Source organism: Dendrobium catenatum, unplaced genomic scaffold (assembly GCF_001605985.2).
Source record: "Dendrobium catenatum unplaced genomic scaffold, ASM160598v2 fragScaff_scaffold_1021, whole genome shotgun sequence".
Classification (NCBI taxonomy): domain Eukaryota; kingdom Viridiplantae; phylum Streptophyta; class Magnoliopsida; order Asparagales; family Orchidaceae; genus Dendrobium; species Dendrobium catenatum.
In genome coordinates, this window is record NW_021319483.1 from 2,861,349 (window position 1) to 2,912,434 (window position 51,086).

At 34.6% G+C, this 51,086-nt stretch overlaps 1 protein-coding gene across 1 annotated transcript; it reads left to right on the forward strand.

Moving 5' to 3' along the window:
* The first annotated feature begins 2,231 nt into the window (after positions 1 to 2,231).
* Positions 2,232 to 48,451, forward strand: LOC110106279 (N-terminal acetyltransferase A complex auxiliary subunit NAA15). The gene is made up of 26 exons (XM_020836114.2): positions 2,232 to 2,559; positions 5,885 to 5,963; positions 8,409 to 8,491; positions 8,594 to 8,743; positions 18,973 to 19,088; positions 20,045 to 20,150; positions 21,916 to 21,987; positions 22,253 to 22,368; positions 28,854 to 28,986; positions 30,236 to 30,313; positions 30,500 to 30,553; positions 30,658 to 30,728; positions 30,936 to 30,990; positions 31,085 to 31,180; positions 31,326 to 31,454; positions 31,535 to 31,617; positions 31,696 to 31,926; positions 41,754 to 41,886; positions 41,961 to 42,071; positions 42,177 to 42,308; positions 42,784 to 42,840; positions 46,804 to 46,901; positions 46,983 to 47,041; positions 47,135 to 47,246; positions 47,338 to 47,438; positions 47,695 to 48,451. The coding sequence occupies exons 1-26, from the start codon at positions 2,509 to 2,511 to the stop codon at positions 47,883 to 47,885; spliced, it is 2,697 nt and encodes an 898-aa protein (XP_020691773.1). The 5' UTR covers positions 2,232 to 2,508; the 3' UTR covers positions 47,886 to 48,451.
* The last annotated feature ends 2,635 nt before the right edge of the window (positions 48,452 to 51,086 follow it).

Here is a 51,086-nt window from a genome sequence, read left to right on the forward strand (position 1 = left end):
CCGAAAAGACAAACGGGTCGAGTAAGAAGTCAAATGAATATCCTAACTTTTCACGTAAGCACGTCACGTGTAATGATTTTACTAGCATCTGAACACAGCTCTATAACCGGATTCCGCATATAATAATTTCTCATGAATAGCAGGATATGGATGCATTGGAAAGTGAGATATGCATATAATTTAATGAGAACTATCGATATTTATTACTTTATCTTACTTTAAATGTCCTTGTTGAATCTCTTTTGGCCTTCTTGTTTTTAATGGCGAGTGTGTTATTATTGTCTTATTGATGTTTTGTAGTAATTATTTTTTTCATGGAATTTAAATTATAATGTTGTTGGGATGTTTTCTTAAATTTACGTCGTAGATACGATTTCATTACAATTATCTTTTTAGATAGTCGATAGTATATACATACTTTTTATTTTAATTATTAAACATATTAATGTTAACTCGTTTTTATTTTTTATTTTTTAACTTGCCTCTCCTTGTCTTAGATATTATATGAAATATTAATATTCATCTAATTAAGAGATTCAGGTTTAATTGGGACAGTTTCTTTTTTTTTTGTTAAATAGTTTTTTAGTATAATTTTTTTTAAATTAAAAATTTTTATACTAAAAATTATTTTAAAAGACAATAAAATAGAAAATTTCAAAAAATTATTGCAATTTTATACATTAAACATTGACTGCCGTTGTTTCGTTGGTTCAATTCATTATGACAATAATTTAGGCGCTTTTTATTGCTTCTTAAATCAGTTTTTTAATACAAAAATTAATATTGTCAAAAAAATTTAAGCATTTTTTATTGCTTTTTAAAATAATTTTTTAGTACAAAAATTAATATTTTTGTATTAAAAAATGACTTTAAGAAGCAATAAAAAAGACATACCAAATGATGCCTTAATCTTGCAAATGCAAAGTGGGAAGAGACATGACAATTTATTAAAAACTAAGCATTGAAAATTGGACACCTACTTTGTATTTAATCATTTAATCATTTAAATTTTATTTTTCTACGGCTCTCTCATTATGATACAAACAGAGAAGATAAATAAAAATATGTAGAATTTTTTTAGAACGTTAAATGTTGATATATATAGTAGTCGCATATATTCTCACTTTTAATAGAGAACTAGTTGTTTAGGTTCACCTTCGTTTGAACATTGTAGGAATCATGTTCGCACGTTGACTTATTTGAATTGGATTCTAACATTACTCTGAATTGGCTTGCGCTAATTTATTATTTTTTAGATAATTTATTCTCATTCATTTATTTTTTTGTCTTTATTATAATTTTTTTTTTGCAAAGCCCTACATTTGGTATCTATACCCAATGGGTATCAAACCAGGACCTCATATAGGGCTTTGATTTTCATGCAATTGCCCATCCTAAAAATTTTGAAATATTATGATCTTTAAACTATTGCCCCCAATAAATAGTAAAATTTATCATTTTATTTATTAATTTTATTTTCAAAAATATCCTTACAATCAAAATTTGTTTCAGGGGCAAAACCCCGGAAACCCAAATATGACCCAACATGACACTTTTTGGACAGTCCGACCCGCTTACGATCCCGTATAGGATACTATGATCTTCGCATATTAATATTGCTTTAAAATAAACATAGTTATATACATCTATTCCTAAATACAATGGCCCAACATGATACTATTTGGACGGGCCAACCCGTTTACGATCCCATATGTTTAGGGGTGTCAATATTGGACCCGACCCGAAAACCCTACCCGAACCCGACCCGAAAATTTCGGATTTGGGTTGACCTGAACCCGAAACGGGTCGGCTTCGGGTTCAATAATTCGACCCGTTTCAAAAATCGGGTCGGGTTTGGGTTGACCTGTCAACCCGAACTTGACCCGTTTTTGACACGATAACCTGTTTTTGACTCGGAAACCTAAGATTGACCCGTTGTTGACCTGTTCTTGACCCGAAAAAAGGAGTTTGATCCTGTTTTTGGACCTGAAAACTAGCAGTTTTTTGTTCGAATCGGATCATTCGGGTCGGGTCGGGTTAACTCGGACCCGAAGCGGGACAAGTTCGGGTCCGAAAAACCGATCCGTTTCTAGATTCGGGTTGACCCGAATAGTACTGGATTAATTTTAAATTTGATCCGAACCCGACTCATGACCCGAATTTGACACCCCTACATATGTTATTACTTATTGACAAGTAGGCGAAGTTCAATTCTGTCAGAATATCAGTTCCCATCCGTAATTCTATGAAAAGATCGGGGCATTTTCCCAAGCGAGTGCTTCTGTTTTCTCTGTTGTTTCAAAGGGCGTAGGGTTCCAGGATCCCAAGCAGCGGAGTTAAATTAACAGAGAAGAGACCAAGGCGCAGACTTTCCTTTTTCTCCCCAGTCACAATCCCCGCATATTTTAGCCTTCTTTTGCCCCTCCGGTTGAAGCTACCTTCATCCTTTTATTTCCCGAATCCGTGTCGGTTTCTCTCCTAGGGTTTTCGTTTCTGTGCTCGCCGAGAATGGGGTCTTCTCTGCCTCCGAAGGAGGCCAACCTCTTTAAAGTCATTGTTGTAAGTTCCATAATTCATTTTTGCATCGGATGGTTATATTTCGAATTGAATCGGCATCTTTGCTTCTTCACTTACCTCTACTGCACATGTTTATGTTTGGTGTTGCTTCTGTGCGATGGCGCTGCTGTTTATTTGAACTTTCTTCGCTTGTGGTTTGTGCTAGGTGGAAAATCGTAACTTTGAATCGATTAAGCTTGGAAATTTCATGTGGTGTGGTCCGTGCTGGATTGTAAATATGTCAGCTTTGTGGGCAATGGGTAGTTGCTTTTATGCGTTTTTGTTTTACTCTGTCTTTTACTGTTGCTGTGGTCTATTTTGTGTTGGCTATAAATTTAAGTTGGATGGTATATTGGTGGTGGCTTGTTACTGATGTTGTTGTGGATTGGTATTGCTTGGTACTTATGAAGATGCTTTCTTTTTTGATGAAATATTAAAATACGATTCACTGGATATACTTAAAATCATTATGGGGAAATAAATACTGTAGTGATCAGTATTGCAATTTCAAATTTGAATTTTTAGTATGCATATGGCGCCTTAGAAAGATTTAGGAGCTGCTTGGATGCATGTGAGATTTAGTAAATCTTTATGGTGTAAATCTAGAAAATTATTTGGTTGTCTAATTCCTTCCAGCAGAGAATTGGGTGTTTGTTTGTGGATTGGAATATTTCAAGAGAGTTAAAAGACTTGGTGAATTAAAAACAAGTGAATTACTAATGTTAGTTTAACATTAGGCCCTATTAATTATGCTAATATGATTATCTATGATCAGTGAAATTAATCAATCCTTCAATTTGCATATCTCAATCCATGTTGAAGAACCTGCAAAAATACCCTTTAAAATTTCACTTTGTGTGATTCTCTTTCAACAACATAATTATTACTATAAACACTACAGTTATAATTATCACTATAAATTAAGTTTTATGAGAATCACTACATAATAATTGTGTATTACATAATAAGTAGTCCAGCAACATCAATACAACAATACCAGGAATAGTCAATCAACAACATTATAACCAATCACATTAAGACATGTGATATGTTCCTAATTTAATTGGCCATATCTGTTCTTGATCATGTTAATAAATGCATATAATTGCCATGAAAATACCACAACAATTAATTATTTTCACAAAATAAATTTAGAGACACATGCCAATTACATATATGGCCAAGCATCAATTATTTCTAAATATCTAAACGACATCAAAGCTCCCTAACCATTACTTTTACATAATGCATCCAAAACACAACTGAAACATGAATTACCATAAAACTCTTCATCATGCTAAATATGTAATAAAAAACATCCAAGCACTAGTTATGCCCTAGTTACTCGTTCATAAAACATAAACTAACCATCAATATGAAAACATCCCTTCCAAACACAAACATAAATGAACACTTGCTCATTACCGTCTGAATGAGTAGCCTAATTGGCTATGATGGATGTTTGGTGTGCATATTGCAAATGTTCTATCCTTAAAGACTAGACAATCTTATAGATATAGCCTTATTGTCAAGATTAGTGTTGGATGCATCTATATCAACCAACATACTCATATTTGTGAGATATGCTGTGTGTCTAGCTTTGATATTCAATCATAGATGGGCTATGACACTTGCTGATATGCTTCTCTCTCAGTTCGTTTTATGTCCTCATATGTTGCTTCTACCAGAATTTGCATGCCCTCCTTTTTAAACTTAACTCATTTGCATCATTAGATGGTTTCTTGGGTTTGTAGCTGTTTGAGCTAACCCCTCTAATTTAATCCCTTGGATGTGGTCATATGATGTTCATTAAAAAATTGGGGTTGTTTGACTCTATGGTTGTTAAATGACATTAGGTTGTGGAGAACATAATCTTGAATCTTCAGAATCGAGAGGCCAAAGAGTTCTATACTATTTATTGATCCAATGTGTGCCTTATGTTGGGTCAACATTAGCACATCTTTGCTTTTGATTCATTTGTGAAATAAATGGATGTTCTAATGGTGGAGTACGATTTAGACATTTATGTGCAAGATTGTCATTGTTATATACTCTCAAATACGTCATATGGTGGAATGTTTTTTTTTAATGATAATCTTTTACATGGTTAAATGTTAATTGTCAAGTTGAACATAAATGAGTTGAAAAATTATTTTTTATTATTAGGCTCAGTAATTCAAATGTGGTTCTAGTTGTTTTTCAAGTAAATGCTAAGTTGGATGGTCATGCAGCTTTAGTGTTGACAGGGAATTACTTGCCATAGTTGTTGGGTTTCCCTCACATTTTGACTCGTACTCTAGATAGGGGTGGAAACGAATCGAGTATTTTCCTAATAGAGTTGAGCTCGTTTAATTCTTACTGAGCTCATTTAATTCTTATTGAGCTCGAATTTGAGCTCAAGGTGAAACTCATCTCGTTAAAAAAATTTAGACTCGTGCTTGGCTCGTTTGGAAAGCTCGAGCTTGACTGGATTGTTGGGTTCGATTTCTTAGTTATAAATTAAAATTTTTAGTTTGTTTAAGAACTTTTACTTTTGACATATGCTCGAGAACTTTCTAAGATTTTGTGTTATTTGAATTTTCTATGGAATTTTTTTAGAAATGAAGTCAGTAATTATGGGAGATTGTGTTTAGGAGGGTGAGCACTTCTAATGTGTTCTGCCTAGTAGTATTGTTAATATATCTTATCCTTGCCTACTCACTGGCGTGACATTGTGGCATACTGTAAATGGTTAGTGGCAGTTAAAAGGTGGGGTGATTTTAAAATTTTTAAAATTTTGATTTGTGCTATTGCCCAATACTCTTAGCTAGCATTGTCCTGCTTTGGAATCTGCGTATAACGCAATGCAAACTGCATTTTAAATAAGCCAGCTTGTAACAGTGAAACGATGCTATGAAATTCTGTGATATATCGAACTATATCAGCCGTGTTAACGTTTTTTCCTTTGTGAGCAAATGCTCATGCAGAGTTGACCTTCTTCTGTTGGTGGTAGCATCACTTGATTATGAAAGCACTCACCTTCAAGCTACTCCATTTTTTATCTCACATAATTTTGTGGGTAATATTTGGACATTTGCAAGTTTGTTGTAGTGCATTACTACATTTTACTGATTGCATTTTCTATTTAGTTGTTGCCTCAAGTTATCTTTTTTTTTGCTCAGTAGAAGTGCTAGATTATTTGTTCTTATAGTTGTCCATTTTGTGAGGTGGTGGAATGAGTGCTATTCCTCAGAAGGAATGTACCATTATTATCTCTGTTTGTAGTATTAAATTAAGAAGCTTTTCGTTTATTAATAATTTATGTCTTACATTGTTCTTGTCATCACAGAAATCCTATGAAACCAAGCAATATAAAAAGGGTTTGAAGGCTGCAGATGCTATATTAAAGAAGTTTCCTGAGCATGGAGGTAAAAAATTTGATGTTTAATTGATAGTCTATTTTTGTGTTCTTTCTTAGGTTATATGTTTGATTTTTTTTTTTTAACTTTTATGTGATATTTTATTGCCTTAAGCTATACTATAGAAACCCTTTCATGTAAATATTGTTTACTTATTTGCATTGCATATATCCTTGATTACTTTCACATAAAAATCTTTTAAGCTTGAATTATCTCGTATGATTTGAGGTAAATTGTGTTAACTGTTGGATTTCTATATGCCCTCTTGGATCATCAAAAGATCAAAATAAATTATTGAATTAGTATTGGCTGGCCGACTTACTCTAATTTTGGAGTTGGGATTTCATTGTTGGTCCTTCAACTTGGGCTATGATATAGTCGTTGTGAAAATATTTGTTGGGACAAAGTAGATAGTGTTTTATTGACAAACCAAATGATACTAAGCTAGACCAATATAACGAAGGACAAGGACAATTTTAAATCCACTCGCCACTAAATAAACATAAAATCACATAAGCTATAAAAGTAAAGTTTCTGATGGCCACATTATACAAATTGTGACCTAATATTTAAACATCTTTGTTATGTAATAAAGTTTTAAATGGTAGATTAAAGTGACAAAGCACATACTTGTTAAGGTGAGCGCCACCTTACCCCTAAGGCACACAAAGTCACCCCATGCAAGTGGCAAGAAGCAATGTCATCACATTTTTTTGTGAGATTAAATTTGAAATGATATAATTTATGAAGTCTTTGTCATCATCATCAGTTTTATTCTAACTATTTACGGATGGCAGTATGAATTCTTAGTCTCTACAGCAACATCACTGCCAAATGCTAAATCTGTGGAAAAAATTATGGAGTAGCCTAGATTTGATAGTATATGTAACTTGCTTTCAGCCTTTCACGAAATAATAACTTCATATGAGTTGTAAATATTATGTTATTTTCTGTGTAAGAAAATCAATATATGAAAAGTCAAATATACTCGAGTACAAAATGGAAAAATAAAATGATGACTTCTAATATTCTGTGCCAAACTTATCCTGAGATAAGGTTAACGGACATGGAAGAATAAAAAAAAAGAAGTATCAAATAATGAAAAGGAATATATGAGTGAGTGAATTTCAGCTCTATTTTATAAAGAAAATAGCGGTAAAGGATGTGAAAGTTGGATCTAAAAGTGTTAAGTGGGGATAATAATAAAATGCTAGAAGAAGATGATGTGGAAGTGATTGATGTTTGCTCTATTAATAAGGAGGAAGCATCAATTTAACAATATGTTTAAAGTCATTTAGATTTGCATCCTTCAACATAGAATGCATTACATTGTTTAGCTCATAACTTGTAAGAAAATGAAAAATGAATTGATTTTAGCAAATGTCCCAAGCATAATAGCACTGAAGGTGCCTAATGGTTAAATAGATATGTTGTTAGGTGCTATTGCATCATTGATCTTTGTAAATATCTATCATCTAGCAAATTGCATGGTGAAAAGGTTGTGCTCTCCTCAAATGTAATTACCCAAGTGGTCTAATTGAAATCTTCATCGTTATTCATGTCGAAGGCTTTCCATCAAGCAATAATTTGTATTCAGTTCATTTGTTTTTTATTGGTTTATCTTATTATTTCTGTAGTTAGAACAAGCCTGTAATGATGATTCAGAATGTTGTATTTTATTTTCTACTTTTAGGTTAGTTCATATTGTTTGGCATAGTTTCAATTTAGATAATTCCAGTAATAAATTGGTGATACTGTGATAGTTAATGGTTATGTTGGCCTGTCTGTAAATGATCTGATTTTGGCTTGGGCGTTGAAGCTTGGAATTTAATCTAGTTTTGAATTTTGACTTAATTAATTTGGACAGTGGCTCTTTGTCTCTTATAGTTATTCTTAGGCTTGCCTTTGCGCATGGTTTTGATGTGGGCTTTTGTGGGCATTATGGGTAGTAGTTTCTCCAGCCCTTACCTCAATTTTTATGGTGGTTGTGAAGGACAATGTTATTTGTTATTTTGTGAGTGTTAATGCTTATGGAAATATTTCGAAGCTTTTCATTTCCTTTTTGTTTGGTTGGTGGCGCGTGGGTGCCAAGCTTATCCAAACTTGGCACCCAATTACACACAAAGGCCAAAGTGACCACTTTTCCATGACTGCTTTTGAGAAGTTTGAAGATTTAATATCTGCCTGTTAAATAACCACACCAATTGCAATAAGTTTTGTAATAATGTTAGTCATCAAAGTATTCCTCAGGCATGTAATTCTGAAGTTCTAATTGCAGAATTTACCTTTCTTTGCTGATAGCACCATGCACTTGGATATGGGAGTTCTTCAGTTGTCTGTTTTTCTTTTTTTTTATTGGTCTTTTCATACTTGCTTAATTGTTTGAGGATCTTGCTAATTTGTTCTAAATTTTTTGTTTTACTTTTTTTTTTTTCATTTTTCAACTTCTATCAGAAACCTTGTCCATGAAAGGATTAACACTGAACTGCTTGGATCGAAAATCTGAAGCTTATGAACTCGTTCGACGAGGTCTTAAGGTTAGTTGTTTCAAAGAGTACAGCTTGGTGAATCATTTTCCTCTTTTGTTTTTTGTCATTAATTTTACAGAAAATCTTTTCGTTTGTTGGTATTGTTTGCAGAATGATCTTAAAAGCCATGTTTGCTGGCATGTCTATGGATTATTATATCGGTCAGATAGGGAATACCGAGAGGCAATTAAATGCTACAGAAATGCTTTGAGGATAGACCCGGACAATATTGAAATTTTAAGGGATCTTTCCCTTTTACAGGTTGGGATTTTTCATGTCTGTATTGTTTTATTACTACTAGAATGGATTAGATTTTGCTGCAAAGTTCTTGATTTACTGGATGGTTCTTGTGCTTGTGCACTTACCCTGTAATTGTCACAAGTTTTAAGACTTTTTAAATATATTTACACTTTGCATTATGGCACTGCATCATGATCTTTTATAAGTACAAATATAAAGGTTTTTCCTTTTCTGGCATAGTACAAGCCCAATAATATATCTAATATACTACCAACTTTAAGTTGGTTGATGAAGTTAACTTTTGGGACTCATCATGATCATATTTGGATTGGCATATACAGTGATCAGTTTTTGGCAAATGTATTGCTTGCCTTCTATAGCAAAAATGGTTATGCTTAACAAAAATTCTACTTGCCTAGAAAGTAACTATGCACTTTCTAGCAGTTTCTATGAGACTTAGGCTTCATTTGGTATTGCTCCTCTTGACTAATTTTTTGAAAAGCAATTTTGATTTATTTGAGAAATATGCCCAAATGATCATCACGTGTACATTCTCCATGATTTCATCAACTGATCAGCATATGAATTGATTAATCAAGAAACTCATATTTCTATGTTATAGTATGATGATTTTAATTTTTACAGCACAACGCACATATCTATATCAAGTTTTGGGTATCACAATGATGGTTGTTTTATATATCAAATCTACTATAGTATTGGGTTAATGATTATTGAGAAGCTATGTATTATTTTTCCTGCAAAGTGAATATATATTGGACTTGGTCTTGTTGGTCATCTGTATACATTCACACTCAGCCTCCTCTATCTCTCCATTTTTTTTCTATACTAGATCAAAGAGACATAAATATTTTTCACTTATATATTTTTTATTATTCTAAGTTTCTATTTAATTTTGTAGGTGTCTCATAAATTGTAACAATGCCATTTGCTAACGTTATATACTAAGCCACCTTAATTTTGAATATATATTTTATAAGCATTTCTATACACAAAAATATGAATTCAATGTTGATCCTTCGTGCACCATTACTGTAATTGAAAATTCTTTTATCACTTCACAAGTACTTCTATCATAATTATCTTCACAAGTACTGGTTCTTCTTCTAGCTAGCTATTTTTAATTCACTTTGCTAGAGAAAATTAAGAAAGGCTAATAATGCATCTGAAGACAATTGTGGGGGGCATAATGCACCCCTTCTTGAGGATCAATCCAAGCCATAGACATGTCAAGACCCATGGAGGGTTGATTTGCCTAAAATTGATTGTGCATGAGAATATGAATTGAGTGACGTAGGAGAATTGAATTAAATGAAGTAGGATTTGATAAAGTAATATGATAGGAAATACTTGAGTTCGCAAGTAATCCTATTGGATCTACTTGAGTTCGCAAGCAAACTTAACCAAAATCAGTAAAATCAGCAATAAAAACGTAGAAATGTCGTAGAAGAGCAAGCACACGATAGCAACGTCTTTATAGAAAGCAAAATGAACAAACACAATGCAAGATACAAGAGATCCTCAATTCGAGAGGAGGATCGTTGATGTAGACAAAGGGGGGGTCAACACTAGTCCAAAATAAATCAAATTTTGGTTTCCCTTGAGTCTACTAGCTCAATCCATTTGAGCTGAAATTTTAGCTCATTTATGAGCTGGTCTTTAGTTTATTTATTGAACTAAGGGTTAGCTCATTATTAACTATGATTTTAGTTCATATTTATCTCATATTAAATGTACTTTTTATGCTTTTAATGTTTTTAATTATGTAGGTCTCTTGGAATTCCAAACCGGCTTTTGGAATTCCAAGATTTGCTTTTTCCATGGTGGCTCCTTGAATTCCACCATAGCTTTTTGTGCCTTGCCCCCTTGGATTCCGGCCGGCCGCTGGTTTCCCGTGCCTGGGCTCTTTCCCGAGGCCGTGGCCCCTTGGTTTCCGCTTGGCCTCCTTGGCTCCCATGGCTACCTCTTCGGTTCCATGGCTTGGGATGTTTTTTCGTGCAATGCATTAATAGGTTTAATGCTCGTGATGTTTAGGTTCTTGTGTTAATTAATGTTATGTGTCTTTTGGTCTTCCCCTTTCATACCTATATATATGGGGGGGTATTGTAATGTTTGAAATAGTTTAGTTAAGTTGAATATGATGTGATTTTTGGAAAAAAATCTGTTAACCTGCGGGTTGCTTGGAAATCCTGCGGGCTCTTTCCACTCTTCTTTCTCATCCCCTCCGGAAATCCTGCAGGCTCTTTCCACCCTTCTTATCGGGCTTCTAATCTCTTCGTCTCTCCGCAAGTGCCGCTCTATCTGTATCCTTCTTCTCCAAGTGCAGCAACTTTAGGGTGTCGTCATTTTGTTTGCAAGAGTCATTTGTAGTCTTTTAATTTCTTCTTTTTAGTTTTATTTGAATTGTAAGAGTTTGTTCTTTCCTCTTCTAGTCTTTGCTTTGTCGGTGTCGTTTAAGTTTATCTTTGTTAAGCAAAAAATATAGGGTCCCCTATATTTTTTGCTTACATCAATCGTCTCTCCCAAATCTCTAGACAAGAGAGTCTAGAGCCCAAACACCAAGAACCCTAATTTTTCAAGTAATCAAAACATAAACTCTTTCTAGTCCCCTCATGCACTTTAATACAAAAACTTTCCTAATTTGATTTCTCTCCCAAAGCTCTAGCCGCCCCCTCTATTTGATTTTGAAAACATAATGATCAGTGGGGCCCATCACTTTGGGAGGACAACAGGAGAGGAGGCGGACAAGCTTCGCCTCCTATAAACTTGAGCCGGCACTCAGCCTGTTCAATATGAACCGGTGTAACATAATATTGATCAAATGATCTCTCTTAGTTAGGAGTACTCAGTTCGACTGCTGTTTTGTTCAGTATGACAAAAAGATGACCTCCCATTGAGGTATAATAACAATATGGTTGGTTCGATGGTCCAAATAACCTCCCGCTCAACACAGTAGAAAGTCAAATTGACTCAAAAGAAGAATAAGAAATAGAGTGTTAAAAGCTAGACATTAAATAGTGAAGATCATGAAAAAAAAAAAAACTTTAAAGCACTTTTGAACCACTTCCAACATTTAAGTACGTGTCTCCTATGAATAAGGTAAGAACATCCTAGACTATGGCCTACAAGATCTTAAGATTGAACTATAGATTAACTGAGGCAACAACACTTGAAATTTAGAATAAGATGCCAAGTTGAAAAGAGGAATTACCTCCTTACTGCCATGACACGTGTAATAATAGATGCGAAAGGTTTTCAGATAACAACTTGAGAGGGAATACCTAAAGGCGACCAACTTAAGAAGTATTTTTAAAAATCATGAGCCATCACAAATAACTTATTTCTTCTTTGTCGGGAACTCGCGGAGAAAGATATTGCAAAAAAGTTATACTGCTTGAAACAAACATTTTTTACAGGAATTCTCTCTCCCCTCTCAAATAACCAAATTAATCCGTAATAGCAATCATGATAAATTTTAATTATATAATTATATAATTGTATTAGACTTTTTCTAACCATGTATACCTTCCATAAATTTTGTGAAGGTGATATTCTTTGCAGGATTGACTTGATAGTATCTATTCCATGCAATTGCAATGCAAACTTTATGCAATTTAAATCTTTCAACATCTTGGAATTGGACTATAGTAGCTTTTGGTGCTTTAACTAGAGTTTATGATGTCGAACAGAGAAGTGGGGTTTATTTAATTTCTGTTTTGAATTCGAATTTGGAGGGAAACCAATCCAGGAAAGAACAAAGAGGAAGGAGAGAGAGAGATGGGAGGAGGGGGCTGGCGGCTTGGTGAGGTGGCATAAGGTTAGGGGGGGGGGTGAGTTTCAAGCTTGTCTAATCAAGGACCTTTAATTGAGGAAAAAGATTTAAATAAAATTCAAATTGAAATTGATTTGGACTTGATTTAAGGACTTTTCTAAAATAGGTTGTCTAATTTAGGAAGTATTTCAAAATTCAAAATTGATTGAATGATTGAAATCAAAGCTTTCTAAAGGAGGTTGTGTAAAGAAAGGAAAGTAATGATGGGAGGTTTGAATTTTGTAGGTAAGGAGATTGGGATTGGGTGAGTTTCTAAAATAGGGTTGTTTTAATTTTGGAAAGTTTTTGAAATTCAAATTCAATGGAGGGAAGGATAAATAGGTGGTTAATTATTCCCCTAATTGAATTCCTTAACAAGGAAAGGAATAATTAAAATAGGGGAGAGAGAGGGGCCGACCTAATGAGGAGGGAAAAGAAAAGTTGTCCACGTACAATGTATGTGGACCCATGCATTAATGGGAGATTGGAGAGTTAAATCTGAAATAGTTTCAGATTTAATATGATTGAAAGATTTCCTAAAATAGATTTAGGTTATTTAGGAAATAATTTAAAATTCAAATTCATTTGAATTTGAATTCGGAAACTTTCCAAATAAGACATGAGCTAATTTAAGAAAGTAATGATGGTGAAATGAAATTGGAATCAAGGGAATATGGAGGGTGGGCTGGCAGTTGGGTGTAGGGGAAACATGGCCGGCGGTGGGGGGTTTTTAAGAGGTATTGGTAATATTGTTGTCTTGAAGCTGATTATTTAATTATCATGACCTAGCCTGATAGCTTGGAAAATCAAGGCATGTACAGTCGGTTAGACGACTATTTAATCCTTTCCAATTAACATTGTAGATAATCTAATTAAAAACATCTTTTGTTGTATAAAGAGCCACTAAACCCCAATATTTAGTTTAAGGGTGTCAAAGCGGGTCAATAGGTTGGGTCTAACCCAAATTGACCCGGGTCCAAACGGGCTGACTCTAACCCGATCCGGTTTTGCAAACGGGTCAAGAATTTAAACCCAGACCCAAGCCGTGTGGGCTACCAGGTTGACCCTACCTGATTTGCAAAAAATATCTAGGCATCACATTTTTGTGTGTTAATTTGTCCACAAAATACGCCACCATGCCTTTAAGGGATAGTGAAGAGCGCAGTCTTGTTTCCAGATAGGAGATTGTGGGAGTTAATTTGATTTGGGGGAGCTGGAGGAGGAACGGGAAGTTGGCAGCTCTGGCAAACTTGGCAATAAGAGAATCCCATTCTTAGAACTATAATCCCTGGAATGCATCGAGATGAATGAAGGGCGGAAAAAGGAAGCATGAGAGGCGTCGGTTTCATTACCTTGGTTGAGTAGGTTGTCGAGCCTAAGTCGATGGCGAAAGCCAAGAGCTCTAATAGCTTGCTGTAGTCAAAGAGAGGTCGATCGGGGAGAAAAGGGTATGGGCTTCTAGAAGATTCAGAAATGAAAAACGGACAGAGATGGGAACTTTGATGGGGAGAGACTGGTAAGTGATGTCGAAGAGTGGAGACTCTGAATGAGCATGGAACATGCCGCTGCGGTCGGTACCTGGACACCAGCAGCAGCGGTAGCGCCATCGCGGTGCAAGCCATCAATGTTAGTGTATAGAAGGGAGCTATACATCATTGTAGTGCGGGTAGTGAAGGAAGTGGGAGGAAGCGGATTCGTTGCCATTGTCGGGGACTAGAAGCAGGCGAGGCGGGCAAGAGCTAACACAACGCAAAATGGGTGCGTTGTGGGAAGCCGGATTGGACTTGGGACCGACTGGTGCGCACAGATCGGTGGCTCGTGGGTCAAGTCCAGGTTGATTTCGGATTTTTGGGTAAACCTGAACCTGACCCTGTTTATAAACGGGTAGGAAAATGAAACCCGAACCCAACCCCCTGTCAGGCAAATGGGTTGACCCGAATCCAGAATTTTCAATATTGGGTCCGGATCGGTTTTCATGTCGGGTCAATATTTGACACCCCTAATTTAGTTAATAGTCAATCTATACACAAAACAATTTTATTTAATACATATCTAATATATGAACTAAAATGACATACATATGATTCTTAAATGCCTATTCTGACTCGCTGCTCTTCTACGGTACATAGATCATTTTGTCACATTTTCAATTTAGAGCCTAAAACATAAACATTTGATAATGGGTTGAGTTCATACAACAAAACTTAGTGGCTAATTATAATTTTATAATATACCAATTTCAAAAATATAAATAAAACAAAAATTATGTGAGTAATTATAAGTGATCATTACATATTTTATCTATACAGAATTTACACATATAACATTCAGGTGAAGCATATACAACATCATGGTGTAAAAGATAACATATTTTGATTTATTTATCATATTAGATCTTTTAACATAAACATGTCTCAGTAGCATCTTCTAAATTGTACATTTGTACCATTAAGGTACTTTCTTTTCCATTTCTATGTTTTTCTATTTTTTTTTTTAATTTTTAGTGCACGGTTAAATTGCATCACCAACCAGTGTCATAAGGTGGTTAATTCCTTTATTTAACATGCATATACATTTCCTCTCATTATATTCCTTTCATTATCTTGTCTTATATTTATATTTAAATTTGGAGATGAGTGGTTTTCAATAATATTTTTTTCACATTTAATGTTTAATACAATATGAGAGTAATTATGCAAATGAAAGAAAGAGGTCTTTTGATTATTTCTTTGATGTAAATTAGTATTATGAACTCTGTCAAATATACAAATGAAAGGTCATATCAGTTAATGATAGAAAGAACTATAATAGCTATAAGATAGAAATGTAATCACCCACATTGACTTTAAAGATTTTAGCTTTGCGTTGTTAATCCTTAAGCTATGTCTTCCCTAACTGGGTGCCTATAATAATACATTTTTATTTAAATCACAAATTTATCTTCTTCATCGAATTACAATTATCTCATTATGATTAAATCATTATCCTCTTATTCTTATTCAAATTGCTAAGTTTTAATCTTAGTATTTCTAAGTAATTTCACAATATAAAGTCAATTTGAATTCTAGAATTTATTATCATAAATTTATTTATAAAATTTCAACTTCAAATGTATACCTCAAAATTCCTGTATGTTCTTCCTTAGTTCAAAACAAATAACATTTCCTCTTATTTCCCTCCTCTCATGCCTTCCTAAATTCTGGCACAATTTCATGGGAAATAATTGCTAATGTTAATTAATTATGAAATAATAAAAATTCTCAATTGATTTCATATTTAAAGAAAAGAAAAAATGAATATATTTCCAATACCTTACTTAAATACTTTGGTTGAAATTGACGTTTAATTTTGTTACCTAAATCTTGTTTGGCTTGATCTCATGCAATACTCTTCCCGATTTCCTCACTCCAAACTCCTAACAAAATTCCTTTAACATTTTAAAAACTAAAACTAGGTTTTATCCGTTTAATTAAATGCAATGGTTAGTTTAACTTTATCTCAATTCGAGTTTACTCGAGAGACCGCACTTAGTCTCCCTCTCTTGCATGCCAATAAGCTCTTCCTGACCTCCCCTTCATGTATCTTTATAGTTTTTGCATGTGGTTTCGTCTCCTCGCTCTATCCTTTTATTTGTTTTTGTATTTGCTCACCCTCGGCTCCCTATTCTCTTTCATGGCTCGAGTCTATGTAGGATGATTGAACTACAATGTTGGTTCTCTTTGAACTTGCGTTGTTTATTTTGAATTGACCTTAACAATTTCTTTGAAGTGGCCAAGCTTGTGTTGGTTTGAAAGTTGAGTTTAATGGTTCTGTGTTTTTATATGAAATCCTTGCATTTGAATTTTCTAGTTTGTGAACTTTGTAGAATTAGATTATGATCTTGAAGATGTTTTTAGTCATTTGAATCAAGCAGCTGTCATTAAGTTCATAGAGCATTGCAGTGAAGTAATGAATTGAGGAAAGTTCAATTGGGTGAGGAAAAATTATTGCACAACAAAATCATCCTTAAACATAGACAAAGGTATACAGGTGCTTCTTTTGATTTGAATCCACTTATGATCCTTGAGAGTTTAGACTTATTCTTGTGTTGGGTCAAAAAATTTGTTGTTGCCAAGCTTAAATTAAGGGTTCGTTTGACACATATCTTTGGCTATTTTTCTTTTAACCATTGCCATAGTTACATTTAATTATCAAAATTTGTTATGGTGAGCAATAACTTTTTATAACTACATTTGCTAGAGCGTGGTAGTTGTAAGAGTATTATTTGATTTTTTTTCAAAAGAGAAAAAATATATAAAATATAAAACGTGCGGTAGTTTTCAAATTATTTACTTTTTGTTATAACTATTTGTACAAATTGTTGCATCCTCACTAGGGGTGTAAATGAGTTGAGTATCCGCTTAGTTGAGCTAAGTTTGTTTAGTTCTTATTAAGCTTGAGCTCAACTTTAGCTTGTTTACTGAGCTCGACGTTGCCTTCTTAAAAAATTTATAGGCTCGAGCTCATTTGGAAAGCTCGAGTTTGACTCAATTGTTGAGCTCGATTTCTTTGTTTTAAATTACAATTTTCAAAAATTTTTAGAATTTTATTTTTAATATAGAATTAGTTTAAAATATTAAAATATATTATATAATGTCATTTTAAATTAATTTTTAAAATTATTTTAAGTTATTCAACGAACTTTTGAGCCAAGCCAGGCTGAGCTCGAGCTCGAGCTTATTAAATATATGGGCTTGTTAAATATATGAGCTTGAGCATGCTTGGCTCACTTACCCCCCTACTGATCATATCCCAATTAACTTGTAAATGAATTGTAGTATCGGTTGCATAGTTCTTTGGTTGATTTATATGCTTCTGCTTATGCAATTCTGTTTGTTTGAGTTTCTACTAAGGAACGGTTCATTTCCTCTACCTAATACCATCATATGATATCATAGATGCCCTTTAACTTTATTAATTTGTTTATCCTAAAAAATCTAGTTTAGAAGCTGATCATTGTATCTAAAAATTTATTTCTAATTTTATGTAAAATCTATATATTTTAGGAAAATTAGTGTGATTGACTTTTATAGGGAAGTTAGAGGGCCTGTTTGCATACAGGTTGGATTTAACTCGAATAGGATTCAGTGTAAATCCTGTAATTCCAGAGTTACTAAAAATTGAAGGTGTAAAATGCTGAAAGCTGTTTGGCAGTATAAAGGTCCAGTCTCATTAAATATTGATGTACTGTTTAGATACTTATTGTAGGATTTAAAGTCTGTTAGTTGGAATAAAATTTTAAAAATAATTAATATTAATAAAATTAGTGCTTATTCCATAATTATAATGAAATTAATCAAATCATACTGAATTATATTTATTATATATTAATATACTAATAAATAAGAAAAAATATAAGTTATATAATAAATTGAATTCTTCTTATCTATTAAGTTGATTTTTATTATTACTATAATCTGTAAAGCAAAGCAAATGAAAGAAAAAAAAGCAGAGCATAAGTAAGAAAAGCTGATAGGAATCGAGAAAGGGGGTTGTATTCTTCTCTGCCATTGCTGTCTATTTCCATAATCTCTCTTCACTTGGGTCTTTGTCCATGTCCTATAGCCCTAAGCCCGTCTAGGGTTTGCTTGTCCTCGCCGCGTTGCTACTTCGGCTTCACATGAAGTAGTGTTTTGAAAGAGTCGCTTTATGAAACTTTTCCTCCTTCAACGACGTTATTGTTTCTATTGTATTGGAAGTTGCTATGGGAGCTTGCCACAAAGGTAACAATATTTCTCCCCTTTTGCGTGCTTCTTTAGCTAAATTCGTAAATCCGCCAAAATATAGGATTTACGAAATCCGGGATTTATAAAAAAATGTGGAAAGCATCCTGAAGTGGAGCTTAGACTTACCGTGAGATTCAACTTTGTGTTTTTTTAAAGTTTGGCAGGATTTAGCTCTAATCCTGCCTAAATCCTGCATCCTAACCGACACATAGTGTTTCTGTAGGTATCAAAAGCTTTTTATTTTGAAGGAAATAGTCTTTGCCAAAACTTTGCTATTGAATTTAGCTTAGAAGCGTGCAACTTGCTTATGGAAATTCTATGTTTTAGGCTTTCTGTTTCTTTCAAATGTATTGCTTTTAAATAATTAGGTTTGTGGTTTCGGCTTCTTTTTTAAAAAAATACTAGTTTTTTGTGTCTTAAATGTTCTGGTTCTTTTACATATACATTTGCTCACATTAGTCATTTATGACTTTTTCTGCGCAAAATTTGCTGATTCCTAGCTGTAGATGTATTCCTTCGTAATAAGATTTTGTATATTCCTGTTGTAATTCTCATCTAGATGCGCATATTTTGTTGAAAATAAAATTGTCGTGTCAAAATGTCTCTTAGTGTGAAGATCATGTCTTTTACATCTTTCTCGTATTTATTGTCAGGCACAAATGCGTGATCTGACAGGATTTGTTGAAACGAGACAGCAACTTCTGGCACTAAAACCAAATCATCGTACAAACTGGATTGGTTTTGCTGTTGCACATCATCTTAACTCCAAGTATGCTGTAAAACATTTTTCATTTTTCTTGTTATGTTTTTTGTTTTCATTTTAGTGCTTCTATGCCCCAAAAAAAAAAAAAATCTTAAACTGTAAAAACAGAGGATGTGACATCATATGGAACTGACCCGTTCCTCTTTTATGTTTCATTTTAAACCTATTTTCCTTTTTGTTGCTGTTTAGCTGAGGCATCATGCCTTTAATTACATGCTTCCCCACTCTTTGCATTTTCGTAACAAAGTGTGCTACATTTTTAAGTAAGTATCATCCCATTCCATTTGATATTAAGTTCATAATGGATACTTGATTGCAATTAATTAGGAATTTAGAGTTCTAAAGCCAGTCTGTTGTTACATATATTTATTTGGTTTTAGTGCATGCTCAGTCAGTTACATATATTTATGTTTATCTGAGAATTTTCATATTGAGTTGATATGTATTTCATAAGCCAGCTATTATATAAATGATATTCATTGCTTGTATTAGTCTTTATCCAGTATTTTCCAAGAAGCCCATTCCTTCTGAAGGAATTCTTGTTTAATGAGGGTGAGTTCTATGATATTGCTATTATTGAGCTTGAGCGCATGTTTTGGTCTCTTTCACATTTCCTATTTTTCTGAGAAACGCAATTTTCCATATTTTATGTGAACACCATGTTTTTTAGAGATAAATATCTAGCACTCGCTTTTGTTATTATAAATACTGTCAATTATAATTGCTGTTGTTCAAATAACGTGTGATGGTTGTTTTATCTTCTGTATTCTTTTAATATGGTTTACTTGCAACTTTGTTTGTCTTCGCGGCCCCTATCTTGCATACTTGTTACAATAGCTGACTTTTGTTATTTGTTAATATTCTTCTAACATATTAATCATTTGCTTAGCTCATATGGACGTTCCCACCAAATTATTCTGTTTTTTTGTTCACACTAAATGTTTTTTTTTTTTTTCTTTTAGTTGTTCAAAGGCAATTGATATTTTGGACGCCTATGAAGGGACACTAGAAGATGATTATCCTCCTGAAAATGAGCGCTGTGAACATGGAGAAATGCTTTTGTATAAGGTGATTTGTAATTTGATTTCTCATTTAAGTTTTATGATTTAATAGTAATAAATTTGTAACGTTCTATTCTATCTGTTTCAATGTCACTAGTATTGCTGTTGTCTTAAACATCATCAGCTCATACTTGCGAAGCTGGATTCTGACCCAGAGCTATTTGTATTAAAATGATAATGGGATAGAACTTGGCAGTCAGGCTTTCTTAGTTCTTTTACCTTTTTATTACTGTTTTTTAAATTATTGTGTGATTGGTGGTGAACTACAAATGTTTGGCAGCAAAGATGTCATTAGCTACTTTGGTGTGGTAGTAATGAAATTGTTAGGATGGACACGTCCTAAAACTAGGAAGCACATAATGCCGAGTGATTTTATTAGAGATGGTGTAGGATAGGCACTGGAGGGCCATGGAAAATAGAATTCAGTGATTTGCACATGTAATTATGAGAATAATACGAACTCCTAAGGATTGTAAACATAATATATTTTAAATGCATTGGAAGGTGAATAGTTTGACCAAATGTGTCTGCGTTGGAAATTGTAGAAAAAAGGAACACTACGTGCAACAACACTCACCTTAAATGAGTGGAAAAAAGAAATTTTAAAGCGGCCTGATGGTTTGTTTAATGCAAATGATTGTGATTCTGTGATTGTTGGAAAAAAAAAAGTTTATTTCTTCAAAAAACTCATTTCTTCCTTTTCTTCTATTTTTTTTTTAATTATTCGAGTCATACCTACACATTTATATTTGTTTGTAAATACTGCGTATTTGATGAAATTGACATTTGAATGATGTGAAGAGTGTTCTTAATGCTTTTTAGGTGTTTATTTCATTTAAAAACCTATCATTGGAGAATTTGGTATTGAGCTGAATTCTCCACTATCGTTTGCTTATAGTTTTATAGTATTACATATGTAAAATAAAGAGGCATGCATTGCTCTTGTCATGAAAGTGAGTACGTTGGCCTTGATATGCACAAGCTGAAGAGATACAGGGAAAAAGATCTGAGGATAGGATTTTGCACTGTTATTGTCACGATGTTCAACTGATTGCATTATGGATGTTAAAGTATTGCCTATGTGATTCAACAAGGGTACCTTTACTGGTAGCTTACAGCGATAGAGCATATGTTACTAGCCATGCATTTTAAAGATTCGCAGGCCTTGGGGCGAACTGAACTTCAATAGTTCTCTGGAAAATCATTTTATGTTGTGTGATAAGTAGTGTGGTAGACTCAACTTCCCCAAGCCACCATCACACTAGGGCACATCACATCTACTCAGTTGTGCTTGCACCCGAGTTGATAAAATGTTTGAAAGCATCCTCTTGTCCTTTTGTATGAGGTAGTGTTTTAGAAATCAGACTCTTGTGGGAACTATTACTTTAAAACTGCTAGATTGTGCTCATCTTCTCAAATCCAGTGGATGTTATGGATGCTGTGTTGTACTTTAATCGTTTCCCCATTACAGATGTGTTATCCGTTCTTAATAATAATTTCTGGAGATTGATTGTGGCTGTCTTTCCAGTTCCTCTGCATAATTGTTTTGTTCTGGAATTTTTTGCCTTATTATTCTTCATGGAACTTATCCCGTATTAGCAAGAGTATTTTAAGTGTTAGTATTTCTTTTTTGGTGGCAAAATAAGTTGATCTATTCTGTATGCACAATACAGATGTCTACATTTCACAAATTTTACTTACGTTGTGGGTATTTTGTTCTAGAAGAGATTTTTGCATATTTCCTCTGGAAATGCTAAATATGTTTTCTTCAGGTATCTTTGCTGGAAGAATGTGGTTTGCTTGACAGAGCACTTGAGGAGATGTACAAGAAGGAGGCAAAAATTGTATGTCTGATGATCTGATCCCCCTTGATGTTTGTTTAAAAGAAGATTAAATGCATTACTTTTATATTAGCATACTATTTAATAGACACTTTTATGCATATTTTATGTGCTTTCTCATCTTGAGCCATCTTCAACAGCTTTATGTTAATTCTCAGCAAAATCATTGAATTTATTTAATGGCATCCGTCAATTTATTAATTTTAGTTTAATTTTGAGCCAGCATTTTATGATTCATAGATAATGCATGTCTCATAATGCTAATCAGGTAGACAAATTAGCATTCAAGGAACAATTGGTGTCTATACTAGATAAACTTGGTCGCGTAGAGGACGGAGAGAAATTATATAGGTCACTGCTTCTTATGAATCCAGACAACTACAGGTAATTTTTGTCAGCACACCATGTCGTTGTTGTTTTCTTATTGCTTTTTAATTACATCAAACGTTAACATGTCTTTATAATATTTGCATCTTTATTTACTAATTGCAGCAAGCAAATTGGTTTCTGACTTTTATTCATGTCATTGCGCTCATTAATTTGGGTGTCCTTTAAGCTATTTGTTTGATGGTATCTTTTATTTCATTTATCTTCCTCGCCCACCCTATTGAATCAACCCTATTAGTTGGTTCTGTAAATGTTTTTGGTGGAACTTATCAAACCAACCTGATCCCTATGTTGCCCTGATTTCTTTTCAAATAGTGTGTGGGCCATCTATAAGTACCCAAATAGAACCTAACCTAAGCCTACCAATTTGACGCAACTGAACCCTTCCCAATTCCTGGTGCCCTGGCAAATGGAAGTTGATGTAGTTTATTGTTGACCTCCCAGAAAAGCCGAAAACCCTGCGTAAATCCCGCTTAAACCCCACATACCTCGTACCTGTTCAGTGCCGTTTACGTCACTTCCCATAATTCGCCCGTCTCGATCGCGTCCCCCCTCCTCGCTGTTAAAATGACGACGAGTGACCCTTCGTTTTGATTCCCGCATACAAGCCTACAGCTTGCAATCCGCTTCTTCTCTTGCCAAACTCCAAAGCTCGATGCCATACCCATTTGATCACTAGCTTCCTCACACTCGAAGACCCCCGCATCCTATCATCTGCACACCTCCAACCTATGATCCAACCGACCTCAGCCATAAGCCAAGCTGGCCCATGTCCTTCAAGACCAAGCCTTCCAAGTTCCAATCCTCCTTCACTGCCCCGATCTCCTCTTATATCCAATCCGAGCACCACAGCTCGATTCGAAGCCCCGATCTAATTGACAAACCCTTCACTCAGACCGGCCCCCATGTTAAGCCGTCCCACCTCCAAGCTCTGTTCGAAACACCAATCCAAAACGCAGACCTTCCAATCCCGCTGCTACAAGCCCCGTCGATCAAGATCTTACCGTTTTCACCTCCCAAACCAATTTCGACAATTCCAATCGACTCCCAACTGTCTGCGGCCAAGGATCCCTACTTTCGATCACTTCCTTCCACGCTACTATAGCCTACTCCGATCTCAATTGATCTGCAGTCGAGCCCTACCCAGTAGCCGAAGGTTTAGTCCACACCGAGTCCCATCTCACTGTGTCGTGAATCCCAACTTGTCGAATCCCTTCAGTCCTACAACCACACTTCATTCACTTCCGATCCATCTCAACTGACCCTTCCTCCTACATCCAGTCAACTCCAATGTAACAAGATGCAGCTCTCAGCCTCTTCACACCCTAATCTTCATATATAAGCTATTTTAGAAGTCCAAGAACATGCACCCTTCACTCAACATTCCAATAGCCTTTAACAGAGAAAAATTCTCTCTCTATTATTATTATTATTATTGTTGTTGTTGTTGTTGTTACCCAGTAAAAAAAGAGAAAGTAAGAGAAAAAAAAAGAGAAGAAAAAATAAAAAAAAAAATTGGAAAAGAGTGAGAAGAAGAGGATGTGTGCTTTTATATCGCCGTCAACGCTGGTCCCAATCAAGGTATAAATGATTTCTCAAACTCAAAACTCCTCAAACCCCATTTTCGGTGCTCGCGGTGCACCATAAAATCACATATACATGCTTTTCTCTAGCGTTGTGGGAGGGAATCCAGTATGAAGATTGCGGCGAGGTGGGCATGCCATGTACATGCTTTTCTCTAGCGTGGCAGGGACAACATTAAGTACCCTTGTACGTGCCTCAGTGCCTGCTGGGAAAAATTGCATCTTTCAAACAAGTACCCTTGAAGACCCATACACGCCTTTCTCTGGCGTGGTGGGATTGAAGACCATGGCCGCGGTGTAGTTCGACACCTACCATACACACTTTTTTTAAGTATCGTGGGAAGGTCCAGACTCCCCAAATTTCCCCTAAACAAGGGATACGTTGGGAGGTTGCCGTATTTTTCAGTGAACATAGGACTTAAATGAACAACATAAGACTGAACTTGTAGATTACCGAACCACGAGGAACTTGACTTGAACAAATTAACAGGGACCGAACATTAAATTGAAAAATGCATGGTCATGACCAAAATACAAATGGCGAATAATAATCTGGTCATGTAATTGAATATCAAAGAATAATCCATAGGATAAATGACAACCTGCCAATTAATATGCGTGGGGAAATCAACAATGAATAGAGCTCACTTGGTAGTCAGCATTTTTATGCAAATGAATATACCAATTCATCTATGGACAATGAAACTTCTTGCAAACACATATAATACGGCATACAATGAATGGGAGCATCCACAAGTGAATGTAGGAAACTCATAATGCATATAGTAGTCCAATTACACACAATCAACAACCATGCAAAATGCGAACTCCTATGGGTCACTATAGGAGACTCCCCATTCATACAGTAATTCACCTACGAGTGATGGCTGGCAACATGCAACCAAGACAACCGAGTCCCTTGTAAGCATACACAATGCAGCAAGCAATGAATGCGAACACCTACTGGCAATGATAGAAGATATGTCTAATGCTCAGTAACACACCTATGGGTGATGATTATGAATAGGCAGTGAATGCTATAACCCTTGCGGTCAACCACCATTCAATGTCAGGCAAAATACATTGATCCTCTACAAGCAGAGGTGGATGATATACAACAAATGCAAATACGTACGAGTCATCGTAGGAGACTTGTTATGCACAAGTGATATATAATCTACAAGCAAAGACTGAAGATCACAACAAATACATAAGGACAACGACAAATGCAAGTCTCTACGAACTACTGTAGGAGATTCATTAGTGGACGACAATCTCCCTATATAAAGCAACAAATGATCCATAGTACAACGCTATGATTCATCTATAAGCAAAAGAAGGAAATCAATAGTAAAAAGTTACAGGTCATTGATAAAACGAAGTATTAAATTTACAGTGTTAGGCTGCTAAACCAAATAAATCAGCTTATTTGCAAGCGATAAGTAGGAGATCCTTGATGCATCACATAGTTCATTTGCAGGTTGAAGTATATTCTCGCAAGCTGAATGCTGAGGAAAATATAACAATTTGTTGAAGACAAGATGAACTAAACAACACCGCCGATGTGTAATAAAAGAAGTACAACACCACGCCATCGGATCCACAACCTGCATACAAGCGGACATAAGGTGTCTACCAATTATAAAATAAAACCTTGCATACCTATCAACAGGGGTCATTTGCATAACTGGTTATTCTAACCCCCCCCCCCCCCCAAGCATTGAACTAAGAATCCCCACATGGGCCTCGGTGAGTATGTAGTATGCACACGCACGACGTATGAATATGTTGTGCGGGTCAAACAATAAACCTATATTCAAGCCCGATCCTCCCATGTGAGCAGATAGGAGTAGGGGTGTCAATATTTGACACGATCCGAAAACCCGTCTCGAACCCAACCCGAAAATTCCAGGTTAGGGTCAACCTGGACCCGAAACGGGTCGGGTTCGGGTTGACCCGGAAACCCGGTTTTGACCCGTTTTGACTCGGAATTGGAAAGGGAGCGATGTTGCGAAACGGGTATTGGCGACATATTTCTATAACTTTATCCTCTTTGGTTTGTTCTCTATGGTATTCCGAGAACCTTAAGCCTGTCTAGGGTTTGCTATTCCTTTTCAGTTTTCACAATGTCTGTCGTCTGATTTCTTCGTTGTGTTCTTGCGTGAACCAGCGTTTTGGAGGTATCTTGATTCCTGAAGCTTCTTCACCTTCCTCAACAATTAAAGTTCTGCATGACCTAGCAGGATAGCATCGCATTCTTTGCCTTCTTTTATAAAATTTAGGCTAAATCATGCTTAATTATCAAATGATTAAAGTTGTTATTTTTATTGTTTGTCAGGATTTAGGGTAAATCCTACTCCATTCCTGCATCCATTCAACATGCTAATCTAATGAAGCAACAACATGTGAAATCCTTCTTAGAAGCCGTAGAAGCAGCGCCGTGTGAAATACTTTCGAAGCAGCAACGTTTGAAATCCTTTATATGCCTTGTTTCGATCTAATTCCTCAGAAGCAGAAACTTATCTCTCTCTCTCTCTCTCTCTCTCTCTCTCTCTCTCTCTCTCTCGACTTCTCCATTTGTCTTCGGCTTATTCAGTTTCACCACTCCACGCGGCCGGCGTCCGCCACCCGGCAAGCCGAGTTGGGCACGCGGCAAACCATTATGCATTTGCATGTGAATCTTTCCATCCTGTAGTGAATGCACTACTTCCTACTTATGATATAACATGGATAGAAGGAAAGTGCCATCTCGTTAATTACCTCTTGTATGTTAATATTTCTCAGTGGTAGGGTTGCAAGCAAACCAAACGTTCAACGAGCTACTCGCTGCTAGGTTCGATTAAAGCTTGTTTGTGATCATTTAATTAACTATACAAACAAACTTGAATAATATTTTAAATATTCTATCCTTAAATAAACAAGCTTGAACATGTGTTCAGCTCATTTATGTTCGTGAACAACATCATTTAAAGCTTTTGAACAAGCTTGACATTAAGCTCGATTCGTGTTCGATTCAGAACTCGTGAATAAGCTCAATAAAAACTCAATTAATATTTGATTATAAAATTAATAAATATACATAATATAAATATTTTATATTTATTATAATATACTAATATAATTATTGTTAAATATTAAAATTTAAAGTAATTAAATACTATAACATATGCTAACTAAAATAAAATTTACATATTTATTAAATTTTACTTAATAGGAAAGACAAAAGCAGTGTGGAAAACATCGGACCCTTCCCTCGTAATTTTTCCCTCGCCATTTTGCCCTAGTTTTAAAAAAATTTGCTAAATATGTTCAGGAACATGCTCGATATAATTGTTTGTTAAGAGGCTCGATAAATCTCGTTTGTTAAGTTAATGACCATTTAGAAGTAGAGCTCATTTATAGCTCGTTAAGGCTTATTTGTTTAATGCTCGATAAGCACTAAACGAACTGAACATAAACCAAACATGAACACTATTGATTTAAACGAATCAAACATGAACACAAACAATGAAACTCGAATCAAACACGGACCAAACTTGGACAAGCTGATAATAAATGAACTCAAACATAAACACTCACATACTCGGCTCGGCTCAGTTCGTTTGCAGCCCTACTCAGTGGAAATGATAAGTGTTCGAGAATAAAGATTTCTGTTGTTACCAGTGGTTTCTTTGTTATGGCATTAAAGCCAATTGTGAAAGAAAAGGAATATTTTCATTCTTCACTTTATGTTTGCACTTGTCTGTGTGCATGCATTTATTGATGAAGTCTACTTTTTGACAATGCCTTTATGGACAATTTTACTTTGCTTAAGAACAATAAAATTCAATAAAATCTTGGCTAGAATTTGTATAGAGTTCTGTTATCCTATGATACTTGTTTAAAATTAAGAGCTTATTGGGTTGTTTTAATTCTAAGGGTTTGTTTGGTTGGAAGAAAATTAAATGCATTACTTTTACACCACCCCATTGACAGTCCCATTGCAGCTACTTGTCATCCACCACCTCTGATGCCCCCCATCACGCGGCCGTCGGCCGTCCCCCAGCACCCCGCCGTCGGCCGCCTCATCCTCATCGTAGCCCCGTCGCCATCCACCTCCACTACCACTGGCTACTGCTCAACTCCAGCTGATGCTCGCCGCCACCACCGCCGAATGCTGCTGTCGCCGCCCATCGCCTGCCTCCATCGTGGCCTCCACCACCGTCGCCCTCTGACATCTGTTGTTGCTGCTCCGCCACCCGGGCACAACTTTTTTACATTTTACATTGCATTCACTTTACTTCAAACCTAACAAAATAAAGTCATGCATTCCTTTTAAACTAATCCGAACAACTCCAAAGTATTCCTTTTATACTGCATTCCTTTTTCAGGCAACCAAATAGCCCCTAAAATAATTCCTTCAGTTAGGAATCATGTTTATCTAGTTTTGTTTTTTTTGTTTTTTTTTTGGTAAAAAAATAGGTTGCTTTTAGAAAATTTGACACCACATCAGTTGTTCTCACTTTATTATGAAAGCAGGAAGTATGCATTCAAACATGTTTCTGTTGTAAATGAAAGCAAAAACAAAACAAAACACAACTAAACATGTCCTAAATTTCTTTATTTGATCTATTGTGTAAGTTGTAACAGCATATACATCAGAAACATAAAATTTTGTTGTTTGCGTGTGAGGATTATTCACGTTTATTTATTTCCTTAATTGTAATTTTTCCTTCCTGAGATGGACTATTATTTTAAATTTCTTAAGTTGCTTTGAACTAAGCGCCAAATCTGTATGCTTTGTTTAGTAGGCATTTTCAAATTCATTTTTGAAGTAACTTTTGTATTATTTATAAGCCGGACTTCCTAGAATACTGACTATGGCTTGCATTAATCTTTATTTGCATCGTTGCTCCTCAGGTATTTTGTTGGCTTACAAAAGTGCTTAGGGTTGTATTCTGAAATTGGTCAGTATGCTACCGAGGCAATCAATCAATTAGATGTTTTATATAAATCACTTGCAGAGCAATATAGCTGGTCATATGCTGCAAAGGTAAACTCTCAATGCTAGTTTTCTTTAGGTTTTGTTGGTGTGTTATTATCTTTCTGGTTTGTTATATCCCATTTTTGAGTTTCTTGTGCAATCTGTACTTGACTAACATTTTGATGTTGTTACTTAATAGGATTAAAACAGTGTACAATACATGAAATGAAATGAAATAGAATCAATCTACCTGCCAAAATGTAAAAAAAAAAAAATTAAAAAAATAAAATAAAATCGCTCATAAGAGGGGTTTGTAGGACAAAGGCATAACAAATGGGGCTTTTGTCCATCTGGAGCAAAGCATGCACTTTCCAACTTAAGAAAGTGCTTCTTATCTACCCATTCCTTGATGGTGAAGAGAAGTGCTTATGTGTGCTTGCTTTACTTCGCTTTGCTTTCATGCACATTTTTCATTGAGCTTTTAGCAACAGTGCCTGTCATATTTATCATAATATGTACATTTCGGCCAGAATTTTTATTTCTAGTTTTCTTAGTTTAGAATTACCTGTTCCATGTGAACTGCTTACAATAATGGTGCAAAAAGGAGAATTTTTGTGAGATCATATATCTAAGGGATTAGAAGGATGCGGACTTGATAAAATAAAATTAATATAATCATCTCTTAGAGATTTAACTTGAATACTTTTAACCTTAAATTTAGTTTAGATATGAGCTATTAAGAGACTATAAATTGAAGTTGTGTTTTGGAAAGGCATGATGGCGTTATTAATGTTCAAACGTTTACTTTTGGCAAGTCTCATGCTGATTACGTGGCCTGTAATTAATTTGTAAATCAAAATTAGCAAATTTTCTGAGTCTTGCATGTAAGAATCATATTGAAAGTTGATGAACTTGTTAACAGTTAAACCGCTGTGTTGTGTATGCGCTGGGAATGGCCTCATTGGTCGCATTATATATGTTGGAAGGACCTCATGGACCCATGTGGCAGTGGGTGTAAGTGGCGAGAATGCTATCAGGCTCTTTTCTTTCTTTTATTCGACTCTTTTTGCCTTTTCAATAAATCTCGTAATCATGAAAGCTAGAAGAAGAAATGGACTTGGGTTGAAAGCTTATGCAGCTCTTTTTTCTAGTCCAATATTTTTTTGTTGTGCTACTTTCATGATCGGCTTAAATTTTGATGTCTTTTTTTTTTTTTTTTTGGTTTTTGTCATGTCTAAGATGTTGCCACCTCATTAGTTTTAGAGGCCATTGTTCTCCAGCTGCAAAGTTTACTATTTTTTTTTCTTTGTTTGCTTAGAGAATTCCACTTGATTTTTTAGAAGGTGAAAAGTTCCACCATGCAGCAGACAACTACGTTAGACCTCTTCTTACTAAGGTAACAAAGTTTATTTATGTACCTTTCGTCATTTATTTGTGTTTTGTTAGAGCAATGTTTTTCAATCATGTTTTTTTTTTTTCTGAGAATAATGCATCTTAGTGTTACCTTAAAAGCATATATATATATTTATGGAGCTAAGTTACTTGCTATTGCTACATTTTTATTTTTGTGTTCTTCATGCAGGGAGTTCCTTCACTGTTTTCTGATCTTAGTCCCCTGTATGATCATTGTGGAAAGGTGTGCTCTGGCAAAAGCTTTTTTTTTTTTAAGTATTATGGTCTGCTATTTCTTTACTGTCATAGATTTTGTCTTGTAACTTCAGCTTCAAATCGCCATGACAGGCAGATATCCTAGAGCAATTGTTTGTTGAACTGGAAACTGCAGTAAAATCAACTGGATGTTTTCCTGGAAGGTAACTTGGCATCTTATTAAATTTGTATGATTCGTTTTACATAGAAATTTTTACAATTGTGAGTCCTGGTGTTCCAGTTTATGCTTATGATCAAACCAGCCGGACTTCCTGTACTTTCTATTTTTGAAATTATCAAGTTTTTTGATAATAAATTTGTTGAGAATTTCTATTCTATGATCTTTGCTCTAAATTTTATCTGAATTTTAGGGATAGGAAGGAACCACCTTCAACACTTCTATGGATTCTCTTTTTGCTATCTCAGGTTCGGTTTCTTTTAAGCTTATGTTGTGGCCACTTCCAGTCAATTTTATTATGCTTGCAAATATGAGTTCTTACTTAGGAAGCACATGTCGCAGCATTACGAAAGAAGGGGGCAGCATGGTCTTGCTCTGGTTAAAATTGATGAGGCCATCAAACATACCCCCACTGTGATAGATCTTTACTCTATTAAGGTATGAGTTACATTGTACAGGGTTCAGTGAAGTTGATGTCTAATATAGGAGAGCTCTGTTGTGCCTTCTGCATCAAGATAAAGATCTATGCATGAATTTGGAGGAATACCAAATAATTGCTTAAACTTTTCTCATGCCTGAATAGGGAAGAGTACTAAAGCATGCTGGTGATTTGGTAGCTGCAGCTGCCTTGGCTGATGAAGCTAGATCTATGGATCTAGCTGACCGTTATTTAAATAGTGAATGTGTTTTGCGAATGCTAGAGGCAGATCAGGTAATTTTTTTCTGTTTGTCTTGATTCATGGATGTGCCTTCTTTATTTTTCCCTTGTTCAACTAATTTTTTTTACTGAAGGTTGGACTAGCAGATAAGACAGCTGTTTTGTTTACCAAGGATGGAGATCAACACAACAATCTGCATGACATGCAGTGCATGTGGTATGCTATCTAATGATTTTGCAGCCAGTTAACTTACTATTTTTTATTCTTCCTCATGATTCACACAAATTTTGAAAGGTATGAGCTCGCCTCTGGCGAAAGTTACTTTCGCCAAGGAGATCTTGGGCGGGCCTTGAAAAAGTTTCTTGCAGTAGAGAAACATTATGCAGATATGACTGAGGATCAATTTGACTTCCACTCTTACTGCTTAAGAAAAATGACACTGCGAGCTTATGTTTCAATGTTGAAGTTTCAAGATCAGCTGCATTCACACTCATACTTCCATAGTGCAGCCACAGGCGCTATAAGGTAAAGTTTCTCCACCGAGTTTTCAACCCCAAATAGCCATATTATTTAGTTTTTTTGCTTTCCTGCAAGTATAATGCCATTTGCGCACTGGGATTTATTGAATTTATGTACAGTTATCTTTGTCAATGTTTAAGAGATGACTTTGTCGTTTATACTTTTAAAGATTGAGTCTTAGCACTTGCCTGGAGTTCCTGTGTCAGTGCCTTTTGTATCACTCGTCTTGTAGACTTCATGATGTTGAACTTTGCTTTGATATATATTTTGTATGTTTAGGGGCAATGTGCTTTGAAAGCATTTGATGTTTCTATTTTTTCTAAGATATAAATAAATATATTTAAATTGTAGATTTGGACCCAAGATATTAAATTTGAGTTTGTCTAGTTAGGTGCAGCTACATTTTGCCCATTTCAATTTTTGCATTTTCACACTTCATTTGTTATAGTTCATGCAGGGCTTGTTAGTGCTGCCTTTGTTTGCATTCTTTGTTCCTATACTATTTTGCAATCTACAAATTCTATCTCCACTTATGCGTACAAGTTTATAATATTTGCCTCCCCTCCTTTTTTAAAAATTTTGTTTTATATGGCTTGATAAATTGTTGATTCGATAGTTTTTATTAGTTTTGTGTTTTGTCATGCTAGGTTCGACTAAATAGTTGGACTAATGATGATGATGGTGGTGGTGATATGATAGATTGGTGTTTAATATCTATTTGATATGGTGTCATCATTTTGAAAATGTTTAATCCGGTTATCTTCCTAATATTTCAACATAACTATGGATTCAAGTAAATGGTATAAATTTAATAAACAAGGACATAAATCTAATTGTTGCCTTGTTGTATGCATTTTGCCTATGAGAAATCTATTAAAATAAGAGAAAAATTCGAAAAAGAAAATTTTTAGAAGATAAAGGGTTTAGAACTAATAGAACAATGATCGATGTATATGATATATGATTTTTGTGTTTATGATATTAATCATTGATTGTTATTACTAGAAGATAAGTTATGCCAAGGATTGGTGTGATAGATTTAGCTATCCTGGATCTTTGATAGGAGAATGGAGATATAGATAAGGATATAACTTATAGAGTTATTATTATTATTATTAAATTACTAAATGCCTCTAAAGCGATATGTTATTTCAATGCTTGAAGCATCATGGGCCATCATTGGCACTCTTTTGAGCAAATAAGGCAGTATAAAAAATAATTTCATATAATGAACTTGTTTTGATTATGAAGAAGACTATCGCAGAGTATAATTTCAAAGGGGTGCATCCTGTGCATGGAACATGCAAGGTCTGGGGAGGGTTATTAAGTGATAAACATAACATTGAATAGTATTGTATAAAATAATTTTTTTTTTTTGCATTTCTAATTTAAAAAATGTTATTATAGAAAGTCTTAAAAATATATCCAAAATACACTTTTAAAACTTGAAACCTTTACGACTATAGTTGATACAACTTAATTTCCAATGAGCGTCCGTGTGTCCCCTTACTCTTGTGTTTTTCCAAATCATCCCATATTAAATCTTCACCATAAAAACCTTCATATTTCAAATTCTAAGTATCAACCCTCATATCCCTATTCAAGGCAATGTGCATGCCTTAGTGATGGCACACACATAGAAGTGTATGCGGCATTATGATCTTGTCTTTTCTTGCGTAGGATCCTACGAGCTTCATGCCCTTAAGGCTTTAATAATATTATCATTTCAAGCTAGTTTTTAATAATGGAGAACTGCCTCAAAAGTATTCATTGCTAAGAGAATTTCATTCAGGCTGAAAGGTAAGTTTTATAAAACTATAATTAGGTCGATTAGGTGGCTTAGACTTATACAATGAATGATAGAAAAATGTACCCATAGGACATGCAAATAAAATTAATGTCAAAAAGTCGAGAATTGAAAGGGGCAGGCTCTAGGTAACATGGACATCAATTTCTGAAAAAAGAGTTATGCATGACAGATTTAATATCCCTTGCAACACTGGGTAAGATTTAATGGGGAATTAGGATTCATAGTGCCTATCCAAAATAGTTGTCATTAGGCCAATGACATTGATGATGATGATCAACGAGGGATAAAATTGTTTATTCAAAGAGAAGAACAGGGAACTTGTAGTCATTGAAAGACTATTGTTGTTATTAGTTTCGAATTATAGCACAAAATGCCTTGTGTTAAGGATAATTTTGATTTATGAATATCAAACTCATTCTTCATTTGTTTGTTAATTTATTTTAGATAATTGATTGGGATATTTATTATGTTTTTTAGTTTCTCGTAAGTATCTTTATTGGTTGCTTTAGCTTTAATTCAATGTTGATTTTTAACTCTAATACTTTCTTCAATGTTTGTATGTCATTCTACAAATGGATTTTGCTGCTTCTCAATGTTATTATGCATGAAAAAAGAGTTGAGTACATTATTTTGCATCACATCTTGATTTCATATAGTAGCCATCTAAATTTTAGTTGACACTGCACAACAATTAACACATTTTTTATCTTTTGGTTCAAACTGCCGCATTCACACAATTTTCTATTTGATTGATGGAACTTTGATAAATCACAATTCCTAATATATTTTTGTGAGGTATGCAAAGAGACCAATTTTTGTTCAATTTCTTAAATCTAAATAGTGAAGAAAAAATTTTGTGAATTATATTTATTAATGGGAAAATATTGATATATTATTAACTAATTGAAAGTGCCTATTTGTAGGTGCATCGGATGAATATAGTAGAAAACAAATAAGAGAGAATAACTACAATTATGATAGAAGAAATGCATAATTTCTTAAGTTAGCTGTTTTCTTCATATAAATTTGTCCTAAATATTGTTTTACCAATGTGTTATATGGAAACATCCCCCTCGAGCTGTAGTAGTAGTGCCTCAAAGTCTCGGTGAAGATATTTGTTACTTATTATGAATTGTAAACATAAGGAGTAATAATCTTCTTCGAAAGTACATGATTCCGATGAAATGACATTCAACTTCGTTATGTTTTGTTCATGAAAAATAAGATTGTTGGCAACAATTTTCACAACATTGTATCAATAACTGATTGATGGAAAAGCAAAGCTCTATATTAAATCTCTGAAATGGACCTAGCCACAACAGTTTATTAATTTACTTTTCGGAGTTATTAGGTTACCTCAAGCAAAGATATACTATAATGAAGTGTGCTTTTGTCTTCAATGAAGCAAAGATACACAATAAAGGTTGGAGTAGCTCCAGTGGCAGATATGATTAGAGAGAGTTGCCTTAGATGGTTTCGTCACATAGAATGTTAGCCTTTCGATGACCTGGTTAGGAGAGTGGATGTATTAGATTTGGTTAAGAAAGATAGAGGTTGCCTTAAAAAGACTTGGTTAGAAAATATTAGAAATGACATTTTTTATTAGATTTAAATGAAAATTGGGCTTTTAACATAATACAATGGAGAAAAAAGATTCATATAGCCGACCCCATGTAGTGGGATAAAGGCTTGATGTTGTTGTTGTTGGAACCAACAATCATTACAGAAAGATTGATGTAGAACGGGGGGGGGGGGGGTCATGTGAATTTCGAAAAGTTAATCAAAATCAAACGAAATAAAACAAAAACGGATGGTGAATGGTGGAGACTAGAGATGAGAGGACGGAGAAGAAAGAAAAAATAAAATAAAAACGATACAAACCACGAGCCCAGACTCTTCCTGCGGCTTGTGGTTATTATGTTGCTCACCAAGGGACTTCAATCCACGAGCCCGGATCCATCCTACGGCTGGTGGAAACAAGGTTGTCCTCCCATAGGACTTTTCCTCTCAAGAACTCACACAGAGATCAAGACAAAGGCTCCAATTCTTTTTTTATTCATAATCCATCCTTCCTAATAAGGGGCCTCTATATATAAGCCTCAAAAGAAAATAAAAGACAATTTGCCCCTTGGGCTTACATAAGACAAGCCTCTTAAATAAAAGGGTAAAAAGGAAAAATTGTAAAATTAAATCAAAATGCAATTAATAAACTAAAATAAAACGGAGATGTCTCTGTCGTCGATCTTCGACTCTTCCTGTGAATATCGTCCACCGTCCGATGTCTGCATTATTCTCCCGGGGTGGAAAAGAGCTCGACTCCGTTGAGTTCGCATCCCGGGCAACCATGCTCTGATACCAAACTGATGTAGAACGAAGGGGGGGGGGTCAGGGGGGGGGGGGGTCATGTGAATTTCGAATTGAAAAAGTGAGGGAAGGGGTCGGCCAAAGAGAGAGCGAAAGGGGATAGGGTGTCCAAGTTCAATGAACGTCGAATTTGAATTGATTCCCAATTAATTTCTGATTTACCCAATCCTTGATTGATGGAAGGCTTTCCAAAATTAAGCTAAATGATTTAGGAAAGAATTTGAAATTTGAAATTCGTTTGAATTTGAATTCGAAAACTTACCAAAGTTAAAACAACTTAATTTAGGAAAGAGTAAATTTTAGAGGGAAAGGGATTTGATTGAGAGCATTAATTGAGGGGAATTAATTAATATGTGAGGGAAAAGGGGGGCGGCCAAAGGAGGGGTAGAGATGTCCACATACGATGTATGTGGCCTAAGGCATTAAATGAGACTTGATATTAAATCTGAATTTGATTTCAGATTTAAAGGAATTAGGGGAAGGCTTCTTAAAATAGATTTGTTAATTCAGAAAAGATTTGAAATTTAAATATCTTTGAATTCAAATTAGGAACTTTCCAAGTTAACAATAGATTAATTTAGGAAGGTAATAAAGAGGCTATTTTGAATTCAAATTTCAAAATTTGTGGATGAGGGAAGAGGCTAGGGGTGAGGTGGTCGGCCGACTATGGAGGTGGAGGGGTTGATGCTTTATCCAAAAGAAAAGTTAATCAAAATCAAACGAAATAAGACAAAAACGGATGGTGAATGGTGGAGACTAGAGATGAGACGATGGAGAACAAATAAAAAATAAAATAAAAACGATACAAACCATGAGCCCGGACTTTTCCTGCAGTTGGTGGGTATTATGTTGCCCTCCCCGAGGGACTTTAATCCACGAGCCCGGATCCATCCTGCGGCTGGAGGAAACAAGGTTGTCCTCCCATAGAACTTTTCCTCTCAAGAACTCACGCAGAGATCAAGACAAAGGCTCCAATTCTTTTTTTATTAATAATCCATCCTTCCTAATACAAGAGAAGGGGCCTCTATATATAGGCCTCAAAAGAAACTAAAAAGATAAATTTGCCCCTTGGACTTACATAAGACAAGACTCTTAAATAAAAAGGTAAAAAGGAAAAATTGCATAATTAAATCAAAATACAATTAATAAACTATAATAAAACGGAGTGATCTCGGTCGTCGATCTTTGACTCTTCCTGTGAATATCGTCCACCGTCGGATGCCCGCATCATTCTCCCGGGGTGGAAAAGAGCTCCCGGGCAACCATGCTTTGGTACCAAACTGATGTAGAACGAAGGGGGGGTCATGTGAATTTCGAATTTTCAAATTGATTGAAAAAGGAAGGGAAGGGGTCGGCCAAAGAGAGAGGGGAAGGGGATAGGGTGTCCAGGTTCAATGAATGTGGAATTTGAATTGATTCCCAATTAATTTCTGAATTACCCAATCCTTGATTGAAGGAAGGCTTTCCAAAATTAAACTAAATGATTTATGAAAGAATTTGAAATTTCAAATTCGTTTGAATTTGAATTCGAAAACTTACCAAAATTAAAACAACTTAATTTAGGAAAGAATAAATTTTGGAGGGAAAGGAATTTGATTGAGAGCATTAATTGAGGGGAATTAATTAATATGTGAGGGAAAAGGGGGCGGCCAAAGGAGGGGTAGAGATGTCCACATACGATGTATGTGGCCCAAGGCATTAAATAAGACTTGATATTAAATCTGAAATTGATTTTAGATTTAGAGGAATTAGGGGAATGCTTCCAAAAATAGATTTGTTAATTTGGAAAAGATTTGAAATTCAAATATGTTTGAATTCAAATTAGGAACTTTCCAAGTTAACAATAGATTAATTTAGAAAGGTAATAAAGAGGCTGTTTTGAATTCAAATTTCAAAATTTGTGGATGAGGGAAGAGGCTAGGGGTGAGGTGGTCGGCCGACTATGGAGGTGGAGGGGTTGATGTTTGATCCAAAAGAAAAGTTAACCAAAATCAAACGAAATAAAACAAAAACAGATGGTGAATGGTGGAGACTAGAGATGAGAGGATGGAGAACAAAGAAAAAATAAAATAAAAATGATACAAACCACGAGCCCGAACTGTTCCTGCGGCTGGTGGGTATTACGTTGCCCTCCCCGAGGGACTTCAATCCAAGAGCCAGATCCATTCTGCGATTGGTGGAAACAAGGTTGTCCTCCCATAGGACTTTTCCTCTCAAGAACTCACACAGAGATCAAGACAAATGATCCAATTCTTTTTTTATTTATAATTCATCCTTTCTAATACAAGAGAATGACCCTTCTATATATAGGCCTCAAAAGAAACTAAAAGTTAAATTTTGCCCCTTGGGCTTACATAAGACAAGACTCTTAAATAAAAGGGTAAAAAGAAAAAATTTGTAAAATTAAATCAAAATACAATTAATAAACTAAAATAAAATGGAGTAATCTTGGTCGTCGATATTTGACTCTTTCTGTGAATATCGTCCACCGTCGGATGTCGGCATCAAGGATTCAATTCAAGTGCTCAATCTTTGTAAATAGAACACTTTTTTCAAAGGACTTGTATACTTAAATAAATAAATAACTTCTCAATACTTTTATTTTGGATGTTGCATGTGTTGGCTAATAATTCCAACAAGAAGTAAGATTTCAAGTTGATAATAGTCAAAGAAATTAACTTATTGACTAACCTTGATATTGAGATGAGATATCCATTAGCTTGTTATCATAGTTTGTGTTCAAGTGGAGACATTAGTTGGATGACAACTAAGAAGATTGGTTTCTTCAAGAAGATATGTAGCTTACTCTCTAAGATAGTGATATCACTTTGTTATAATTAAATTGATGTGAAACCAACCAAGAATTGCAAGGAATTAATAAAAGCATTATGAAGCATGCTACTTTAAGTTTAATAAGTCGTAAGGCAAGATTATAAGAATTCTTAATTAGTAGATTTTTCCTTGGCATGCAGTTGCAAAACTAAGAGATAAGAACACGATAAGACAATTCAGAAATTATCACAATAACACTAGATATGCCGTAATTAAAATCCAAAGTTTAATATCTAGAAAGTTCACCAAGAGTTACCATTCTCACTCACACTCAATCTAGGGTTTTAGCGGAGAGAAGCTTTCAGCACACTAAACGACACCCCTAAGAAGGTAGCAACACCAACGGCTTTGATCCAAGAGAAGGTCGTCGACTGTGGAGGAGTATCGCCCGATGAGAAGCCACAATGCTCGGGGTTGTTGAATCTCAATTGTCTTGGCGAGGCAGTAAATGATGCGGTTGACGTAGCTTTCCACCGAGTCGTCGTACTTCCAATCTAGTTTGTAGAAAGGTGAACTGAGGACTCCACATGTGTTGTAGACAAAACCATGGTCGATCTCAGGATCGGTCATACACTAATGAGGAGAAGGAAGGAGGATATTTTCTTCCTCTTTTGGCTTCAATACTCATGAGAGAACTAAGGTTCCCAAGGGTTGAGAAGCAAGAGAAAGAGAAGGGGGTGGGGTGGTCGGTTTAAGGTTAGGGACTAGGTTGGAGGGAAAATATGAAGTTAATTTCAGATTTCTCTTGTTTAATTGGGTTAAAGGAATTTCAAATTATGAATTTGAAATTAAGGGTTTGAGAGGGAAGGTTGGGAGTAATGGGGCTTTAATTGGAGCCTTGATTTAAGCTTCAATTAGGGAATTAATGAAGGGGCGGGTGTAGGAGGTGAGAGAGGCAGCATGGGCATAGGGGGGCTGGCGGAAATTAGTGAGGGGGAGGGATTTTAGGAAGATGTTTAAAGCTTCCTAAATGAATGATCTAATTTAGGAATAGAAATTGCGATTGCCCATGCCTTGGGCCTTCCTTCCTCTCTCAAGCACTCAACTTTGAGGGAGACAAGAAAAAACTCAGAATTTTATTAATCAATCATCATCCAAATACAAATAAATGAGCCATATATATAGGCCTTGACATGACAAAAAGGAAATAGATCAGAATGCCACTTGGACTTACAAAAGCAAACAAACTATCCATGGGGGTAAAAACGGAAAAACTGAAATATAAAAATAACGAGTACATAAAGTGCATCAAAAGTAAATGCTCTCCATCATGGCCATCGATCTCCGATGTTTCCTCTGATAAACACGTCAAAATCTCTTGTCGATGTCCCCATCATTCTCCCCGGGTGGGAGAAAACTCGACCCTGTCGAGTGAACATCTCGGGAGCTCTCGTATAGCTCTAGCAGATCTGGATCCACCCCTTTGCAGCTCATAATAAAGGGCTTAGATAAAATGATCTGCGGTGTATGGTGAAGATCATTATCTACAAGGGCTTCGTAAATTTTGTCAAATCAAACCCGTGAACTTTGTTCAATACCATAAGCAACATTCATGGTTCTCCTTTGAGCAATTTACCATAGGTTTTGCTCCATGTAAACAACCTCTTGAAGTTCATCATAAAGGAAGGCATTAATCATACCCATTTTTAGGGGAGTCCAACATTGATTGATGGTCATTGAGAGAAGAATTTTAAATAGAGTCAAGTTTGACTATTGGGGGAGAATTTATTTAAAGTAGTTTTACTCATACACATAAGTGAATAATTTAGTAACCATTTGAGTTTTGTATCGATTGATGGAATCATTTGGATGAGTGAAGACCCACAGACAAGCAATTGGTTTAATCTTAGAAGAGTGATAAAGAAAAATCATCCAATAGTTGGGTAATAGGATCATAATATCAATATAATTTTTTGTGTGACAATACCTGGTAAATATACAACGAATGGCATGAGGAGTGAGCTTGTCCGACAAATGAAAAGTATATACAATGGACAACCAAATATTCAACTTGTTTGAGGCCGAAGGTTGGCTATAAATGAGAAGAAAGGAATGTGAAATGTTAATAAAAAGGAATGAGACACAATTAATGAAATTTCATGCCATTAAAATTGGATTGCTCTCCTCACAAGTACCATAGAATCTACAAGGAACATTCATATCAAATATTAAGATACAAGCTCTATCAAAAAGATGCCAATTATTTTGTTCAACCACGATATTCTGTTGAAATGTATAGGTGGAGATTTAATGAATAATGCCCATTGTTAGGGAAGAAAGTTTTAAATTGAGATTGCATAAATTTTAGAAAATCAAAATGTAAACAACATCAAGAAGGTAGTGCTTGTTTCACTTAGCCACACCATTTGTTGAGATGCATAATGGTAAGTGATTTGATGCATGATGCCATTATTAGAGAAGAGAGTTTGAATTGAGATTGCATGAATTTTGGAGCATTATCAGTGTGTAATTTTTTATTAATGCAAATAATGAGATTTTTATTTTTTGATAAAAAGTTTGAAATACATGTAGGACAGTAGATTAGCATTTTAGTAAATAGAAACTCTAGGATAATCAATAAGGAATGTAATAAAACACTAGAATCCCAAATAAGGTTCGAGCTAGAGCCCCAATATCTGACTGGCATGATCAAAATTATGATATTGATGATTAGTTGGTATAGGTAAAGATATACGGTGATGTTAATCAAGTTTGTGGGTAAGAAAATCTGTGCATTTAAAATATAAAATATTCCGATTATTTTTTTATTTTTAATTTAATTCTATCTTTTGACGTGTGAAATATGTGTATTTGTTTTTTAGCGCAGATCTTATATAAAATTGTATGATTCTCCGTTGAAACCAAGTAGTGAAGAAGATGGTGATATATCTGGCATGCTTCCTGCACAAAAAAGAAAATTTAAACAAAAGCAAAAGAAGGCAGAAGCTCGTGCTAAGAAAGTAATTGTAGCCACTATCTAATTCTTTTTTTTTACAAGTAAATTTTAATTAATTTTCTTCGTTTTTTTCTAAAGGAGGCTGAAGAAAGAAATGAAGAAGCAAATTCTAGTAGTATGTCCAAGTCTGGAAAAAGGCAGCATGCTAAGCCAGTTGATTTAGATCCACATGGGGAGAAACTGTTGCAGGTTTCTGCTTGTCTTGCTTCCAGGAGCACTTATATTTATTTAATAATGGTCAGCTATTTCTCTATTGATATTAGGGCTTTTTAATAAGATGAAAAATAATTACAGGTTGAACATCCATTGTTAGAGGCTACGAAATATCTGAAGCTCTTGCAGAATAACTCATCGCAGTCATTAGAAACACATATACTTTCCTTTGAATTAAATATGCGAAAGCAGAAAGTTTTGCTTGCTTTCCAGGTATCTCATTTAGTCCTTTTTTTATTTATTTACAGGCGTTCCCTTTTAACCCAACTTAAATGTCTCAATTTATATCTTGCTGAAATTTTATTTTCTCCCCAAGTAGTGAATATTTGTTGTTTTTAAAATTAAAAATTTTCCTTCATATTTATAGTTTGCTCATATAATTACCGGCAATCTTTGAGTCATCTCTCTGGCAGAGCTCAGTGTGATTTATAACGGCAAACTCCTTTTAGGACACTTGTGAATGGGCCCTCAAATATGATTGATATTAGGCGAATATTCTGGAATAACTTTTCTGCAGTTGTTTGCTATAATATGAACTTCTTTGAAAAAAATATGTTACTTTGTTGCAATGCTTGCTATTTTTTACTTTGTACATTTTACTGTTTAGTTCTTTAATCATGGTTGGTAGGCTTATCTTTGCTTGATATCGATTTATGCTTCTAGTTCCTTACAATGCTTCTTCATACAGGCAGTCAAACAATTGATTAAGTTGGACGAGAATAGCCCCGACACACATAGGTGCTTGGTATGTATCATCTTGATAAATTCCTAGGATTGAATTTGCTATACAAGTTTGCCATTCATTATCGAATTGAACTTCCATAAATCTGCAAAGCCATTGCTTTAGTTGCTTTTATATATTGTCAAATTATCTTTATTTTTTTCACATGCTTGATGAATGAGTGTGTGTGTGTGTGGATATGGGGGTAATTTTACTATGATTATGTTATCGATAAACAATTTAATGAGTACCTTTTGGTATTAAGTTGTTTTTAAGTTATTAGTGAGTCTTTATACTTTATTGTATTATAAATAAGCCTCTTAGAAAAAGTTGAAGGCATAAAAAAAATTAACCCCCCCCCCCCTCTTGAGCTTTTGGTTCAAATCTTTTTTCTCCTCAATTACTAGGAGTTGTGTGCTTTCTATATTTCCCAAATTCCTTCGCTCCCTTCAACTTGGAGTGATGTACTTGCTATATATATATATATATTCTTAACAAATGATGCTCTCATTGAGCCTCATGGTGGTGCTTCACCTCCGATATTCACAACCATCTTCCGTTTAGATTTGCCAAGCCGATTTGCTTCACCTCTTAGATCCCCCTTCCTTGATTATCGGTCTGCCGCTTTAGACATTCGTTGTTGCTAAAAATCACATTTATGAACTGATGCAGGAAAACTAAAAAGAAAAGTCAAATAGGAGAACACTAGGACAAATGAAAACCAACTCGATTCAATCTATATTGCAAACATCCAAACAAACACCAAAACAAATGAAAAGTCGAATCAAACGAAACAAAATTATAAAATAAAAATACTATCCTCAGAATAACCGGCAAGCGGTTTCCTCACATGCAACGAGTAGGAAAAATATGATAAAATGCTTAGGCTTGCAGACCAAGGGTCCATCACAGCAAAAAGGGTCCAACTTTCAACCAAATTCTTCTGGCAAATGTCTCCAAATCAGCCAACAAACGTCTCCCAATAGCTCAAGAAGAAGGATACAAGTGGAGTGGAACTTGCGTAGAGAAGAATAGATTAGAAGCCAAGACGAAATAGAGAGGAGGAAGAAGTGGAACAAGCTCTCAAGCTTTTCCAAGAGAAAAAATCCTAAGGTTTTTAGCAACTTATCTCATGTTAATCAACAACCTCTTCATGACAAAAACACCTCATATTTATAGAAGAAAAAGGGGAGCCAAACAGTCAACTTCCACCTCCAACCGAACCAATCAGGTAAGGGGAAGAGGAAGACCATTAGGCAACACAAAATAATTCCCAAAAAACAGCACAGGAATCGGGTAGAGGAAGCCAAAGGAAAACAGGAAACCGAGAAGGCAACCCAGGGAACCAGAACCAGGACCCAGCAACCAGTCACGTGAACAACACAAGGGAAACAACGAGGAGACACAAGAAGGGGAAGAGGCAAGCTCCAACTCCACATAATGAGCTAAAAGAAGAATACCTTTTCAAATTTATGAGCTAAGTAGTGTAATTACTCCTCCAAGTAATGAGCTAAACATCAGCTCAAGCATTAATGAGCTAGCTCTAAGAAGATCCCAAGTTTTCAGCTCAAAACCAAAGCTGCCAAAGCCCAACCCGAGAGCAGCCAAGGCCCAAACCGAGAGGCAATAAGAAGCCCAAAGAACCAAAGGACCTAAAATGCTAGCAAACCCAAGACTTGCCATGCCCAAGCACATCCTACCATGATCATTGGATGTTCTCCATCATTGGATAGCATAAAAAAAATATAAAACACAACTATAATATTCAAATTACATCAAAACAAAAATAAGCCAAAATATGAATGCATCATGAACCTTGACCCATCATCGTTTGCCAGATCCATGAGACCTACCTTTTGATACCAAACCCAGATCTGCGCTCGTTCATGATTGTCTTCCTCCACAACATTGCCTATTTGCTTCCAAGGCAAGTGAGTTTCATCAGCAACTTCTTCATGTGATCCCCACAACCCTGGCAAATTGAAACACAGTCTCCTTTCTCGTCCTCATCGCCTGGTTTTGAGCTTCCATTGTCGTGATTCTATCGCGATTGCTCGGGTATCACAATCATCGGATATCTTATTACCTCCAAACCTTCTGATGCCATCGTCCAACTCCTAATCTCTAGCTTCAATCTCCATTCCATCATTTGTCCTTTGCTCCAAATTACATCGAGATCATGTCGAGACTCCACTAAAATATGCATCCTAGATTATCATTGGCAATTGCACCGTTGCCTTGCCCAGACTTGGAAACTTCGTTGACGTCATTGCAATTTGCTCGACCTTGATGAAAAAAGTTGGCATGGGTAATGTTTAGGAATAACTAATGTAATGGATATTTTGTGGGTATTATATTGTTATTAGGTAATTGTTGAGTCTTTTTTTTTCTTCAGCGCTATAAATAATTCTTCTAGGAAGAGTTTGGGACATGGAAACCCGTTGAACTTGACTCAAATCCTTTCTCCCCCCAATAATCAAGAGTTGTCGGAGTCCTATATTATGAAATTTCCTTCTCTCTTCTACCAGAAGCTACAATCATGCTACAGACTGTCTGGTCTAGTTTTCTCTATTCAACAGAAAAAGAAAATTCCAAACAACATTCTTAGAAGTAGCTGAATTCTTGTGCGCTGGGCATGCCATTGTTTATGCATTTATAGGGTCATTTGCATGAGAAGATAGCATATTCAAGTTCCTTAATTTATGTTATGGAGATTGCATTAATTTGACTTAATCGCTTTAAACCTTGAACCTGCTGTATCAAGTTCTCAAATTTGAAGGGATCCATTGGTGATTGAGAATGAGTTTCCTTTCAAAGAAAGGATTTGAGATTTGGATACGGATTTAGGCAGATATTTAAACAGAATTGAAACCATTGTGGTTATATGCAATGAGATCGCACTGGCAGAGTACTGACCTTCTGTCTTCACTTAGATTTAACTATGATGCTGGTTAGAGTTTATTTACTGGCTATTAACAAGCACGCTAGCCTTCCCATAACCTTCATCTGTTGTCCTCTTAATAGTTGGTTTTCTTATTCTTCCAGCGCAATTTCTTCACATTTATTCATGTATCCGTCATCACCCTATGATTTTATTATTGTAGGGCCTTCTATGCGCTCATGCAATACTATTCTGAATTTCTGTTAAGGGCTTGTTTGATTGCATGCAAGGAAAACTGAGAAAGGTGAAGTGATTGAAGTTGAAGTGAACCATTTCACCTCTTTGGTTAACGGAAAAGTGGAAGTGATATATTCCGTAGGAATTGACAATTATAATTCTCAATCATTTGATAACGGACCATGTGCTCTGAAGTCACAACAGGAAGTCATTAAGTGTGATGCCTCGCCTTCCTTTGCTATTATGATGCCAGTTGCCACTCATACATACATGCATATAAATAAGATTATAATATATATTAAATTATATAAATTGCTGTAGTAACTAATACGATAATTCATTTGTTAATATTAAAAGTTTTGTAAATATATAAGATATAATCTACTTGTTTAAAATTATTTTTATCTTTGATGTGCAAATTATTTGTGGTGTATTATACTTGCCCCATAACATACATCATATCCAATAATACTTTAGATATGTTATTACAATGTATAAATATTTTATGTTCCATAAGCTTTATTTTTTTTACATCTATATTACTATATTTATTTTGTATGTAAGCATGTATTTTCGTTCATTCCATTGGTAGGAATAACATCTTGAGGCTCTGACAGGTACTATATTGCAGGTAGAATGTAGAAAATGTACAGGATAGACAAAACTAAAATTTAATTTTTATCAGTATTATTGCAACTATTGGAATGAGCAGTTGTTGCAGCAACATGAACTTCATTATGCTTTGCTTTTAATTTTGTAGAACTTTTAATATCTATATGTTGTCAAATGACTAACATTAAAATATCATTTTTCCAATCTTGTAGAATCTGTTCCTTATAACTTTTTGAACTTGCTTGTTTTATCATCAGATAAAATTCTTTCATAGAATTAGCAGCTTGTCAGCTCCTGTGACGGATTTGGAGAAACTTATTTGGAATGTGTTGGAGGCTGAAAGGAGAAATATAAGGTTTTATAATTTTTTGTACTTTGTGCCTTTTGTGTGGTTTTGAAACCAGCAAAAATATTAAGTATTTGTTTTGTTTTTCAGTCAGTTGCATGGAAAATCTCTAGTTGAAGTAAATAAAAGTTTTCTAGAGAAGCATAAAGGTTTGTTTTATTTATCACACCATATACTTTGTGACTTGTTGCATGGGTCTTTTGGTTTATTTTTCTTGCTTAGTTTCCGCTATGTTTTGGCAGATTCTTTGATGCATAGGGTAGCTGCTGCAGAAATGCTTTATCTTTTAGAGCCTGATAAGAAGCTTGAGGCAATTCAATTAATTCAAGATACAACAAATGATACGGCACCCCCGTAAATTTCCCGTAACTTAATCTTCAATTTTAAATACATTTATCATTTTCTCCTTTGCTAATGTGTTCCTTTCCTCTGCCTGTTTTAGCAGAAATGGAGCTTTGGGGCCCGTTGGCTTGTGGAGACTTGAGGATTGTATCTCAGTACACAAATTATTAGAACAAGTTTTCCATAATCCTGGGGCTGCACGTAGTAAGATTTTATTTTTCTTCTTCTTCTGAATCTAACAGTTTAAAAGAACGATAACATCAATGTAGATTAGTTTAGTTCATCCCAATATGAAAGTCTTCTTGGAAAGCCATACCATGGTTTTGTATTTTTCTGATATTTCAGCTACATTCGAGGAACAGCTTGTTTCTAGATTTCCTTTTTAACAATTTCATAAGCATCAACGACCTACAAGCTCTTTTCCTTGCTAAAATCCTCTGCTGTATTTGATTTATTGTAGGTTGGAAGGCCCGCTGTGCTGAATATTTCCCTTATTCAACATATTTCGAAGGTTTGAAGAGCTCAGCTGTTGTCGGTTTAGCCAATGGCAATGAATACAGTGTGCCTGAGAATGGTGACTTGAACCATCAAGTTGTCGGTGGAAGTACTCAAAATGGAAATTTGCATTCTTTCAAGGATCTCACTATCTAATCTGCTGCACTTTCGTTTATCTAATTAGTACATGGAGACTAAGATCAATAGATTCTAATCAGAGTTTCTCCTCATGGATGTTGCTGCACTCGGAGGAAAATGTCTGTGTAGGAGAGCAGCTGCTTCCTGCAATTTCAGTCCTTGATTTTGGTTTCGGCTCGCGGCAGCATTTTTCTGTACGAAGTTCTCAGGATTCCTCATCGCAGCCATCAAAATCTTTCCCAAAGATGTGTATAACTTATTTTTCTTCATAAGTGTGAGACAAGTCTAATCCACATTTCACTTGGCGATTAGCACCTCCCAATCTTATTAGTTTACATTCCTTATATTAAAACAGAGTAAATTTGGCATTATTACTTGAGTTTTAACTTAGTCAATAACTTCTAGCACAGTTATATAATTTTGAAGGTATTGGGATTGAATCCCTTACCTAACTATTTGTAGGAGAGGTTCCCATGGCAGGAAGAACATTATAAATGGAGGTCATCTCAGACTATTTTGTCTTTTCATCTTTTGACATTGTCAATATATTTATGCTGTTGTATAGATGTTTGCCAATTGCATCATCAATCAGCTAAAGCTCTGATTTTGTGCTAACTGTGAACTAAAATTTTGTTTTTTTTCTTCTTTTTTTTTTCATGAAATTTTATTTATTTTTGAAATGGATTTATGATAAATTTTTGTGGTGGGTATTGGCAATTTTCTGAACAAAGCTATGCCAGTTGATGTTTAGTGTAACGGTCTGTTTGAGATAATTTTATAATGAGATTTGTTAGGATGTGATACCTAACGAAGTTGTTACTGATCTTTTTGAAAACAAATTATGATATCCATAACTAGTTTCAGAAAAATTGATCTTCCACACTAATCTTGTAATGATTTTTGAAAAAGTTAAAGAGTTCTTTCAAACGGTCCCTCGTTCTTCTCTGATTAACTCATAAAATTCTGCTGTTTTTGGTCCAATCATCTGTCATTTTTTGGGGTTTATTCTGTTCTTGACTGTGAATCTAAGTAATTTGGGTTTCTGGTCTTCAGGGCAGTAGCAGGAAATTACTGAAGAAAGGGGTACAGGCCTTGTTCATGGCAGCTGCAGATAAGTTAATGAAAGGACATGCTGTCTACTAGCCCTATTTACTGAAGTTCTTAGATCTGAAGAAATAACAGTCCTTTTGTTGTTGTTGAATCTGATCTCTAACGATCACTTCTATCACTCTTAATAGGGACAAATTATTCTGTGCCGGAGTCGTTCAAAGATCAATAAAAATGTATCATGTCACCTTAAAAGTATACTGTAGTACCGGTCGGTTCTCCCATCCGGTGTCCGCACCTAATAATCTCTCCTTAATAGGTGCTCGCTTCTTAGATCTAAAGAATTTTTAACTTTATAATAATAAATTAAAAGTAAAATTGATCCTAAATAGCATTTAAGGTTTTGGCTACGTTTGGGACATTTTTTTACTACTTTTTAAAGTAGTTTTCTACTAAAAAATTTAAATTTTGTACTAAAAAGTAGCTTTTAGTAAAAAATTCATCTCAAAAGAAGCCTTTATCTGAGGTTATTATTTTTTTTTTATTTTGTTTAAAGTTATTGTTCTGAAATATTAATTTTCAGTAAATTTTTTTTAAAAAAAAAGATAAAAAATAAATTCTTTTTAATTATAAAAACCAATAATTAAGTTATCTGAAATGAAGATCAAGGTATGGAGAATACAGTTTTATTCTCGATTTAATCTTCCTTTTTTATATCTTAGAATTTCTTTAAAAAAATAAACCAATTTTATTAATCTCAGATAAAACATTTATTTTTACAATACTCGCAATTTCAAAAGTATAGATGAAAAAAATTTAGGAGAGAGGTCTCCTAATTTATCTTATCATAATGACCACTTGTTTGCGGAGAAAATTAGTGGTGGTTGATATCAGCGGTGATGATCATCAGAAAATATAATGGTGCTCTTATTTTCTCTCAACTTGTTGTTCTTTTTTTATTTTGTAGAGAATGGAATTTTATTTATAGTTTTTTTTTAATGAAAATTTTGATAAATTTAGTCATAATTAAAAGAAATTTACATATGGCCTATATTGATTTTCTCAATCATAAAATATTTTCTTAGAAATTAAGCGACTCAATGATGTTGGAATTACATGACCGTGGTCTTCCAGCATGCCAAATTTGGAGAATATTTGATCATTCGATTTTACTATAAGCATCAAGTTCTGAATTGGTCTTATTTAGGCTCATATTGGATCACTTTTGATGTATTGGCCTCTTTTTGTGAAGATATTCAATTCAACTATAAATTTGAAGAGATTGGAGTACAAATGATCATGGCGGAAGTTTCAAATTTAAATTTTATCATAAGATTCGGATTAATCAAGCATATTTGTGTTGATGTATCAAGCTTTATAATTAAAAATATATAATAAAGGTAGTCCCAAATAGCCTCTAAATTATTAAGAAAAAATGATTGGCTCTGTTTCTTTCCTTATCTTTATCTTTTATTTTCCTTTTTTTTTAATCTACTAAACAAATTAAAATTCTCTCTAACAAACTGAGGCAATCGATATGGTATTTGCCTAATAGTTTATCTGTAATTAAATTAGAATAATTTCATTCAAATGTAAATTTAATTGAAATTAAATAAAAAATTCCATTAAACAACCAATAAAGCTTTGTGCTAATTTCAATTGATAATGACTGTCATTAATTGATTTGAATCGACTAAAGATGTGATGCATCCACTCTAATTGTCTCTATCCAAATCTAAGATTGGGCCAATCAATTAGTTGGGAAAAAAATTAAATTATTAGTGTACTTGTTCTATCAATTAAATGTTCCTTTTATGATTATTTAGTACCCCATTTGATGATTTATTTAATATTTTTACATTTATTATTTTATAATTAATATGAGGATACTATCGAAAAAAATAATTCATATAATCAGCCCTACATAATGTAATAAAGACTTGATATATATATATATATATATATATCTTGTTCTATTAATTAAATGTTCCTTTTATGATTATTTAGTACCCCATTTGATGATTTATTTAATATTTTTACATTTATTATTTTATAATTAATATGAGGATACTATCGAAAAAAATAATTCATATAATCAGCCCTACATAATGTAATAAAGACTTGATATATATATATATATATATATATATATATATATATATATATATATAT

Bases quoted from the DNA above. Each gene is read 5' to 3' on its own strand.
- LOC110106279 (XM_020836114.2), top strand. From the start codon at position 2,509: ATGGGGTCTTCTCTGCCTCCGAAGGAGGCCAACCTCTTTAAAGTCATT. The intron at 31,455-31,534 runs GTAATTTTTTTC...TTTTTACTGAAG, and splicing joins GAATGCTAGAGGCAGATCAG to GTTGGACTAGCAGATAAGAC. The intron at 41,887-41,960 runs GTAATTGTAGCC...TTTTTTCTAAAG, and splicing joins CAGAAGCTCGTGCTAAGAAA to GAGGCTGAAGAAAGAAATGA.